The 72089-nt window shown below is 32.7% G+C and overlaps 8 protein-coding genes and 1 pseudogene across 9 annotated transcripts in view; 3 read left to right on the top strand and 6 right to left on the bottom strand.

Moving 5' to 3' along the window:
- The window catches only part of LOC145607893 (uncharacterized), a 3566-nt gene extending 1900 nt beyond the window's left edge, over nt 1-1666 (bottom strand). The window contains exon 1 of the mRNA XM_081663488.1: nt 1355-1666. Coding sequence (XP_081519614.1) covers nt 1355-1462 — 108 coding nt within the window. The 5' untranslated portion in view covers nt 1463-1666. The remainder of the gene's footprint in view (nt 1-1354) is intronic.
- Nucleotides 1667-26893: 25227 nt separating this feature from the next.
- Nucleotides 26894-31306, bottom strand: LOC145608614 (protein BOBBER 1-like). Its single transcript, XM_081664228.1, has 6 exons — nt 30775-31306; nt 28768-28940; nt 28630-28678; nt 27744-27910; nt 27500-27583; nt 26894-27379 (listed from the first exon to the last, which is right to left on the bottom strand). Exons 1-6 carry the CDS (start codon nt 31139-31141, stop codon nt 27341-27343), a joined length of 879 nt encoding a protein of 292 aa, XP_081520354.1. The 5' UTR covers nt 31142-31306; the 3' UTR covers nt 26894-27340.
- An 845-nt stretch (nt 31307-32151) lies between these two features.
- LOC145607486 (wax ester synthase/diacylglycerol acyltransferase 5-like) lies at nt 32152-35821 on the bottom strand (annotated as a pseudogene).
- Nucleotides 35822-36898: 1077 nt separating this feature from the next.
- LOC145607484 (wax ester synthase/diacylglycerol acyltransferase 11-like) lies at nt 36899-39044 on the bottom strand. The gene is made up of 7 exons (XM_081663122.1): nt 38829-39044; nt 38115-38708; nt 37936-38002; nt 37740-37843; nt 37410-37631; nt 37185-37322; nt 36899-37060 (listed from the first exon to the last, which is right to left on the bottom strand). The coding sequence occupies exons 1-7, from the start codon at nt 39042-39044 to the stop codon at nt 36899-36901; spliced, it is 1503 nt and encodes a 500-aa protein (XP_081519248.1).
- A 930-nt stretch (nt 39045-39974) lies between these two features.
- On the bottom strand, nt 39975-41443 carry LOC145609405 (F-box/kelch-repeat protein At3g23880-like). The gene is made up of 2 exons (XM_081664902.1): nt 40258-41443; nt 39975-40164 (listed from the first exon to the last, which is right to left on the bottom strand). Exon 1 carries the CDS (start codon nt 41431-41433, stop codon nt 40270-40272), a length of 1164 nt encoding a protein of 387 aa, XP_081521028.1. The 5' UTR covers nt 41434-41443; the 3' UTR covers nt 39975-40164; nt 40258-40269.
- A 1325-nt stretch (nt 41444-42768) lies between these two features.
- Nucleotides 42769-54621, top strand: LOC145607888 (serine/threonine-protein kinase TIO-like). Its single transcript, XM_081663483.1, has 22 exons — nt 42769-43082; nt 43190-43264; nt 43560-43652; nt 43897-43971; nt 44147-44239; nt 44728-44791; nt 45058-45142; nt 45293-45365; nt 45449-45517; nt 45616-45696; nt 45781-45886; nt 45994-46104; nt 46671-46809; nt 47228-47396; nt 47992-48090; nt 49262-49789; nt 49883-51031; nt 51590-51823; nt 52687-52830; nt 53013-53093; nt 53222-53410; nt 53996-54621. The coding sequence occupies exons 1-22, from the start codon at nt 42993-42995 to the stop codon at nt 54239-54241; spliced, it is 3993 nt and encodes a 1330-aa protein (XP_081519609.1). The 5' UTR covers nt 42769-42992; the 3' UTR covers nt 54242-54621.
- Nucleotides 54622-55055: 434 nt separating this feature from the next.
- Nucleotides 55056-58353, bottom strand: LOC145609155 (uncharacterized). Its single transcript, XM_081664706.1, has 8 exons — nt 58277-58353; nt 57501-57582; nt 57324-57403; nt 56942-57022; nt 56702-56752; nt 56063-56143; nt 55748-55801; nt 55056-55390 (listed from the first exon to the last, which is right to left on the bottom strand). Exons 2-8 carry the CDS (start codon nt 57553-57555, stop codon nt 55181-55183), a joined length of 612 nt encoding a protein of 203 aa, XP_081520832.1. The 5' UTR covers nt 57556-57582; nt 58277-58353; the 3' UTR covers nt 55056-55180.
- A 9277-nt stretch (nt 58354-67630) lies between these two features.
- On the top strand, nt 67631-69347 carry LOC145609058 (GDSL esterase/lipase At4g10955-like). Of its 2 annotated transcripts, XM_081664631.1 has the most exons (3): nt 67631-67723; nt 67940-68061; nt 68284-69347. In XM_081664631.1, the coding sequence occupies exons 2-3, from the start codon at nt 67970-67972 to the stop codon at nt 69272-69274; spliced, it is 1083 nt and encodes a 360-aa protein (XP_081520757.1). In that variant the 5' UTR covers nt 67631-67723; nt 67940-67969; the 3' UTR covers nt 69275-69347. The 2 variants fall into 2 exon arrangements, with proteins under 2 accessions (XP_081520757.1, XP_081520756.1); XM_081664630.1 differs by lacking the exon at nt 67631-67723 and having other exon boundaries at nt 67732-68061.
- A 2538-nt stretch (nt 69348-71885) lies between these two features.
- LOC145609400 (GDSL esterase/lipase At4g10955-like) overlaps nt 71886-72089 on the top strand; it is a 2148-nt gene continuing 1944 nt past the window's right edge. The window contains exon 1 of the mRNA XM_081664894.1: nt 71886-72053. The gene's annotated coding sequence lies outside the window, so the exon portion shown is untranslated. The remainder of the gene's footprint in view (nt 72054-72089) is intronic.

The raw sequence follows: 72089 nt of genomic DNA, 5'->3' as shown, positions 1-72089 counted from the left end.
TGTACCACAATGACTATAGGCTAATATAGTTCAGCAACAACATCAGTCATTGAGTTAATTTATATAACATAGAACTCGAATCCATGTCTACCACCTAAATCAGCTTTGGTAAGTTGAATCTAAAAGTTTCTGGCAGACATAGCCCAATACTTATATCCTGCCTTGCTACAAGCTATAATGGTTAACACAAGCTGACATGAATACAGTCCGCATCAGTGGAGGTAAGTGCGCGTAAGTGCGTAACACATTTGAAGCCTTTGCTGATACATATGTCGTACTTCATAAAGTATGACTTAAAAGTATATCTAGTAGTTCAACTTGATATTATTTGTGAGAAAGTTTAGCATCAATTAAGCCATTCAGTCAATTATATAAACTGCAAAAAGGAAATTATACTTTGTACAAACACAATTCCTACATACCCAACTTTAAAACATTAGTACCAACAAATATCTAGCTTTAGCTTCCACTTTGTCCAATTTTCCACATTTTACCAATTCACATCTTTGAGAAGTAACCAAGAGAATCAACCTATTTTTACATTGATTTCGATCGAAAATGCAATATATTACAATCACACAACCCAATTGAAGTAGGATGCTTAACCCCCAAAAAAATAACCCAACTTTTTTTTTTATCAAGTACAGTAAAGATCAACTTCTACCTTTAAAAAAAGGTATCTTTTCTAAAATCCAAAATTTCCCAAATTTAGCTAACTCACAAATCCAGAAAACTCCATTTTTACATTAAAAACATCTCACACTTATCTCCTTCAAAGTTTCTTTGGAAAGTCCTATTGACTCTTGTCTTTGTTTTAGTGGGTTGGAAAAGCTATTCTGAACAAAACCCTTTTAATGGAAAAGAGAATAAAGCACACGCTAGTTGTGACTATGAATTCACTCATTATTTCTCCACTCTTTTATTTTTTTTACAGTAACTTCAATCACCTCCATTAATTCCAATTTTAGCGTATAAATCAGAGCAATCAAATCATATACTAATCAAATTTTATGCATCAATCAAAAAATTATTAACTTGCTTAATCAAGTTTAACAACAGTTTGATCACTGATAAAGGCTTATTAAGCTAAACAAATGTGGGTCAAAATCAAAGCATTCATGATTTACCATATTAACCCAAGAAAAAGATCTAAACTTGTTATCAATATCAAATCAATCACTTCAAAAAACAACACCCCAGATACCCATTTCACTAAATTGAGTAACCCAAAAAAAACCCAGATACCCATTTCACCATTCATACCCAAAACCCAAAAAAGATCAAAACTTTAAACAAATTAGGTATTAACAATCACCCAAAAAGATGAAATCTTTAGAGATAGAAAGGTGAATACCAGTGAAGAAGTGGGTTCTTGAGAGTAACAACAGAGCTCCTCTAATGGCTGAATTTCCTGAGATAAATTCTGGAAATATGGATACATTAAACCTGTTTCTGCATACATTTTTTGTTCAAAAATGACAACTTTAAAGCAGAAAATCAGTAGAAATAAAGGTTTGAGTAAGTGGGAGTGGCAGAGGTAAACAGGAAGAGCAACAGCAGCAGCCTTAAAAGAGATTCTGGAAATGGGTTGGTTCCTTCTTCAAGAAGAGGTGGGGGTGAGAAGAGGAGGAGAGAGAATTTATATAAGAAAATTACTCCACAAAATTGTATTGAAAGTGGGTTGTAATAAATTATAGGAGAAAAAAAATTTTAAATTAAGACATTTTGCTTTCAATAATGAACAGTACACAATAAGGACAAAGGCATAAAGGACAATAATAATATCATCAATATTTTGTGCACTGTCAAACATGTCTCCCTATTTTTTAAAAATTTTTTTCTTTTAAATGCTTTTTGTTATATAATATACTACCTCCGTTAAATATTATGTGCAATTTTGAAATATTTTATATCTCACAAATAATACCCCAAAGTTGCACATAACAATTAACAGAGGTAGTATGTATTAGTGGATGCCCATTATATTCCTAGGATTATTCAGGAATATTCTAGATACTATTATTCTCCAAAACCCTAATTGTATCTCATGTATAAATATGTGTATACTCCCACTTGTTATTGAATAAGGATCTATTCTCTCTCCTACTTTCTTCTCTTTCTATTTAATTTTATAACACGTTATCAGCACCATCGCTAAGGAAAATCAATCATAATTGGTTGAGTAAAGGGAGACAGAAAACCAATACTATGCCGATTAACTCGACGAAAATATGAGGGAAATCAGTCATCCAAAAATATGAGGGAAATCAATCATTATCGAGGTTAGTCTTTTGTATTTATTGGATTAATTAGTATGAAATTTATCATGAATTCATCACTATTTTTGTGTTACGATTGAACAATATTCCGATTTTATAAACATGTACGCTTTCGATTAATGCAAGGTATATATATATATATATATATATATATATATATATATATATATATATTGTGTATAATCTCCTTACATGCTTGAGGAATGCAATTTGATAACCCTGCATTGAAGGTGTTGCAAAATGCCAACTGCCCAATACTAAGAATTACGGAGTATTACTTTATTCTCTATGATTCCATGATTATTATGTTTGATTGTATGCTATTGATTTAGGATTATCATTGCTACCTTATTATAATGAATTATGGCTTATTATATAAGCATTATTGGATGATGGTGGATTTATTGAATTGGTGGAAGTTTTTTATGTCTCGTATTATTTTTTTTCTCTGATAAACTTTGGTAAATAATAAATAAATTGTGTCATGATCATTGTCAATCCTTCGAACAACTACTACATACATAGCAAGCATCTCTGGTAAGCCTATTAGTAGATAGTTACATGAACTCATTTTGGAGGTTGCTTTGTTAAATTATGATAGGATGTTAAAGTTGTGCTTTTCTTCTACTCGTAGTAATGAGACACGACGCAGCTTGAAATATTCATATGATGATTGATATTATTATTTGTGTACTATTATTTTTGAATATTATTACTATTAAATATTCATACTATTATTATTAAATATTCATACTATTAAATATTCATACTATTAAATTAAATACAAAGCATTAGTTTTGAAGATTTAAAATAAGTACGGAGTATAATTTTTGGTTTTCAATCTTATATATATATATATGTATATATATATATATATATATATATATATATATATATATATATATATATATATATATATATATATATATATATATATTTTTCTTTTCAATCTTACTAGTAATAAAGAGTTAAAGTATTATACTAGTACAAACCAAGTTGTCTGATCTAGAATGAGAGGATTGCAAGTGAAACTTGTATTTCACTAGAAGCATGACGTTAGATTAGGACTAATTTATTTTGTTCAATTGTAAATATGTGTTTAAAATCATATTATATGTGTTATTTTTGTTTGATCAATAATTACAAGTCAAAACTATATTTATTGAAGTAAAACAACGGTAAACTATTATCCTCATAATTATTTACATATGATAATTCTTGTACAGTCAACTATAGTTAGCATTCTTATCTCCTAGCATACTTATCACTTTAAGTTGTTATATTTGTAATTATCTTTAGCTTGGTTACATTGTTCTCTCTGTAAAGTCTACTAAAGCATATATGTCAATCTTCTATTTCACTAGAACTAAACATTGAATTTGTCCAGGAGTATGTATATATTATTTTTGTTACAGATTTTACTTTGGGTCTATCTTGATTGAATCAAGTGATTGTACCATGCTCATACAGTTCTTGGTTGAAGATTGTTTCATAGTGAAATAGTCAAGTTGTGTAGTGAAGTATCAAATAGTACTATTATATAATAATATTGAAAAGAGTTATGATTAGAAATAATGAATTTTTCATTTATATGGATTTAAAATTCCCCAAACTTTATAAAGAAATATATATATACTTGTATGTAGTCTGATCGTATTTTGAATTTAAATGTGTATATGAGGGTAATCTTTTATTTTATGTGAAAATAATTGATTTAGGGATTATGAGCAATAGTGGTAATAATGACAATGTTTACTATATGATATCATATTCCTTAATTAATGTAGATGGATGATAAATAGATATGTGATTTATTTCAATTGCATATGAAAAATATGCGAATGTATTTTGAATGATTGATGTGTCATTTATATATTAAATAATTATACCATATGGACCTGAAGTTCCTTAAATATTTATGAAGGGTCAGAAAGCCCCAGGAATAATATGAAGACTTATAAATGACCAAGAAATTTCTAATTGTTTCTAATGTATGTTACTTGGATAATCCACCGTTTACATAATTAATGTGTTCCTATATACACAATGTCATGTGAAAATATAAAGAATTTATATAGTTTATATATTATTGTCTTTTGTTTGGATATCCAAGATACCAAATTCTAGCTGAATATTGATAAATAACTAGATATATTCATTCCCAGAAGTGAATGAGATTTTGCATACTTAATAGAGACTAGCATGCTTGCATGATGTTCTTATGATTGTATATAATTCTTCATGGAAAAGTTCATAAGATAGAATTGCAAACATGAATACATATTATCTTTATGAGCAAGAGATTGAACATGCATGACATTGTGAGCAACTCACTTGATAAATATGTTTATGCCCATACTTATGAGATATTCCAATTTAAAATGAATGCAAGAGGAACATTTGACTTGATACATGACATTGTCAAAAATAAATTCTGGCTTAAAAGACGCAATACAATTAATTAAAGGTTGTTGGACGATTAATATTATGCCCCCATATGCAAGGATTAGGGGGAGATATTATTCATTCCGTTAATTTAGGTAATCCTTGCACAAAAACACTAAAATACTTTGATGGTCAGTTTGATACATACATTAACTTAAATATCAACATTTATTTGATAGAGGTGGCCACACGATAATTAAATCTTTAGTATGATACCATCCTGGAGATATATATGAACAATTGTACTGTCATTGACTATATACTAGTTGTAAAGGCTCCCATTAAAATTTATGTCCCAGAAGGACAATATCAGTTGTTAATCAACCAAGGAGACGCCTGAAGCGTGGTAGATTAATGGATACCTATAGATAATATGAATTTTCGAAAAAAAAAGAAGAAAGGAGAACTGTTGACAATGACAGATTTGATGAAGTGATAAACTTTATTAGATCACTAGAAGCATCATGTTTAGTAAAATTAAATTTTACCATATTTTACAAAAGACTCCAGAAGAGTAGGAAATGTCCAACAAGATTAGCATGTATCAAGATTATACTTAATGCTCCAGCAGAGCGTAATTAAGTTATTATTATCGATCATGTATTAGTTGGTTGTCTTGTCAAGTGAATAAAGATATGCATATTATTGTTCTTATATCACATTATACTCATGGCCATGCATAAAATACATTTGATAAGGTGATCACAGAATTGGAAAACTGACCATATATAGTTTAAATAAAAAGTGATTGAATGTGAAAATTAAATAGGCCATCCGGGTTCAATAAATACCCGTTATGAGAACCTGAAGTTTCATTTGATATGAAAGAAATTATGTGCTGACGCTCTCTCAATGTTAGATATATGAAATGAATTGAATGGCAAGACATAACTTTGAAATTGAGATACATTTAAATTGTGAATTTAATAGTTTATTTTGACGAAAAAATTTCAAGAGATTGTATATATATATATATATATATATATATATATATATATATATATATATATATATATATATATATATATATATATATATATATATATAAGTTTCTAACAACTTTGTATGGGCATATGTAATGGGTGGCCAGAAGTTCACCAGGATAGTTTATGTTTTGTACAGTTCAGGTGAGTAGAAGCTCACCATATTAGGTGACTGAAAGCTCATTAAGGCTACTTGTATGTTAAATTTTTGAGTAACTAATATCTCATTATTAAAGTCTTTTGATGATCAGAAGATCAATGTCTAGTGAATTATATACAAGTGACTTATACTTATATAACAATCTCTTGATTATTGGGGCTATTATCAGTCAGCACGAGAATAAAGATAAGAAATGATGAACAACTGCACAATATACTCTCCCCCCATGGATAATATTCTCCAGAAGAGATAAATTTTATTGAATATGATCTTCCCAATGAAATGAATTATTTTGCAAATTTATATACTAAGTTGGTCAAGAATTTTAATGCCCCTATATATGAGTTGTTTTACCAACTTAGGGGGAGAAGGGTTAGCATAAGTTGGCAAAATCAAAAACTTGATGATCCCTGTAATGTAATTTGGAAAGTTATATGCCAACTATTGTCTACATATTATCAAGATATGTTGCACATTTATGATTTGATTTGTATTTAGTTATGACTCATGTTGCATAGCGTTGAAGATACATTTTGGTCATATTAATTATGTGTATACATTGAGATAAAATCTTGCCAATTATACTTGAATCACTACACCTGAAGTGTAGGTTGTATGATCGGTTCCAAAATAAAGATAAGTCTAATATATATGATATATGGCAAGATAGTGCAGTTAACACTAATAGTGTAATAGTATATAAATACTCTAGTGTATGAAATACCCTAAGTGGTATAGATATCTGAATTATTACAATAGATGGCCTATGATGTAAGAAAGTTATGATGGTACCAATAAAAAATGTATTCAGATATCATTGCAAAATAGCATGCAAATTAAATTGTATCTTGAGGAATTATATGATACCGGTATATGATGGAACCGATACATAATATGCATATGCAGAATGAATGGACTTGTTAATAAGGGATCAGAAATATATGTCCATTTTGATGTCGACATGAAACTAAGATAATAAATCAAAAGTTTATCATGGACTAGTAGTCCAATTTGAAAATGGATTTCTGAAATCCACACTGTACAGTGTTTACATTTTGAGTCCTTTATGTTTGTATTTTAGATTTATGCATTACTCATTGTATGTATAGGATGTAGTTTGATGCATTACTCATCACATATGTATTTTGTTCATGATTTTATCATAAATTCTACATCTCATTTTGCGTGCATTAGTTCTATACAACAATTGTGTTATATGTGAATGTTTGTGGTATGACGAGTTTATAATTATGATGTAGGCTTACAAGAAGAAATTTATATATATTTCGATGGGCTTATAATTGTGATGAAAGTTTATATGATGACGATTCAATAGCATGTTATGAATCATGCATAAAAAGTTCCCGAAGAACTTACATACAACGTATTCAAATATCTAGCCCTTCAAATTCTATATTTTGAAAAATGACAATGTTGATATTGTTATCAAACTCATGGAGAGTATTGGTGATTAAGTTATTGAGTTTTCAACTTGAAATTTAACCAAGTGAGAGTTAATCGATTTTTGTATTCATTGGAAAACTCTCGTCTAAAATGAAAATGTCTAAAGAAGAATAGTAATGAGATATATTACAGTAAGAATAATCTTCTTATGGTCCAGAAGAACCATGAGTAAAGTATATAATAATTACTTATGTTATATTATTACTAATTCATATAAGCTTAGATAATGATATCAAGATATCACAAGTTGCCATAAAAGATTATCAATATTTGATTATCAATAGCTACTTTACGACCTCCAGAAGTAGTCAAAATTTTGATGGTAAGGCAACTTGAAACAAAATTGTCATATAAGATAGTGGTAAACACAACATAGGTATTGTTCTCACAAGTATGCATGGATAAATGAAGATGCCTAACAGTGAAGATTTGAAGATTCAAGTTTGATCAGGGAGGATCAGCTATCAAAGAATGTTATTCAGCTACAAATGTGAAGTCACTAAGGCATTGGATACATTACATTGGAAGATCTCAAGTTATGCATTCATCAGGGGGAGAAAAATACGCGCTGCACTATTTTTCCCTTAACCATGGTTTTGTCCCACATTGGGTTTTCCTGGCAAGGTTTTTAACGAGGCAGCATGTCAAGGCGTATCACGAAAGTGTTGTACTCTTTTTCCTTCATTAGGTTTTTATCCCATCGGGTTTTCCCTAGTAAGGTTTTAACGAGGCACACTATTCGATAATGGTCATCCAAGGGGGAGTGTTATATAATATATGTATTAGTGGATGCCCATTATATCCCTAGGATTATTCAGGAATATTCTAAATACTATTATTCTCCAAAACCCTAATTGTATCTCATGTATAAATATGTGTATACTCCCACTTGTTATTGAATAAGAATATCGATCTATTCTCTCTCCTACTTTCTTCTCTTTCTATTTAATTTTATAACACTTTCTATTTTTTTTTTATTATTTTGATTATTGTTACATCAGCCCCCAATGTTTGGGAATTTGCCTTTTTCTATCTTTATTTTTTATTTTTTTTTATTTTTATGACAAAGGGCCTTTTTCAATCTTGATTACTTTGTTTCATTTTCTTTAGTTCATCCCACATACTCCCTCCGTGTTTTTTTAAGTGATACATATTGACCGACACATAATTTTAGGCAAATTAATCGACTTAAATAAAATAAGAGGTAAGTGGGGTAGTGGAGTATTAAAAAATTGTTAAAGAAAGATAGTAGGGTTAATAGTTTATTGAAAAGTAATATATGTGAGAGGAAAGATATAATAAAAAAGTAGTAGTGGGTTTGGATGGGGACCATGAGAGGAGAAAGATATAATATTTTAATGTATTGTTTTGCCAAAAAGGGAAATGTATTACTTAAAAAAACACGACCGGAAATGGAAAATGTATCACTTAAAAAAACACGGAGGGAGTACTCGTTTTCTTTTTAGTTTACACATATTTATGTTAGCTAAAATTTTAATTATAACAAAACCTCAAAAAAAAAATGATTTTAATTATAACAAATAAAATTGGAAAGGAGAATTGAAAGGGTGCAAATCTTTTGTTTAAAGAGAATTATGTAAATGCATGTAATCCTATAAAGGATGATTATCATCTTCTAATGTTGATCAAATATACAACCCTTTATCAAATGTACTTAATTATGATCTTAACAATATATAGCTTTAATTTTTTTTTATTGACCATTTACATGATATTATATATGTGAACTAATATTTACGAACTCCGAGGGCCTGTTCACATTTACTGAACTGAGCTGAACTGATTGGAGTTGAACTAAACTGATTGGAGCTGAACTGATTGGAGTTGAACTAAACTGATTGGAGCTGAACTGAACTGAATTGAATATTTTATGAGAGAAGAAAATTAGGAGCTGAACTGAACTGAACTGATTGGAGCTGAAGTAAACTGAACTGAACTAAACTGAACTGAAATTAAGTTGAAGTGAACAGGCCCCGAGTATATATTCCAATATACATTTAAACAAAGAACTGACAAAGTCGGCTACATCGAATAACTTTTACAATCTTACATGACATTGCAAGGCCATGATAGTTTGCACATAATCACTTCTACACTAATCCTCAAATCGGGATTAGTTTAAAATTACCTTCTGATTTGTTTAATCAATCCTCGTTAATAGAAGATTAATGTGCAATATTTTTTTGCTATATATTTTAAATTTATAAGACCCTATTAGATATATATTTTCCTAATAATTAGCGTACATATATGTAAAAATTTAGTCAAATCAGGCACAATCAGGGAAAAAAAAGAGTTGAATCAAACGTAATCTTAATGAAAATAGAATACAAGTATATAATTTGGAGAGCTGATGAAAATCAATATACTCCCTTCGTTCCTTAAAGTTTTTGGCTCACTTTGCATTTTTACAGCCTCTAGTAAACATATTTGATCATGAATATATCTTTGGCTATGTATAAGTGAAATTTATAAAAAGTTGATATTTAGAAAATTTATAATTTGGGAAATTTAATAAGATCTCACATGCTAATTTAATTCTGATGTATAGATTATAAAATGTGGTCAAAATTATTTTGACCATATGAATAGTAAGTGATTCAAACTTTTATAAATGGAGCTTGTCTTTTATGAATTTCGGTTATTGTCAAATGACTAGTATAAAATTAAAATCTACTCATTTGAAAGATTACATTGAAAAATAATACTATTTCATGTATATATTGTCATTGGGCATATTCAATTCGTCTATGTACATGTGATTGGACTGTGTACCATGAATTTGTAACTATATAATTATGCATTAGCAAGAATAGCAACTTATAACAATATCTATCATATTAACATCAATAAATACAGTCTTATCGCATATAATTAGTTCATGTCAATTAGCTAATTAAAATCATATGTAAAAACAAATATTTCTTAACACATTCTAATGTTGATGTAACTTGCCCTATTATTTGGGGTACCTTAATTTCTACAAGTAGATGTAGTCCAACACATCATGAATACTAAGCTGTTAACATCTAGTCTAGTCTAATTTGAATCATAGGCTAAGTTTACTATTAATAAAGAATTTATGCCGTAATTATGTAGAGATGAATTGCAATACTCAATTGTTTTTTGAGGGTATTTTCGCCTTTTTGCAATTATTATGCTACTCCAAATCTCCAATTTTATTGTGGTGGGCTACGAAAAATATAATAATACAAAAATAATAGAAAAATATTAACTAGAGTTCATCTCACGTGACAAAAACGGCGTGTAGGCCACTATCTTCAAATGAACTTGGACGATTATCCGACCCTTTTAATTAATTATGGGCTTTTTGGCCTTTATTTTTTACCCTTTCGGTTATCTCATAAAAGGGTCGCTAAAGCTTGTTTAATTAACTCTAAACCATCTATTGTGTGTTTACTGTAAACTAATTATTTTAATCTGCTCAACTTAGTTGAAGACCAGGCCACAAAGTTGCATTATCACTTAATATGATTCCTACGTGTGCATTTTTTAATTGATAAAAAATGATTGGTTCACTAGAATTTTCAAGTGTTGTGTGTTTGACATTGGGTGAATGGTGTAGGCGGTAACAAATCCAAATGAAAATATGTCACAAAAATGATGAAAGCGTTTACTAAGTAAATACGAAGTATAATTTAAATTTAATTAACAAAAATGAGATAAAGAGAACTGAACTACAATGTATTCCAAATACATAATAATATGCATTATTTTTTCTTGTGCTCGTTTTGCCTCAAAAAAAAAAAAAAAAAAAAAAAGGGTATGTATAGAGTATGTGGTTTTCTTTAAGTGCCAATAATTGCTCAAGTTTGCTGAGTGGAGGCTTTAATTTGTGTAAATTGTGTCGTCAATGTTGTGCGTAAGATGGAGTAGAACTTCACTCGTAAGGTAGTTCGTTCTATACTATTCACCTCATAATATGATGTATACAAGTCACATGTTACACAACTAACTATCAAAGCAACCAAGAAGGAATGAAAAATATTGTGGAGGGCCATAGGCTTGAACTCATAACGCGATTATTTTATTTTATTTTTTGTTTACAAAGGGTAACGCGAAATTTATGTAGCTCAATACCATTATTTAATTAATTAACTAGAAATAAAATGTGATTTTGCCACTCTAACTAAATTTATTTGACATATATGCCCTAATTTTAACAAAAAAATATGATTAAGTTTCATCCTCAAGCCTTGATCTACCTCTTTGTTCATTAGTCAATCTGTTATTCTATTCCTCTTCTCTATATACTTGTATAACAATGGAAAAAAATTCAATCTTTCAATTAATTACTAATACTTATCATGGATCGATAACGATGGACAATCCAAATGTTGGATACCCATTCTTAACACTCCGTAGCATATTGACCTTCAATTCATTACTCGTTTTACCATCTTATATTTAGTAATAGCAATGCATGCAACTTAAACAAAAATTAACACGTACAAAAACGGCTAAAATGGCATACATTTGAGGTTAGGACTTAGGAGTATTTAGTATTGATCTTTTTACTAATTATGGATAGATATAACTTAGAAATATCTTATCACATCTATCTCACTTCAATTCAACTCTAATTAATACTTGAAATATTGCAATAACCATTAACCAATAAGCTTGTTGTTAAGACTTTAAAGGAGTAATTAGATGAGGGCGGGACCATATATTTTGTTTTGGAAAGTGAAAACTACTTGTGACTTATTGCAATAATTGAGATACTATATCATAGAGCTTGTCACATGGGACCCACAACTTAAGACTCTATCTGCCTAATACATCCATAGATTAGCTAGATATGCATGGGATACTTAGACTTATATATATTAAGTTCAATTACATAAAAATTATTTTAATCAAAGCCCTTAAAGTAATCACTAACAATCTAACCTAGCAACATGTTAAAGATTTTATCAGAACAATATCAATTAACTTAGGATACATTCTATTCACTTGGTTATTGTTTATATGAACTTGTTTTAGGTGTATTAAACTTAGGTAACGGTCGTAACATCAAACTGTACTTGAGGGCTTGATCAGGCTATATATGTTCACGTAAACTTTTGAAGTTATACTTGTGGGTATAAGAAACTAATGGTCAAATCAGACCATTTTAGATCAAATTGAAGTAGTTTATAACATTTCAGGTCAAGCTTTATCAAATCAATAAATGTGATCAGAATTTTTTTTTTACACCAGATCTTTTAGTCAACTGAAGTATATAAGTAAAAATGACGTAAATAACATATAAAATCTGATTTAGAAAAATTCAACTCAAATCAGATAAGATGATTTATGATTCTTTTTTTTTTCTAAAATAAGTGGAAAAAGGTGAGCAAAACAAGCACTTAATTTAAATAATCTTACTAGGTTTAATAGCATACAATGGCAGAAAATGGCAACTGGTTTATTTATTGTAAAGATGCAGTAGTTATAGTCAGCAATCTCAGCATCATCAATTGAATTAACAAAAATAGCATCATATATTAGTATTAATATAAATTAATCAGTTCTAGACTTGTAGTTGAAAGTGACAGTACAAGTTTTTTTTCATTTTTTTTTAAAAAAAGATAGAGATAAATAAAACAATAATAGCATGTCAATAATAACATGTATCAGATATTGCATTGGTTTTAGGTGCTACTCTACTAGTATCCTACCCAGTAGTACTTCACCGTCATCCCTCACTTCAGCACATGCATAGGATCAACAACATTATCTTTAATTCTTTCCTATAATTTGCTTCATGCACCCAACTTATTTTTAGAACTTTCATATCTTACTTTAGACTTAATTAATACGATTAATTTTAATTATCAAAATCCACAATTATAAGATTGTTCTTAGTAATTAATATGATATACAAGTATCAATTAGCCACCTAATAAGATTTAGTTCTTACAACAATAAGTAAATAAGAGCCGAATGTTCATGTCTCAAGGGTGAATGGGTGACTCTAGTTACCTCATCATCCGTTTTTTTTAATAAATACACTTAAATTCATCGTTATTATCTAACCCTTTTAATATCAAAATGCTATATACGCAAAATTATTTATAAAGTATGTATTATTTCGTGCAAAAACATATCAACTTTATTGGATAGATATCATTGGTTCTTGAAAAGGAAAAAATTTAAACAGTAAATTATAATACGAAGTACTCCATATAAAGTAACTTATACGAGTACCTAATAGCAACATGATTTAACACAATTTAATGACGTCAAACATATGAATTAGAGGTACTAATCTTATCTATTCGGATATAATTAACATTTTAATAGCATTAGCATCATTATAGTAGCTATAGCTGTAAATGTAGCTCCTATACATTATAGTTTGTGGTTGTAAAGAAAGCTTATAGTCATTATACCTACATGAATAATGTTATTAAATTTAATTGTTATCCAAAGTAAGAAAATTAAAAAAAGAAAAGAAAAAAACAGCAGATTGGATAATTTTATGTTAGCTGTAAAAGAAGTAAAGATTCTTTAGTTAGCTTACTTATTCGCTCAAATTTGTTCAAATTCTCTATCAATTATGGTCGGGCTTTTGCTTCCCATTTTGTAATTTGGATATAAAAATTCATACTGTATAACCTTAGTATGTCAATACCAACTTTTGTCCTTTTCCTCAAAATCAAACCTTATAGTAATATAAAATTTATTACAAATTTCATGGTTTTATACAATGAACTAACAGGAGTATTTTCTTTTTATTTTTATTTTGGGTGTGTAATGTGATCATATACATATTTTCACTTAAAATGATAATAATGTTAGTGAATCATCTCAACTAAAAGTTTAAACTAATGGTTAAGATCTTATAAATACAAGTATATTTTATACTCGATCTATCACGCCTCTGTTGGGTATTCTAGTTGAAAGTGGGGGTGGATAAAACATAATTTCAATTTATTTTTTTCCATATTTGGTCATCATACCCTCCTCCTAAATAAATTAATTAATTGATTCATAAAGTTTACCTCTAACTTTAATGAGATGTCCCCTTCAAATGAAATAAAAAAAAAAAAAAAAAGAAAAAAAAATTAACATATATTGAGATGGATGTTCAAGTACTAAATTAAAGACTGGCCAACTTGTTATGTAGATAATGACTCCATCATATATTAAGAATCAAATTAATTACTTTAACCTATAGTTAGTGAATATAGTGAGTTCATGTACCACATAAATAAAGTTTTTTACAACCAATAACCAAACATAGATTAAGTAAATGTCCAGGAATTATGTAACAGAACCTTAAACAGTATGATCCACCAAAGTATTTCCACCAATTACACTAATTAACGCGCAGCCTAATTGCAAATTGATGTGCTTTATTTCTTAGTCAATTGTCAAAGGCCCTTTTTCTAATGATATTTACTCGTATTTAAAGGAATAATAATTATTCAAGAAGAGACATATTTCTTTATAAAAAAAAAAAAAAAGGAACAAGTAGCACTTAGGAAAATTAGGTCGATATCTAAAAGTAGAAAGGAATTTCAACGAAAAAGCTAGGGAACAATCAATCAATACTCAATAAGAGTAGTATATAGTGGAGGAGGCTATCAGCCTTCTATGCTGATGAGTGAATAGTGATGACTATAATTACATAATTGTGCATTCTAAACATTTTCTATTGTACTCGTAGTTGTAAAGGGAGTCGCAAAAACAATAGCGTAGACATGATTTGATCTAATAAAGATTTGAGTCCGTCTCCAGATCGAGTTTTAACCAACTAACCTAACTACTGAACTAGCTAGTTTATGTTGAGTGCTAAATCAGAAAGTTATACCTAGATAACCTCTTGGCTCTTAGCTTGGTTACAAATTGGGCAGGATTGATCTTGTTCATTCAATTTATTTGACTATATGTTTTCAAAATATTAACTTTTATACTTTACTACTCATGATTATTCATATTGTAACTATGATAAATTGGTAAGTATTGGTTAAATTTTTTAGATTGAAAATTCGGAAAAAGCAAACATCTTGACTAATAGAAAGCACAATAATTACATTTTATTTAATAATATAATCGCCTCTCCATGTGCAATAATTAATTTTTTATTCTCACATCACTTATTAGGTATTTTGATTCCTCCCATCTCTCTCAATTGAAAACAAACCAATTGTTTTTACTCATGGCTATGGTCACATATGAGTTCGTTCTAGCTTCCACTAACTTTTTACATAATTAGACATGTACATCTCTATCAAAGATAATCTTGCGAAATTATTAAGCCTTGTATCATAGTTAGATTGATGACAATTACGGACTTATTACTACTTTAGAGTCAAGTTGGAAGTATACGTAATTTGTGTTTATTTCAGTATTGACATATTTATTTAGTTAATACTTCAATAATTATATGTAATTTATAGTTTAAATTTTAATTCAATTGAAGATGTCATACGAGATACAACTATCTATCATCAATTAATGATCCATACGTCAAATTTTTTTTTCTCTATATTATATGTATAGTCATCGTCAATGATAATATCTATTAGGGCACAACAATATATTGGCAGCATTTCATACAGAGAATCTTGTATGTAAATCAAGAGATGAGCAATTTAATGCATTTCTTCACATTTGGCCAAAAAGCAATGCAAATTGCTAGAACTAGAACTAAATGATGTTGCACTTACACCAAAAGGAAAAATTATGTCAAGTTAGCTCCATACACGTGGCATATCTTGGTTTTTGACATCTCACAGCTAGTTTCTAAGTCAATAAGTTCATACTACCTCATGCCCATTTTAATTGGTTGTCCATTATTGAGGTATTGGGGAGCATATAACAATATTTTCAATAATAGAGCTTTAGTAAAGACTTTCAAGTATAACATAATACATGTTACATGCATGAGGCAGTGGGCCGGGAGCAATAAGTGGTGACACTTCCACCTCGTAGGACCTAGACTCGAATGAAGTCCTCACGTAACAAAGCAGAAAAAAGAGACACAACAAGAATCCGTGCTTTTAACAACTGCAACTATCAGCCATTTGAATGAAGTAAGATCTTAATCTCTTCAGCTTAAAATAGAATATAATTTTGTCACATTATTCCTTTCAAAACGTGTATTACATTTTATGTACGTAGTTGGTTGTATTGGTACAATAAAAGGCAAAAGTATTCAAAAATTAGATCATTTAATTTGTGGAGCTTAAGAAAACTTCATATAATGCCAAATGAGCACTTTGTTTTCGTTAAGAAGAAGAGTTGGACAAAAGAAAAAACACTACGTTGGAATATACCCGCAAAAAGGGAAAACATCGCGCAATCTTTTAAGAAAAAACAATAACATGAATATAATGGGCACCTCCACTCTCTAGTGTCGAGTTGAGGAATGAGATGAGCTGAATTTAGCCACATTATTCTCTTCCAACTTTTCCCATTAACAAGTTTGTTGTTAAAGATTTGAGATTGTCAGATGGAAATTAAAGGTTGTTTAATAATCCTATAAATTAATTAATTAAAATACTAACTGATTGATAAATATGATTTGGATTAAACTTACAACCTTGAAAAAAATTGTCATAATTTCTATGTGTATTTCTCTCCGAAAAAATTAATAAAATAAAATAATTTAGATCATACAAATTATCTACATATATCATAATAACGTGATCATGTCAAATTGCTTTTGAATAATAATTAAGAATATGTGATGACTTAATTATTATAAGTTGTAATATGTGTCCGGTCTTTTAATTCACCTTGTAATTCTAGTCTAGATGAATTTAATTAAACTTCAATTTTCTTATACATCTTAAAAATATAAGCTAAGATATTAGTGTTATTAGAGACCATGACACAAAGTAAAAAAAACTAAAAGAAATAAGGAATCTAATATATAGTTCGAGAAGAAAGTGAGATGACGCGAAGATAAAAAAAGAAAAGGAAAACCTGGTAAAGTTTAAAAACAGCTGGAGAAAGATGGTGTGAAAATGGCCTAAGGAATAAGAAACTAAGAACTATTTTTGGGCTACGTTCAAATCAGTGATAAATTAGATAATCAGAATTTGGAGTTATGTTGGGGGGGCAAATGGGACCACTCTTCCATAGCTTTGTAACCTACTTTCTAATTTTCTATCACTCCTAAGTCCTAACTTAGATCTTAAGTAGATACTTGTATATACGTACCAGTTTTTTTGTTGGTTGTATTTTGAGCTTCGTCCGTCTTATATACACTTAGGGCCTGTTCTCATTGACTGAACTCAGCCGAACGGAACTGAACTAAATATTTTATAAGAGAAGGATATTAAGAGCTGAACTGAACTGAATTGAGCTGAACTGAAATGAACTGAATTTAACTGAACTGAATTTCAACGTAAAAGAACAGGCCCTTAGGGACAGATACACTACAAATTGCAAGTATAAAGAGCTTTTCGAGCTTCGATAATAATCTTCAGTGAATGAATTTTGAATCTCAGGTGGTTATGAGATTGTAAGGGATCGATAGAAATGGAGTTAGGTACTAATAACGGTTTGATTGAGGTTTGATCTATAACAAAATATGTCTAATCAAACATTAAAATGAATTCTACTCATTCTATACCATTTCATACAACCTAATCAATCACTAGCATTAAGCTTATGCTCCTTTTTATTTTGATAAGACTACTATAGTAATATTAATTACAAAAATAGGCGATATTAATTCATGTTTTAAACGTTTCTTAATGTAATGTAGTGGAATTTAATTGAGTATATCATATAATTTGGAGGGGGGGGGGGGGGGGGGGTGGGTGGGAGTGGGGGGGTTGAGAGCATAATCTTTTATTTGGATGAAATGAATATAAAGTACTAAAGTTAAGTAGAAAAGAAAATGGGGGCACAAGACTGGCATGTGTAATTCATGGGTTGTGTGTTATGGCGCTTGCACAACACATATTAAGCGCATGCAATACACACTCTTTTATGCTTAATCCACTCAAGTCATAATTATACACGTATGTATTAGATATTGAAGTACATACTTCATAACACAATGTAAATCACATAATATTGGCTTGGCAATTGACATGAAAGTATAAAGCAACCCCTTCATAAGTGAAACATACACTTGTGGTGGCAAATGTTGGAGAACAACCAATATAATGTTCATTTCTCTTTGCCATTTTTGGAAGCATCATAAGAATGAAAAAAGTGTACAAAACAAAAACGATTGGACAACTGTAAGTTGATGTGTTGTTGATTCCAAAATTCTGTTTGTGTATTCCATCCCCTTCTTATTTTTGGTTTCCAGAAGTTGAGCAACTTTTTTTTTAATACTCTTTTTCCTATGCATATAATTTGACACGTGAAAGACTAAATAAACCAAAAAAAAACAAATAAAGGTAAAATGAAAGAAAGAAAACGCGGAAATAAAAGATTCTAACAATGATATATAATGGAATCGCCAAGAAAAGCATTAGTTAGAAGCCACTACATATACAGTGATATATAGTACATATGCAAGATACTAATACCAAGTATCTCTTACTCTTTAATCTTTATTGGTGTCTAGCTAGCTATGATATAACAAGCAAGCACATCAATGTCAACAAGTATTTTTCTAAGAAACTCCTACTAAGTTCTAATAGTGAAGCTAAAGCTATCGAGGATCGATGTACATTGATTTGATTACCTCTTGGATAGACGATGTAGTATCGATTTGTTTATGACATTCTTATAAGTTTGTTCAAAGTGGTGTGTTTGCTATTTTATTTTTAAATATTGAAGAAATCTGGTGATATAAATCGAAAAGTCAAAGTTATAATTTTATTGTAGTATTTTAATTTTAATATATTACAATAAGTTGATATTCAAGAATCAAGACAAATGTGTTTAGAGACAAATTAATTAATATTCCACAAAATGATGTTATTTGTTACAACTCATACTCTATAATTCATAGACATTTCATTCAGACATGCTAACATGAGCACGTACAAGTTAACAAATAAGAACGAAAAGAGTAGTCGATTTTACTTGCACATAAACAGTACAGTACGTATGAGCGAGGAAGCGGATTCGAGTTGGATTGAAGAACCCTACAAAACATAAAAATGCGAAAAAAGGGGAAACAAAAAAAAAAAAAAAGAACGTTTTAGGGTAAAATGAGTTAGATGCTGAAGAATGTCAGCTCTCTGCCCCTTTTTTAATGTTTCAAATTGTTGTTTTTTTAGCTGACCTTGTTTTTCATTTCACATTCATATGCTTCCACTTTAGTTGACTTGCAGTAAAGTACTAAAGTAGAATTGGTAATTTCATTTTATGAATAATTACTTGCAGTTAATTAAAAAAAAAAAAATCGTGATAATTTTGACTTTTCCACTGAAGGCAGCCAAGCACTACTCTACAAATACAAAAAAAAAAGCCCGCACTACTCTACAACTCTATAAGGATGTATGTACATCGTTACTAATTTACTATATATATGTAATCTGTTTAAAAATATACACGTAAAGTAATTCATTTTTTGGCATAAGATAAGAAATAGTCATTTTTAACTAGACCTTTAATTTTGTGAGAAAGCCCTTTTTATTAATAATAGTGGCATAAGTTTAAATGGAATCGACTCCAACTAATCTATATTTATATCTATACTTAGTATTTAAAAACACAAACCGTCATTTTCATCATGCCACATGTATACTTTATTTTTCACCAATGGCACATGTTACCTCACCTTTTCATTAATTTATCCCCTTTCTCAAATTAAAAAAAATAAAATAAAAAAAGCATTAGCTTTAATTGAATATATGTATGAAAGTTATTTGATTCACTTTCTTCTAACTTATTATCTTATACAACAACATTCAATTGTCACCCTTTCTTCTTCTATATAAACTATTCATTTTCCAATTAAAACATAGTATAAAATAAAAATTTATACACCTATATACATACCGTGCATCGCACGGGCCAGAAGACTAGTTTTATTTATAGGGATAACATTGACCGTTATGTTAGTGTTGGCTGGAGTTAAAATTATATCTAGTGACATTATTAATACATTTCCATGTTTATTAACTATCTAACTCTATGAGTGAGCTGTGAGCCCCTAATAGTACTCACAATTTAACAGTCAAGGGTCAATTAATTAATTATTTAATTTGTAAATTTTCATTAGCATACTTAGGGCCTGTTCACTTCAGCTTAATTTCAGTTCAGTTCAGCTCCAATCAGTTCAATTCAGTTCAGTTCAGCTTCAATCAGTTCAGTTCAATTCTGCTCCTAATTTCCTACTCTCATAAAATATTCATTTCAGTTCTATTCAGTTCAGTAAATGTAAACAGACCCTTAAAATGTCAAAAAAAAAAAAAAAAAAAATACTCGTATTAAAAAAAAAAAAAAAAAGAAAGTGATATTGCATTTTACTACTCCGTAGTAGATTAAAACGTAGTGCTAATGTCATGTCAACTAAAAGAATGGATTCTCCAAGTCTTTTTCTTAATAATTCTGTGCATGTCATTACTTTAATAAATACAAGTAATAATTTCTGCTGTCTTATTTCAAAGATAAGGTATTATTGGCATACTGCGTGCATTGTTTCTTGTTTGTTTTTAACATAGGATTATACATCTGGCATTCATGAGAGTGACCTTGACAATCTCTCATCTTCATTTTAGTTGAGCATGTTCTAAGTTTTAGGATATTTATAAGTAAACATTTGCATCAATGCATGCTTATGATTTTAATATTTTACGGTTTTTTTTTTTCAATATTATGTACAATTGTATATGTCTAGCTACAAAAGTTGTAAGAACGTTTCTTACCTAGAGGCATTTTTGATTAAATTGTAAACCAACGAGGAGATATTTTGAACTAAACTGGGGATATTAATATTTATATCCTAATTAATTCGAGTGTACCATGCATTATTGCATAGTAATATAGTATAATATGATGTACATACATATTTCACACGATGCAATTATGTCAACATATTATCCATGACTCGCATATCCCCCAACAATGAACAAGTCAACCTTCTCTGTAATCAGAAGGGATACAAAATGGCAAAAAAAAAAGAGGACCATATATATCAATTATTAATAGAAGTGTCATTTACAAATAATTGTAATTTGAGAGGACGTACAGAAGGGGTAATGGGGAATTTTGTATGATTGCAAATGACCAAAAATAAATAACAAATACAAATAAACATTTTATGTGCGTGTTAAGTCGCATTCTCTTGTATAAAAATCATAGGTTCAATTATTTGGATAGGAATAAAGGCTAACGCCACGCCTTTGTCCAATTTCTAACCAAGTAGTAGTACACTCTTATATTGTATAGTGACCACTTATCGATTGATTTCCACAAAACTTATGAATGTAGTACCCTACTTATGTACTACAACCTTAGTTCGTAGTACTTACTTTATTTTATATATTTAGCCGGTACGTGAGGTATAATTGTGATAGTGTAATCCCGCCTAAACAATACAAGTATATATTAAAGCCAATTTATGTACAATAAGCCGGAATGATGCAAGTGAACAGGGAAAAAATATTCCTTCATATACAATCACCAAGTGGAGATCCCGTTATTGCACCTATATACATTATTTAGATTATTATTAGTTAGTTATTAACAAACAAACTTTGAGTTTATGAGGAAAAGTTCATTTGAGATTTGTCATTTCAAATGGAAATCATTAAGGATGGATGAATTATTCTAGGTTTGGTGGTGAGTTCCTTCGCTTACTAAGTTACTAAAATCAATTGATTTACAAAATGAACTCCGCTTTGTCTTTATTTCATTCCATACTACCTACCAGAAAGCGATGTGAAATTGTGAATGTCATTAATACATCAATCAATGCTTAAGTCATCATACAAAGAACTACAACTCTACAAGTACTTGGGTAGATATTTTACTACCAACATTACCTTCTATCACGATCATAGACTAAACCTTACGAGTGTAAGGGCCTGTTCTCATTAACTGAACTCAACTGAACTGAACTGAATTGAACTGAACTGAACTCAGCTGAACTGAACTGAACTGAACTGAACTAAACTCAGCTGAACTGAACTGAAATGAATATTTTATAAGAGAAGGAAATTAGGAGCTGAACTGAACTGAACTGAACTGAGCTGAACTGAACTGAACTTCATTTCAACGTAAGAGAACAGGCCCTAAATCCTTAATTACTAGCCCTATTCTTGTACTATACAATTAAAAAAGTCTACTTCCTGTTGAAGCAATTACGTTATGAATTTAAATCATTATTAAAAATAAAATTTAAATTTAGATGGAGAGAATTCATATTATAAAAATCCAAATATTGATTGGTGATTGGATTTTCAACCTCAAATGAAAAAATCTCGAATTTCCAAACAATATCATACCAAAATTCATTTAATATCATCATATTAGAACATGATGATGAGTCATAAAATTCTCATCACTAGACATTTGGTTGAGGGAGAAAATTGCATTTTGCACTATCTATCATATTATAATTTGTAAGTGTACCACCTCAAAAACTTTTGGGGTTGGGACCTATTTTGTATAGGACCATACCTAAGCTACAACTACCTTCCCCAAATAGGACATAAATAATTAGTGGCATGGCATCTCAATTTGGGATAGGAACTTTTAAAGGAAAATGGCATTTGATAGGGACTTACGTGGCATTATTATCCATGTGTCGATTGGCGGTTGGAGCCGTTCATAGTTGGAATGATAAGTTGTGTTTACTCCCTCTATGATATGCCCCTTGACGGCTCCCCCTGTCCAAAATTGTCCACCCCAATTGTAATTGCAACTTGAAGATAAAGCCTACCTCACCAAATTTATTTGCGAGGCATGTTTATTGTAGGGAAATTTTGCTGAAAATTATTTATATACGCCTAGATGTAATATGTACTAAAAGTTATTTATTTATTTTTTTCTCATTTGATGATTAATGAGTAATAAAATCCTTTAATTATAACAAGTAGCATAATATATGTTTAAGTATATTGTACGTTTGGGTGTATGTAACGCAGTTTTGCTTTACCATTCTTCATTTATGAAATTTCATGTTGAAAAATATTCAATTAAAATTTTCAAGTTTAAACTTTAGTTCTATATATTACAACTTACAAGTATTTTCTAATGTCAGAGGAAAAGATGTGGGTAGATCTATAGTGCATTATTAAATAAAAATAATAAAATAATTTAATGATTACACAATTGTAGTATGAAATACATATTTTCTCTGTTCTTTTTTACTTGACCTGTTTCTTTTATCACGCTTGCCAATGCAAAACTTTAGCGATCAATAACTTAAGTTCTACATAAGTAAAAATTATAAAAGTTGTATATTATGATAGTACTTATTGAGACAAATTCAAAAAAATCTCACATGAATATATTTTTCCTTATATATCATTCACAAAAGACAATCAAAGGAGGGGTGGTGAATAGTGCAAAAGTCAAAGCGGGTCAAGTAAAAAAGAACGGAGGAAGTAGTATATAAGAATGAATTCAATTTTCCCACATATCACCTTATTTATAATGATGAAACAAAAACAAGTCAAGTGCAATTGAAAAATGAAAGTCTGGAAGGTCTAGAAAATCTTGTTATCATTTGTTAACAACCTTATGTTGTTAATAAATTAGTTGAATACTCATTTAATATGCAAGTGATGTATATGTTATTTTTTTTGTTTGAATCACAAACACGAACCATTTATTACAAGAAATTAAGGAAAATCAAAGGACACTACAAAGGCAACACAAATGTTAGCCTCTTAAATCTACACACGTACTCAACGCACCAAAATCAAGAATGGTTCATAAATGATTCATGCGTTAATTATAAAAATATTTATCTCAAAACTTATGCATTATCATTAAGAGATAAATTACCAATAAAAGTATATCCATGATCCCATGATAAATAAGCTTTGGAAAAAAAGAAAAATAAAAAAGGCATGTTTTCGTTTATTTTTTTGACATTCAAGATTTTTCAACATCGCTTAATTTCTTTTCGTTCTTTCATGAACCAACCAAATTCATCTTGGTGCTCTATAAAAGAATTAACCATTCACTCCTTTAGCTAATCCGGATTCGAATCAATTTTGGGTGGTTAGGTTTCACTCCCCTTCCAATTGTTGTTGTCGGGATCAACCACGAGTCCTCCCTACCAAGTTTAGTCTCAATCACCACTACACCAACAACCAATTGGTATTTAATATTTGTTTCATCTCTCCTATTTTCAAAATCGAATTCATCTCACTGCTTTTTAATTAAATTATTCAAGCAATTCCTTAAAAAAATAAAAATATTCAAGCGATTCTCCAATACGCTTTGTGTATTAATGTGAAATATTTTAAAATCTTATGCTAATTTCTCTACCACTCTTATTAAAGGAAGTACATATATTGAATTGGATAAGAACGTTTTTTTAGGAATGTAAATTTGTATTGAACTCTCAATTTCAACGTCCATTGATCCTTGATGCCTATTAATAGGCTGCCACCATCCTACTAAGATAGACTATCTAGAAAGTTCCTTACCTCCTCAAGAAGTCTCATAGCCTCGTAGGTAGAGGTGTCGATTCAGATTATCAGATGGAGTTTGGGTCGGGTCTGTTCGGGTCGGGTCTACTCGGGTCGGATATGTTCGGATCAAAATTATCCTTTTAACTCGGGTCGGGTCAAATTCGGGTCATGGTCTATCGAGTCCGGGTCGGATATGGGTCGGGTCAACTCCAGATCGGTTCACTTTCGGTTCGGATAAATTTGGATCGGGTTTAAAACGGGTTTAACCGGATAACTTCGGGACGAATGAATTTGGGTCGGGTTGATTTCGGTTCGGATGATTTCGGTTCGGTCAAGTTCGGTTTGATTAAGATAAGGTTGATCCGTTGATTCATTAAATTGTCAGTTTCGATTTAATTCCTTTTTGTGTTTGGCTGGATTTTGGTCGAGCTGACCAAATTCATATCCAAATAAGGTTATTTTTAATCTAGAGATATTATTGAGTTTTTACCTTATTATTGGTTCAATATGATTATTAATTATGAAACACGAAGTTTTAGTTTTCTCATTTGATTAAGTTATGTATAATTTTTATCTTAAAGGAAAATTGAGATTGAATAATTATCGATAACTTATCATACCTATATAAGTGAGACCGAGCTAGTGATATATTGATGAGTAATAATAGTTACATATGGTGATATATACAAAATAGAATATCAATTTTTTAAGGTTATTACAAGGTTACAACTCCTCATCAATTGTACAATCTTGCGAGGTTATAACTATTAATTTAGTTTATTACGAATTCAATTTTTATATTAAAAACTTGACATTATACATAGTGATAGTTAATTGTTACTATGTACATTCTTTTTATTTGAGTATAAATTATTGCATATGTACGTAGTGTGTGTATAACCGTACGATGTATAATGCCTATAATTCTAGGATAATGCACAATTGTAGAGGAAGTAGTAATGAAGGAATGTTATGTATTTGTAAATACATAACAACGATTAAAATATTCTAAAAACACATGGTAGAGAGAGAAAAAAGGAGAGAGATAGGAAGAGAGAGCTCTTTATATGAACCCCATCTACTTTTTAGTCAGATTGTCTCACGTGATGGGTTTGTAGTAAACTTAAGACTCCAGACTATTTCTTTGTAGTAAAAAAGTTAACTTATTAATAATTAGTAAATATATAGTATAAGAACTTGAATAAAAAGGTCAATAATCAATTATGGTCGGGTTAAATTCGGATCGGGTAAAAATCAAATCGAGTTTAAATCGGGTCGGGTTAATATCAGTTCGGGTCAAAACAGATCGGATCTGATCGGTTATTTGTCGGGTCAATTTTGGATCGGGTTGAGCTCGAGTCGGGTCAAATCGGTTCGGTTTGAGTTCAGGTCGGGTCAAATCGGATTCGGGTTGAGTTCAGGTCGGATCAAATCGGTGCCGGATTAAGTTCAGATCGGGTCAAGTTCGGATTCGGGTTGAGTTCGGTTCGATTACAGATCGGGTTTGGGTCTTGAATTTCTCGGATCAAATCGGATCGGTTACAGTTCGAAACGGATAATTTTTTTCGGGTCGGTTCGGGTTTGACACCTCTACTCATAGGTACATTCTAAGTACTATATTATGTACAAGAACTCTCATGAGCATTCTAAAATCACTTCTAGAGAGCTCTAAAGTACTTGTTGCACCGTCAATGATTTTAGGTACTTATCTGCTCATAAATCCATCCCGACCATCATCTTCATAAAGCTGAAATATTATGGTCTCCCAAATCCCGGCCTAGTACGTACATATTTCAGCCACCAAATGTCCTATTATTATACTATTGCAACTTGGGTGATCAGTTGATCACTGAAATATTTACCTTTTCCAAAACAATGGTACGGAGTATTAAAATTCAAATATAGAATCTCTAGATGTAAGTCAGAAGTCTATCATAACAATAAAAAATTAAATAATATAGTTCTTAGGTAGATTAATACGAAGCAAGTCATATTGCAATATTGATGACATGATATGAGTTTGTAAAATGAAAAGTTGTCATGATATTTCCATACAACACCACAGATGACACCACTTTCAGGTGTTCAGTTACCACCCAAATCAACAATCAGGCAACATGGGAAAGTTATAATTTCCAAATGTTGGGCACAAATTCATACAACAATTCCAATTTGCAGCACAAATATGATTATGATTGCACAGCCACAAAACAAGCGCTGGAGTCACGTTTGGCAATTAAGCTGTTAGCAAACTAAAGATTGCTGGAATGTATCTATACCAAGTAATAACATTTGTCATGTGCTTAATTCATATGAAGATACTACCCTAGATATCGAAACAGTATAAACAAGTTCAGCATCAGACCAAAAAAAACCTCTTTCAGCTCCAGCTGCTGGCTCTCCAATTTCATGTCTACAGTAATCAACCCAAAAAATTGAATCATATTCCATCACCGACATCACCATCTAGTTGAACTTTGCCTTTGAGAAGTCCATCTCTGGATGCTGCATGAATTCACAAGTGAATTTTAGACAAGGTTTACTGAGATCCTTAATTATTCATTTGTAAGAATGTACATTTCACTCCCCGTATAAATTACAGGTGAATCAAAACTAAGTATTTACCTCAGCCATAAACTTCTTCAATAGCTCTTGCTTCTGCATGTCATCACTTGTTGGCAAGCCCATTTGTTTCTGCCTTTGGTCAAACTGCACAACCAAAACATGATTTTTTATGAGTAATAATACTGTGTAAAATGCAGGTCTTCACAAACCGGATGCAAGGAAATTAGGAATCACATCCATTACTAGATTACTACAATCGCCAAGATAAGTCGGCTAGTATTAAAAAAAAGTCCTGTAGTCTTACCATCATCTTCTCCACAGTTGATCTTGTTTCAGGATCCAAGTCAGAGAGCTTGCTGCTTTCAGGTTCAACTTTCTGTGTATCAATTTCAGGCTCGCCTTTAATCAGACATCTCCACCAATCCATTTGGTCGTGCTTTGTCAAGAGAATTGAGATAGACTTTTGATCCTCTGAAGAAAAACCAGAATAAGTGTCAGAAAGATAACATTCTAAGCATTGTGTTTTTATGCGCACAATGTGTGCTATCCAAGCCTGCTAGGCTATGTGTGCACATACATGTATATTGGCACCAGCCTAGAGCTTTAGACCAAAATGTAACTCTGGCCTAGTGGAGGTGAGTAAACCAAAATTCAAATTGGGGAGTACACCACTACTTCCCCACTGCGAATAAATGACAATCCATTTCAGATCCCAAAAAATGAGCCATGATCTTCCTCAACAAGTAACCTTTTAATCATCGCAACACACTTTATTCACCATTAGCTAGACTTACCTCAATCATTAAACTACAAAGCCTTTTGGGGGGTTGAACCATTAAGCAAGTGGCTAGAAAAAAAAAAAAAAAGGGTTCTCAAGAAAAAATTTACATAAAAGAGGTGGACAACAAACCTAAGCATAAGGGATGAAAATTCATGAATCACAGTAAGAAAATAGTTCTAAATCAAATAAAACTTCAATGTGAGACTCTAATTCTAATTGCCAGCCGTCAGAGCAATCATGATTTGGATAAGTGCCTGGGTGATTTAGGAGTATAAAACTATAGAAAAGAGCTTGCGTATTAAATTTTATGTAAGAAAAGGAAATCCATAGATAACAGCTTGAGATATACAGGTTCACAGCCACAGAAGAGGCAGAGAAAGAGGGCACATGTATAAAATTTTCAACATACCCAAGCTCCAAAAACAGTCATCTGGTTTCACAGGCTTATAAAGATCACCCTGAAACAATAAATATTACAAGTCAAAAAAGAAGATTTAAACTTGCAATAAGAAAAACAAGTGGCTCAATTTGATAGAAGAGAGCTTACATCAATAATAGGAGGCTGGCCCTTGATACCAACTTTCAAGTGATTCTTCTTAATCTCACAAGAGATGGACCTTGACTTTGTCCCAGGTGGAACGGGAACGCTTACAGTAACTTCTGGCAAGGACTGTACCCATGAGTAGTTCTCCAAATCTTGACCATTCCCTTTGTTCGGTTCTGCACCAACATATTTCAAAGAATAAATAAAAAAGGTTGAATAAAAAAACATATCAACTCCTAACAAAAATACAGCAATACTACACATGAAATACATCATTCTACCCTCTTGGAAGTGACATATCATATAGAGCCATCGCAAATGAAAGGTATAATAGAAAAATATGAATCTGAAGGGTAATTCATGCTTTAGTTATAAAAAATGTGATAAAATATGAACCATTACCTAAAACTAAAATTTATGCAAATGGGTAGCTACTAGGCTATCAATTAATCAATTATACAGTCATCTTATTGTTATATTGGTTATTGGGGCGGAATAATTTTCATGAAGTGTATTCGGGCAGAATGATTTTCATGAAGTGCAATATATTAGTAAATAACATTGCTGATTTTAGGATTAGATTGGGTTAATAATAATTATACAGTTTATCAATCCTTCAAAGAATATAGTGCTTAAATTTTGGTGAAGATTATAGTGAATTTTTTCCCCTTTTTTGTAGAACTTAATAGTGAATATATATATATATATTTTTTTTTTTGAAACAAACCAAGCTAGGCAATCATTAAGAAGAAAACAAAGAGTCCATCAACACGTAAGGAGCAACCTCTTGGGGACAATGATTTTCCCAAATTTGTTCAACTCCATACGGAACAATCCTAGCAAGAGCATGAGCGACAAAATAGTGAATATATAATTCAATTTCTAGTAGATCATTTTTGCATATACTTCAAAATACGATTATTGTGCTCCATTTTCTTTTATAATTATTTTTTTCTCCTAGATTATTTTTTAGTTGACAAGAAATTGGTGAAAAAAAAAGAAAGGATGTTTGTTTAGAAACTTATGGCAGGGATTAATAATCTTGGAATCAACTTCATGTTTGTTAATAAGACAATAATTTTGTTATTATATTGGGATTGATCAGATTTAATGATTTTTTCATGTTGTAATCATAATCATTGGGTTTAGTTTCATGTTTGTTGTATTTTTAGCATTGGAGGATTTTAATGGAAGCATAGCAGCATCACTACATATTAAATTTAAAATACCAAGCGCAAGAATAAGTATACCTTGTACCAAAGTTGCAACTAATTAGTCCCTCCTAATTGCTATCTCCTTAAATTACTTTGCCCTAAAAATTACCCTCCTAATCATTCTAATAGCTCCTCTAAATCAAGAGGATTCACTCTACTACTCTAGTCAACCCCAAGCTACCACCCGACCTACCCCTATAGGAATTTAAGAGCACAAGCTTCTTCGATTAAGAAATTAAGCAGAAGGTGCTCATAAATTAGCTTTAATTTACCAGTATGTTTCTACCTAATTTGTTTAATTAAGTACAATTCTCAAAGGATTATTCAGCAGTATTATCTTTAACAGCTAGAGATTAATCAAAAAGAATTATTAACACTAATCCACTAGCAATCATGAATCAACAACAATCAATTTCCAAAATCACATTAATCAACCCTCATTCATCAACAATTGCATATTAACTTAGCACTCATTCATTTACCAACAATCACAGATAATTTTATGCTAATCAACAAAAACGCTCAACCAAATCGATACTTCCAGTCATGAAGATCCACAATCATATACTCACCAAGCACCAAACACATAGTAACTAAACAGAACAATATCATAATTCTTCGTTAACTAATCGCAGTTAGGGCAAATCACAATCATAAATTAAAATCAACAACTAAAAATTAATTAGGTCAAATTCTGTTCATCAAAAAGGCAAAATGAAGAGTAGAATCACCAACATTGCGCAACAAATCAAGAAAAAATTCAAAAACTCAAAGATGAAAGAAGTAGATGATAAACCTATATACTTAGATTTCTCCTTCTTCTCATCATCATCGTCGACATCCATAGAAGACGCATCCTTCTTCTCCGAAGCAGAAGACGACGCAACAGCAGCAGCAGCAGCAGCTTCATCCTTCTTCTTCTTCTCGGCTTCAACCTTGAGCTTCTCCCTCACATTCTTGACCAAACTAACAACCTCCTTCTCAGACGAATCATCGGCGAAGAAATCCGTCTCTTTCGCAAGGAAATCAATGGCGGATTGAAGAAACCCTAGCGGATTCGAAGGATCGAGAGTTGTAGAATACGGCTTCGGAGTAGGCGGTGGTTGTTGCGGTTGTTGTTGAGGTTTTTGTTCTTCTTCAACGTATTCTGAGAGAATCGCCATTGTTGTAGGATTTTGAGGAGAGAGAAAGAGAAAAACAGGGGTTTTCTTCGGGAGGAAGATGAAATGAAAAAGGGAAGAAGAATCGAGATGAATATGTAATAATAAGGGTTTTAGAGGGATATTTATATGGAGAGAGAAAGAGAGGAGTAGAGAGGGCGATGAAGTGGAAAGTGGAGGGCTGGCTTTCTTGAAAGAGAAATAGAGAGTAGATGATTCCAGAAGATCCGTCTATCTATCTGTCTTTGCATCTCTTCTGATAGTCTTAGGACCCGTTTTTTGAGTTTCTGGGTAGAGCAGATTTTAGCAGAGCAAAGCATGACGGGGTAGAGCAGAATTAATTTCAACAAAGCAATGCATAGTAGGACAGAGCAGATCAGCTCAAAGAACAGGGCCTTAGAGGTGTCATAACGGGTTATTCATTTGAATTGGGTTGGATTTATTACCTCATTTGAATTGGGTTGGATTTATTACCTCATTTGAATGTCAAGTGTAACAAAGATTTTGTCGCAAAATTTGTGTGGGTGATAAAAAATAGAAAGATTGAGATGCATCATGCATGTGATGATAAGAGAAAATTTAGAAAAATACTTCGTAATAACTTTAAAATAAAAAAAATATTTGTTGCACGTTATGTGTATCAACTATTTTTTAATAAATATTACACATAATATAAAACAGAGGTAATAATAAGAAGTTGAAGTTAAAGATCGAGATAATCTTTTATACCTTTTGTCCTACTTGAGATATGTAGTCTTGTACCCTTCAAAGTATTAAGATTGGCAACAAAATACTTCTATTTTTTTTAACTTGGAAAAGTCATTCAAATCACAATTTATGTACAGTAGTCAATACACTTAACTACTTTTTTTTTTTTTTTTTTTTTTTTTTTTGACGGGCACTTAACTACTTAAGAGTTAAGACATAGCGAATTAGAAACGTGTTAATTTTTTTATCACTAGAATGTTTGAATTGTATCATTTGAAGTGAAAGGAATATGTAATACTTGTACTTTATATCAATGACTCAATGAGTATTGCTCCAAGGAGAAAAAATGGGTATACAATATCGTAAATAGAACAGGAAGCTAAATATTAAAGTTTTGTTTTCATCTGAACAGCTTGCTTTACTACTTCAAGTGATTTTGCAACATCGTCACAGAGTTGTTGTGGTTCAGGGATCACATTTTTATCAACTGCTAGAACCAAAGTCATCTTATCCATGTAACTCTGAAAATGGACGGTTAAAGCCTGCACCATGTAAAGTTAACTACATCAAATTGAGCACAACATAATTTGACCTAAATACATCACATATACGATCCGTCTTACAAGAATCATCTTACTCGACTACTCATACATACATCCTTTGTATACAAAGTATAACATATGTGGCCAATATTGACAATACTTTGTATATAACTATTATGAGTTTTCTTAACATAGTAAGGAGAGTAAACGTTATTCAAGCTACATACTTGTGGGTGTCCATAAACACTAGGAGCAAGGAAGGTTATGGGATGACCATAGAAGCTTATTTCTTCATTTGGACCGACCACATTTGAGAAGGAAAATGTAGTATTTGATAGAACTCTGTGTGTTATAGCAGCTGCCACCTGTAAAATTATGGAGTAAATATTATTTTCATACAATTAAGAAGTTTTAGTGATTATTATCAAATTGATTGATTTTGAATAGATGCATACCCTTAGGCCTAATATTTTTAGCATAATTTTTGCGCTTATGAATGTGGCAACCGCTTCAAGAGATTGTTTCTTCTTATCAATGGTGGCTTTAGCATTGCGTATGTAATCCAATGGATCTTCTCTTAGCGCGATGTGGAAGGGAACAAGGATGTAACCTATGGAGTTCCCCCATTGCCATTTTCTTGATTTTGGATCATCTATTTCCATTTGTTCTGCTAAATCCTATATACTTAATCATGTTAATGATCATATATACATATGTGAAAATAAAGTCTTTTCAATAAGATTTTGGGCACAAATTAATGTAGAAAATAATTGTTATTGTTATACTCAAACCTCAAGCGTGGGAGTTGGTCTGATATTTACAAGAAGTGTTGATCTGAGACGAATATGCTTTGGCAAATTATCCAATTGCACCGTTTCATTTCCCTTGGACTCACCTGAATGTATATATATAAATATGAACACATGCATTAGCTGTCCTTAGCAATGTAACATTATTATAAAATCATAACATTACAAAATTAAACAATCATGTTGGAAAGATAAAGGACTAACCATACTTCCTATTAAGGTAGCGTGATAGGCCTGCTTCAGTTATACCCAAAACAACATCGTTTATTGTCTGGAAAAAAGCAATACCGTCCCAAATTGTGTAATGACTTAAGATTAATCATACTAATATTAGTCATGCCAAATAAGTTTGAAAGCTAACAATAAGGTCGAAACAAAAGAATACATAAAACGTACCACATTCATGTCGTTCTTCACAAACTTGATGTCATCAAAACTAAGAGTTCTATAAACAAACTTTTTAGGAGCCTTTCCAGTCTCAGAAGAACCTTTCAAATGAGTTTTGGTGTCCCTAAGAAAGACCATTGTGGCCGAAAACATGCATAAATCTATGATAGTGTACCATAACATCTTGAAAGCAAGCAACAACCACATCAAGAAGCCCCATAAACAAAATGAGCTATTTGTTGTGTCATCCACCTCCTTCGTATCTTTTGTAGGAAGTGTAGGCAATGCATTAGGATCAGAGGATTTTCGAGTACAAGCAAGTACGAGGGACATAAGAGAGACACCATCCCCTACGGAATGGTGTATTCTGAATACGGCAATCGAATTAGCATCCTTTGTTTTGATGCTTAGGATGTGGATCTCCCATAATGGCTTGGTTAAGTCCATAGGAGTTTGAGCAAGGTTTGAAACATAGTCTTCAACAAATTGATCTGGTGAGTCCATGTATGAATTTAAACTTGGAACAATAATGTGGTTGTCCACGTCCACCTTGGTTCGGATCCATCCAACCGGTGTACTAGGTTTTTTGGGATCAAATACCTAATTGTCAAGCAAGATGGATTAATTGATGCAAATTCAGATACTAGTTAACCAGTATACATATAAATTAAATTAGTTATTAAAAAAAGACATTACTCCCAATGTCTCAAACTGTCCTACTTTATCAATATACTACAGTCTATAGTGCTTAACTAAAGAATAGATTTGATGCATATATCTTGCTTAAATTTGTAAATGCATATATCTTGCATAAGTTTGTAAATGCACTCAAGTATCGACAATATGCATATTACACTTGGAACAACACACCACCTAATGTCAACTACTCGTATGTCATCATTTGTAGAGTGCACTTTGTACTACCTCCGTTTCATATTATATACAACGATTTGACATAAAATAGAGAGGAAAAATGTCTAATCGTTTCAAATAATATGTGACGGAGATACAAGTAGTAACTATTGTCATACAAGTTTACTACTCTCAAATAATCTAACCGGCTAATCCGAAATTGATCTAAGCGGTATTCTGACCCAAAAAGTAGGTCCTCTATTAGACTACGGTCACCTAGCCCAACAAATGTAGGATCGCGATCAGCCCATTACAATTTAAATGAATTAACATTAAATAAAATTAAAAAAAAAAAAACCTTACTTTGACTAACCCAAGGGTCGAATAGTCTTACCCGCAGCCCAACGCTTTGACTAGCATATTCCATTTAACTAGATTTTTTTATACTGTACAATTCGAACTATTCACGAAGTTTGTTGTGAGTTTATGATTATTCTTCGATTGCTTCCCAGTTCCCACAACTCAACGTAATAAAGCACGTATTCTTCTACTGTACAAGTATATCTTCAATATCAATTAGATTGTTTGATTCAGACTAATATTTAAGATTTGGAATTAAATTTTGTCAAACATTGTTTCCCTTACCACCTCCGTGTCAATAAGTAATTAGTTACGAGTATATTTTTATTGACTATATACTAAAAAAAATTACGCAATTTAAATTTACTCGACTAAAAACCATACTTAAAATTTGATAATTTGAAATCAACACTTACTAAAATAGACCCGGTCTAGTTCAAACTTATTTAGAAGTCCTCTTACACTATATATGATACGTAACCAAATCGTTCAAATGAACCCGACTCAATAACCTCCTCACTTGAAATCTTGAATATGATCCTACCATAACAGACCCGGTTCATAACTCCATACCCAAACCAATAATCTATCCGTTAGCCTGCTTAGCCACCTCTAGAGCACTCGTATAAATTATTGATCTAACTAATCATGCCAGCTATAATGATAAGCTAAAAAAATAAAAAGAAAGAATGTTGACTTCTATATAGTGCTAAAGAACGAGATAAGCAACGTGTAAGCACGAAAAACCAATGATAAGATGAAGAACAATTAAGTTAATATAATATAATGTTACATACCAGTTTGCTAGAGAAACGAGGGTGCTTAACAAAAGTTTGATAAATCCCTTGTTTAATAACTTCAACGTTGATCAACGTCTTACACCCAATCACCGCCACTATGCAGCAGTTCATCTGCGGCGCATGGAACAAACGTGTTGCCGGACTAAGTGGCTCCTCCACCTCCTCCTTCGCCGTCGTCGTCGTCCTAGTTGTGTTGATGGGGTTTAACCACTTAACATATGCCATCTGATTTTAGTTAGTTAGTAGCGTAGAAGATAGGGAGAAAATTATTCAAAGTATCTACTTAGCTTTTTTATTGGGTTTTGATGAAGAGATTTTAGTTGGTAGAGGGGAGACCAGGAGAGTTTTTTCTTTATGAATACAAGTCTTCATACAACATTATCAACAAACAACTATACAAAAGTTGTATTGATTTGAGAGTTTGGGAGAGTTTTCCTCTTTATATACCCCACCTAATTTGGTCGTTATGTTTTTATCCCGCCAACTTTTAAAGGTACTTTGAAAAGATATAATGAAATAAATAATTACTCACTCTATTTTTTTTTATATGCATCACTTTGATAATTGCACTATTCACATATCATGGCTGACTTAATTTTTTCACCTCTAAAAAATGAATAAATGTTATTATATTATATATCATTAGATTCGTCATAATGTCTAGTTTCATAATATAATTTTGTTACAATTTTTATTAATACACAATTAAATATATTTATGGTCAAAGTAGCGTCTCGGCAAATGTGCCGGTCAAACTGATGTATATATTAAAAAAAAAAAACAGAGGGAGTACAATGTGTAATGTATTAGTCTCATTTTAGTATGATCTGTTGTGATATACAGTAAATTTATTTTGTGGTCTGCTTATCATAATATGATCTGGTGTAGTGTAGTACCCTATTGAATTTAGACAAAGTTTTTACATTAATGGATACCAAAAAAGGTACTATCCGTAGCTTATACAGAGTACTCCCTCCGTCCCTAAATTATATTCCTCTTTCTAGCATTTATTCCTCACATAATAGAGAGAAAGAGGAATGTAATTTAGGGACGGAGGGAGTAATACATACTTCGTATTATTTTTCATTAACTCTTCTAATTTAATTGGAAATGTAGTCGTAAGCAGATTTAATCACTTTGAAATTTCAACCACATTTGCCAATTGGCAATTTGCAAAAAGAAAGACATATGTAATACAGCATTAATTTATTATTTTTACTAATCCCCAAAAAAAAAAAAAAAACCAATTGGTATAGTTCTTCAATTACTTTAGGCTTGTAAGTTGTAACTAGAACATAAATACTAAATCTTGAAGATCTTTTTCTTTTGAGCTGCTTTCTTTACAAGTTCAAGTGATTCCGCAATATCATCACAAAGTTGTTGTGGTTCAGGAATCACATTTTGATCAACTGCAATAACCGAAGTCATCTTATCCATATAACTCTGAAATTGGACTGTCAAAGCCTGCACCATGTAGATAAACTACATCAATTAAGCACAAAATAACTTGATCTACATAAGTCGCATGTATGTACTATAAGATCCCAATCGTAAAGGATAGTGAGCATTATGCACGCAAGTTACATACGTGTGGGTGTCCATAAACACTAGGAGCAACGAACGTCATGGGATGACCATAGAAGCTTATTTCTTCCATTGGACCGACCATATTTGAGAAGCATAAGGTAGTGTTGGATAGACCTCTATATGTTATAGCAGCAGCAACCTGTAAAACTATCAAGTAAATATTACTTTCATACAACTAGTAGTTTATAATGTTATAAGCCTAGGTTAATTACTATAAGTTGCATACCCCAAGGCCTAGAAACTTGAGAACAATTTCAGTACATATATATGTGACAATTGCTTCAAGAGAATGTTTCTTCTTGCCAATTGTGGCTTTAGCACTACGTATGTAATCCAATGGATCTTCTCTTAGCGCGATGTGTAAGGGAAGGAAGATGTGGCCTATTGCGTTCCCCCATTCCCACTTTTTCGTATTGGGATCATTTGTTTCCATTTGTTCTGCTAAATCCTGTTGAGTACTCATGTCAATGATCTTAGACAATTTTAAAGCCTTTTTCGAACAAGATTTATTTTGGTTGCAAATAGATGATAGAAATGAGCAATATTGTACTTAAACCTGAAGCTTGGAAGTTGGTCTGATATTGATAGGGATTGATGATCTTATACGAATATGCTTAGGTAAACTATTCTTCTGCACCCTTTCATCTCCTTTGGACTCACCTGAATGTAAGAACGTAGTACTATACATCATAAATTCATTCAATTGAAAAAATATGAACATTACTGATCATGTAAAAAAGTGGGAGACTAACTGTATTTCCTGTTAAGGTAGCGTGATAGGCCTGCCTGAGTTATCCCTAAAACCACATCATTAATCGTCTGAAACAAATCATCAATACCCCCCATTTAGATGTATAACAAACTTAAATTTAATTTAATTATATTAGTAATATCAATTAAGTTCGAAAAAGTATAGACAAAGAAAACGTACCACATTCATGATATTCTTGACAAACTTGATGTCATCAAGGCTTAGAATCCTATAAACAAACTTCTTAGGACACTTTTCTGTTCCAGAAGAGCCTTTAAGATGAGTCTTGGTATCCTTAAGAAAAACTATTGTGGCCAAAAACATGCATACATCTATAAAAGTGTTCCACAACATATTGAAAGCAAACAATAGCCACAAAAAGCAGTCCCATAAACTAAATGAGCTTCTTGTATTAACCAACTTCTTCTTCTTGTTTTCGGTAGGGAGTGTAGGAAATGCATTAGGATCAGAGGTTTTTCGAGTACACGAGAGTACGAGGGACATAACTGAGATACCATCTCCTATGGAATGGTGGGTTCGGAATACAGCAATGGAGTTAGCATCCTTTGTTTTGATGTTGAGGATGTGAATTTCCCATAATGGCTTGGTTAAGTCCATAGGTTTTTGAGCAAGATTTGAAACATAGTCTATAACAAATTCATCTGGTGAGTCCATATTTGAATAATCCAAATTTGGGACTATAATGTGGTTGTTCACGTCCACTTTGGTTCTGATCCATCCAATTGGTCTTCCGGGGTCCTTGACATCAAATATCTATATATTTTAAAAAGACAGAAAATTTAGCCTCATAGGTTATTGTTGAAGCCAATTCAAAGACTTCTAATATGAAGTCTTTGTAACAATTAAAAAAAGAACAGATGAAGTAATATTTACCAGTTTGCTTGAGATACGAGGGTGCTTAACAAGAGTTTGGTTAAGTCCTTCCTTAACAACGTCAACATTGATCGCGGTCTTAAACCCAGCCACCGCTACTATACAGCAATTTAGCCGTGGCACGAGGAACAAACGTGTCGCCAGGCTTAGTGGCTCCTCCACCTCCTCCTTTGCCGTCCTGGTTGTGCTGATGGACTTCAGCCACTGATGTTTCATTTGACTTTAGTTAATAGTGTAGAGATATAAAGTTTCTTTGACTCCATTAATTTTTTGGTGAAAGGGCTTAATGCAACTATACAAAAGTCAAAATGTACTTTGTTGTTTGTACAAAAACCAATGTGACACAATTAAAGCTTAATAATTACTAGTACATAGCTTAAATTCATCAGGGGAAAAACAGAGAAGGAAATGCATACCCATGCAAAGGTAAAGGCTGCCATATCGATTAGCTTACTTTGATCCAAAGTATAAAATGGTATTTTCATTTCTCAAATACTTTGATTTTCAATAGCGCACGATAATGTCTATTTTTTAAAGAACAATAGACAAAAGTTGTACACAACAACTAATTTAATTACTTTAATTTGCCTCTTCTATTTACAGAGTTATTACTTAAATTAGGCATAAATTTGTAGTCACAATTCATGCACCTCTCTATTTGCATGACAAGTAAATTGCATTGTTGCCGGGGTTAGTTATATAATTTTTGAGAAAATTAGGGTTCTATTAACCAAACCTACTCATTTCGTTTTCCGAAATATGTACAGTATTGCGGAGCTTTGATTTGTATATACAAGTAATAGGCATGTTGTTTTATTACGTAGTAGTTAACATTATTAGTGATATACTTTGTACAATATTATACATACTTCGTCTTTGTTATAAGCCATGTTACAAAGTATAGTTCATTTTTTCGAACATTGTGCCTTATAGGATGGAGTTTAGTCGTTTTAAAACGAGGCGGCTAGAGAGTGGCAGCATTTTTGTAGCATCAATATCCTATTTTTCATGAGTGGTAAGATTGCTGCTTAGTAGATGTGATGCAACTTTAATATAGTAGGCAAACTCAGTTATCAAAGTCTGTAAAAACATCCAGCTTTGAATAATAGTGCACCTTAAAATACAGAAACAAATGACCATATGCCTCATAAAAAATACAACCTTAATATTAACCAAGTTCTACTTTACAAACAAACCAGTTAACAAACCACTTAACATTAAGCACAGAAATTAAAGTTATGCTCTTTATTCTCTGAAGTCATTATCTTCAATGTCAATTCAACAATCTCTGCTTCAACTCTAAATTTCCAATTGCTTTCGATATAGCTACGCTTTCCTGATACACAACAGCTATATCAGCTGCAGATTATTACAGGAAGCTATACTTTCTAGCAGCAACAAAGATAAATGAGAAGCTGATAGTACCTACCTGTCTTATGCTTTACTCTTTAGGTATCTCAGCAAAAGCCAAAGGGGTAATCAGGCTCGGAGTATACCTCAAGACGCGAGTGCTGCCTTGTTCTCCAAACGTGACAAGCCGAGTATACTTTTTAGGCGAAGAGTTTAGATCAATCAGTCCTAGTTCCTGATCACCTAACTGAATGAAAAACTTACCAGTCAAAGTGAATCCAACCACATCACAACAAGAGCTTAGATTCATGTCCCTATAAAGTCCAATGTACTCAATCTGTCCACTTTGCTTCAAAATTGATATGCTCACATCACCTGCACTTGTAAAGCGGCCCATGGCCAAGGACCCTCCCATACAACCTAGGAAGCGAAAGCCACTTAAGTACGAGTCACCAGGAATCAGACCGCGGATTTCATCAAACCTTTCATGGACTAGATCAAAACCCAAAATGCATTGTTTCTCACCACGCCCTCGCTCATACATGATCCAATATAGAGTCTCATTGACCAAAACTCCAGCCATACTAGGCCTCCCATTTAGGGAATACCCATGAAGCCTCTCATCATGAATTTGCTTCCAATTTCGACTTCTCAATGAGAAAACATGAGCCACAATAACTCCGCTTTCTTCGGCCTCACTTATTCTAACAATCTTATAATCATCACTCGAATGTACATACCCGAACCCCCAAGTGAAATTTCGAAAACCTTCCAATAAAGGGTATGAAAACTTAGCCCATTGGTGTATAACAGGATTCCAAATAATCAAATAACCCAACATAGAACACAAGCACACTAACCCATTACATGATCCTACAAGAATAATCTCATCTTTCGATGACAAACCATCAAAATCAATGTTTAACTTAAACAAACCCTTTTCACAATTAGTACCGAATTCTCCCTTATCATCATCAAAAGAATATAAAAAATAATTATTTCCAGAACAAATAAGAACACAATTTACAAGAGATGAAGGGTGTTTAAATGAAGATAATTTGAAATAAGCATTACCAAAAATTGAAGAGGAAATAGAAGAATACCATTGTTTAGAAATTGACTTATATTGAAATACAGATTTGATAGGCAACCTTGTAACAATATCATGTACTATAAGATCATGAGGGAGGTCCATTTTTTGAAAAATTGTAACATCATTTATTTCATCAATATAATTTTCTAAATTTTGCTGCATTTCTATTAGCTCCTCCCTCATTACTTCCATTGGCAGCTACATGAACATGCTCCACTATTTGTCTCACTTTTAACTCAAAGATTCACTTTCTCTCTCCGTTATCTTGTGCAACTTGTCCACTAGATAGATTAAATATTTTATCCTAGTTCATATTCAGGATTTTTGTTATGTGCTTGAAATTTTAAATTGTAAGTCATAAAGGTTCCATGATTTGTTCTAGATACAATGAACAAATTTTCGTGTGTTGACATAATGACATAAATGGATTATACTTGATAGTATAAGTAAATTGCATACACGATGATTTCTTAAAATTATTTTGCACGATTAAAAAAAGATAAACGCTCTATTACCTTTAATAAGTTAAAAACTTGGATTAGCGGTAAATGTTTAATATTACCCACTTTTGTTTAGATGAAAAAACCAATTGACTATACTTATATTGTCATACCTCATATGTAGTCATACACAAAGTTGTTAAAAATTGACTCAACTAAACAATGTGTGATTTTAGTGATCTATAACATGAACCTAACTTGATGTCAATTGACAATTGATTTAACTCAATACTCTATAATTCGACCCTAAACCTGCATGCATGCATCTGAGTTGATAATAAGTTAATAACAAACGACTAATTTGACAACCAACAATGATTGGAACACAACTTGATAAGAACCTGAAACCAATTATAACTCGATACAACTTGTCCTTGACCTGATCCGCGGTGACACCTAATTGATTCCACTCCAACCACTATTAATCTAACTAGCCATCGACTTGATATAAAATTAACTTGCAAGTGGTTGACCTATCCTTTTTCTTTTTTTTTTTTTAAAAAAAAAAACTTGGCCCAAAATAAACGAGTGAACTCACGGTAACATTAACATCAGGAATTGAGCTCAATATGTTTACAATCTTTGCATTGACAAAAATATAAAATTGACTTAATATTACACGTAGAATTACTTTATAAATTTTTTAGTCTCATTCTTGGTTTAACAACATATTAATACAAGCTTGACCCGATTGTGATACAAGCAATTTAGTCTACTTGTTACGAGTCTTATGACTCAATATTGATCTCAATATTCCACCCATATTTGACCCTAACCTAAATGTGACTAGATTGAAGTCTATAACTCGAATCAAACCCAAATTTATCTGAGACTATATTGGCCCGACATAATTTAATTCAAAACCCGACCCGAACTTCACTTAAATGCTCAACTATACCCGTTTGGCCGTATTGATTGCTCGGATCAATCTATCTTTGATTCTTTGATAACGTCTAGTGACTAGACAAAATTTCAAACACATAAGATGACACTTTGATAGGAGTACTCGACAAAATTGAAAATCAAGAGAGCGGCAAAAATTCAAAAACTCCATTACTTTACTCCATAGTTAACGGATATCCCTCAATCACCCCCAAAATCGCAGGATTTCGCAAACCCTAACTCAAATTTCTGCAATTACGATCGCATTACAACTAATTTTCAACTTTAAGCTTATCGATTTCAAGCATATTCATCAAATTGCGTCAACAATCGGAAGAAATGGGCGTCGAAAACTATCATGTGATTGAGCTTGTTGGTGAAGGTTCTTTTGGGAAAGTTTACAAGGGAAGAAGAAAATACTCTGGCCAGGTAATTTTTGAAATTTGGGTGAACTTTTGTAGTTTGATTTTTTGATTTTAGGGTTTATACATTTTTATCGGCAGATTGATTATTGATGTGGGTTTGTAAAATTGCAGACTGTTGCTATGAAATTTATAATGAAACATGGGAAGAGTGATAAAGATCTTCATAATCTTCGGCAGGAAATTGAGGTGATTTTTGAATTTTATTTTGTTATTATAATTACACTAAACATGGCAGTTTTTTGTATACATGTATAATTTGTGCCTTGGATTTTGATTTTTGAAGTGTAAGTTCAATTACAGTTGGATTTTCTCAATTAGTGTAATTTTGAGTCATCATATGTATATGGTTGATCTAAAAATGGAAATACGAAAGTAAAAGTGCTATGCAAATGATGAAGATAATTATATATTTTGGAGTATATATTTAGAGATGAAATTATATGACATAATAGAACTGACTCTTGTTTTTTGTGAATTCCAGATACTCAGAAAGCTTAAACATGAGAATATTATAGAAATGCTCGACTCGTTCGAGACTGCACAAGAATTCTGTGTAGTCACAGAATTTGCTCAGGTATTTTTCTCCTCCCTTTTTCGTACTTCTGAAAGGCAAATTGCAAGTGCATGTCATTGCCACAGTTGTCTATAAGAAATTAAGAATAGCGTTCGACATAAAATAATTCGGGTACCTTGATGCACGGATTGAAGTTTTAATGGTTCTCTTTCATACTGCACAAGTATGCTAAATGTCTCTACTACATGTGTTTCTGTAGAACTTCGTATATTTTGTGTGATGGATTTCATATTTTATTGTCTAGGGCGAACTCTTTGAGGTTCTTGAGGATGATAAGTGCCTGCCTGAAGAGCAAGTTCAAGCAATTGCAAAGCAGTTGGTACAAATTCATTACTTAGTTTATTCATTACTTTTCTCTTCATTCAAAGTGGCTCTCAGCTTCTATTTCGATTTTTCCCTAAAGCTTAGAACTGAAGTACCCTGTGATGTTTGATAGATTTCTGCCTGAAGTGAATGGATAGGTTTATGATTGTTTTTGCTGGTCAAATATTCAGGTGAGAGCACTGCATTACTTGCATTCCAACCGAATTATTCACCGGGACATGAAGCCGCAAAATATTCTTATTGGTTCAGGCTCCATTGTTAAGGTTAGGTATTCAGGAGCCATCTGTTTACTTCACTTTTTGTCTGACATTTATTTTTGGCTCTTTGTCTATTTATAATTTCTACCCTCTTTTTCTTTTGGTAATAGTTTATATTTATTGTTGAAGAAACATTATTTTCTGAGCTTTTCATAGTTTACATAGCCTAATGGGTATGACTATAACTCCATAATTGTCAAAGATGGAGACAAAGATTTACTATTTTCTCATAATGTACTTGTTTGGGATGTCTCAGTAATTTCCTGGGCTTTTATTGTCATTGCATTTCATGTTAAAGGTCAATTGAAAACAATTTATAATTTTATTACCTGTAAGCACAGGGGTAAGACTTCAGACGTCTAGTCCCCTTACCCTGCTGAGGGTGATCAATTTTGTTTAGGCCATTGGTTAACATTTGATGTTCACTAATGACTGTATTGCCATTTTCCTTTCGGAACTTTGCATTATCTTATATTTTTTCATCTTTACTTCAGCTTTGTGATTTTGGATTTGCTCGTGCCATGTCAATGAACACTGTTGTACTTCGCTCCATCAAAGGTCAGCTTTTGTGATTTGTTTGCTTTGCTAGTAATCTAATTTCCAAGTTCACTATGGTTGATGCAAATACTTTTTTCTTGTATTTCTGTGGACTTAATTTCTGTTTATGCTCTTCAGATGATTTTCTTTTACATTGTCAAACCCCTTGTTAACTCTCCATCAGGTCCAAAGAATGCAAAAAGAAAAGGAGTTATAGAAGTTGGTCTTTTATCCACAAATTATTTTACTGTTAATTCTTTTACTCACCTTGCATCTGACTGTTTCAGGTACTCCATTGTACATGGCTCCTGAGCTTGTTCGCGAACAGCCATACAATCACACTGCTGACTTGTGGTCTCTTGGAGTGATTTTGTGCGTACCTCGACGTTAATTTGCTGTAATTTTGTGCATACTCAATTTACCTCAACCCTCGAATGATGTTATTGGCATACAGCCTACCTTAAAATTATGTGTAGGAATAAGTTGATCAAACTTGAGTATACTAACTTGCCAGTGCACCAGGTATGAACTTTTTGTAGGCCAACCTCCATTTTATACCAACTCAGTGTATGCGCTTATACGGCACATAATCAAGGTACATTTATAAACAGCTGATGCTATCAGAGATATAAAATTACAGCCCTGCAGAAACATGAGTTTATATCCTTATATTTGCAGGACCCAGTTAAATATCCAGAAAATATGAGTCCAGAATTTAAAAGCTTCTTGAAAGGATTACTTAATAAGGTCATTTACATCCTCATTTTCTTTTCTTCTTAGTCCTCTGAATAATCAGACTGGAACATATGCTGATTTTTTTTCTATTTAATAATCTTGGGAATCAGGTCCCACAACAAAGGCTCTCTTGGCCTGGCCTTCTTGAGCACCCATTTATTAAAGATTCTTCAGCTGACTTGGAGACTAGGGTATGATAGTCTTATTTTGCTTGTGGAGGAATTCAAGTAATTTTAGCACAAATTAATATAGGTCTTCTTTTGATTATTCCTCAGGAGTTGCATTCTTCTACAAACCTGTCAACGGGGTGCGTAGCTTCTCGGAAAGGCGAAGCTCCAAATATTCCCCTGCCAGTACGCTCTAACACGATCACTCCTGAAAGTAAGGCCTTATTATTCATCATGTTCACCAATCTGCTACCATTAGCTTATTGTTAGTCTGTTAGCCAATCCTGGTGTTCTTAAGTTTATTAATTGTTATTGCCACAGGTATAAATAACACTCCTTGTGCTTCTGATAACGAAAAATCATCAGGCCTTCGTGATGAACAACCAAATGAGTCCGACATGGCTTTGACAGAGCCATCTCTTGAGCCTACAGGTTACTATAATCTTATCATACTATGCTAGAGTTCTGTTGTCCTATTGACAAAATTTAATCTGAATTCATTTTAATTATTTTTTAGCTGCTGATGCATATAATATGAATGGGATCTCTTTGGTCATATGAGCACCTTACGTCTGTTATTTTGAATCTATTACCTGTTGCCTCATAATTCAATTTTGACTGAAAAGATAATATTTGATAAGTCAGTTGAGTTTCGTTTTGGTGGAAACACATTGTTCCAGTGTTCAAGTGACTTGGATCAATGGTGGTTACATCTGTTCAAATCTTTTAATCTTATGGAAGACAATTTGCAACATTCAAATCTATGTCTTCTTGAGTTCTCGTAAATATCATTCTTTACCAATTTTATTTAAAGGAATTATACACTTGTAAATCTGTTATATTTAATACACATACACTGAACATGTATACTGCAGCATTAACTTGCTGCTACTCTTTATATCTATTTTGAATATTTTCTGTTTTACAGTAACTGCCATTATTATTACTTGTAGCTATCTATTATGCTCACTTATGTAGTACATGAACCCTTTATATAGGCAGTCAAACAGTAGATAGACTGGAAAACAGTTCTCGCACTGTCAAAGGTGCAAAAGTGATAGGCCAAAAAAAGGAGGCCCTGGCACTCATTCTGGAACCATTTAAAAGCTTTTCAAAAGGAATGGGGAACTCTATCAGGTAAAGGAATGTTTGACCTCTTTGCTGTAGTCATAGCTTCAATTTGATGGTATATGTTTGTTGGACCAAAGTTTGGTCTAGTTTATTTTATAATCTTTATACAAGGTTTATATGATTAGTAGTTATCTGATTTTTTTTAATAATATTTTTCATTTTGTTTTATGTTTCACATGTGATTGCGTCAATAGCATTAGTTGTAATTATAAAATATTTTTATTAGTAGTAATGACGATTTTTTTTTTTTTTTTTTCTCTACTTTTTATCAAAAAATAATATATAAGTAGCTTCAAGCCTTCAACATCTTGAACATCAGAATAACAACATGCCTTAGTGGGAATGCCACTGCTAAAAAAACTGTTTCTTGCGGGACATGGTTTTATGCAATATAACAATGAATTCTGTTTTCTAACTTTGGCAGGAAGGAAGACATTTTGAATTTGAATCAGTCACTGAGAATACTTTCAAACTTAGTTGCAGCAGATGCTATCACACATACCAGTCGTGATGAAATAATTTTTGAGCTTCTTGGGCTGACTTCTGCTTTTCTTAGCCAAAAAAAGATTGATGCTTATGATTTGATTGCTAAGGTATGTTTTTGTTGTTTCTTTATTGGAACAAGACACCAACATCAACAAAAGAGTATTAACAGCTCCTCTTCTCAGAAATGAAATGTTCTAAATGTCCTGAAAAGTTTCTTCCATCGAAGTGTTAAACCATTTGCATCTATATGTACCAAATACCAATTCACCTTTTGTCTCTAATTATATGTTGAATGTTTTTGTTATATGCATCATTGTAAGTGGACATTGTTGGAAATACCAATGAGTATTCTGAAATATTATGTATTCTTATGTGCTTTTGTGCATTCTTATGTGCAACTGTGCACATATTCAGTTTGATGGCTTGCTTTCTAGGCCCTGCTTCCATACCACTCATGGGAAGAACATAATAATTACAGGCCCAAAAGCACATACTTAATTGACTAGTGATTTTCTTTTGATTTTGGAAGTCATTTATTTCTGCCATATTTGACATCTGAAAAAATCATTAGCTGTGATTTGAAATCTCATTTTTTGTAAAAGTATATGTTCTTGCATCTCATCAGATATAGAGACCTCTCTCTCCCCACTCTATTTTCATGTGCAGAATTCCATAATTGATGAATGCTTCCTGTCTGTGCAGAGTTTCTTGATTATTAGAAGATTAATTGATGGTGGTGGGGATAGCTTTGGAAGCTCATGTTTTACCCAGTGGGTTGTGCTTGTTGAATTGTTTTTAAAGGTAGTCTTCAAATTTCTAGCAGGGTTTTTACTGTTTTAGACATCTCATTGATGCAATAACTTGTGTATAGTTTACATATAAGCATTGCATTTGATACCAATCGTTTTAAAAAATTAATGCATGGGATAATTTGTTTACATTTTAGCTTAATGATGGATTTGCACTCTATACTTGTGAGATTATAACATCTATAAGAAAGATGGTTTCCCATTTCGAAGCCACTTGTGTATTTATGTTTCAAGTTTTTTATACCGAAGAACATTGGCCGACAGGTGTTTTGGTGTTGTGCTTCAGTCATACTACCTCTGTGTTTATTAGTTGACACATTTCTATTATCATACTTGCCAACGCACTATTTTAACGATTAATATCTCTAAATATTGCTATTTTAAAATTATAAAAAAGTGGATATCAATAAATATACATTGAGACGATTCAAACAAGGTCCCTCATGACTATGTTTTATTGTAGCTATAAATCACAAAAGCTAGTCAAAGTATAATTTGTGAATAGTGCAAGAGTCAAATGGTGTCAACTTAAAAAAACGGAGGAAGTAGTAAATTGTGTTAGATACTGGAGCAACTACTTATTTGATTCACCCCAAGACCACAATATAGGATACAAAATAATAATAGTGCCTTCAATGTCATTAATACATTATAATAGTGACACTGGAAAATATTTATGGATTTATTTAAAATTTTATTTTTGGAGAGGGGAGGGAGAGGGGTATTCTATGCTGGAAGATTTGTCTTAGCTTCTCTGTAAAAGCTAATTGGCTTAGGTTGGTAGTGCTTATTCGGTATAGATGTTAGGTCTATTCTCATATGCTGTCATATTCTCAATCAAGTGCTTATAAATTAGTAAGAAATTTACATATTCTCTTTTTCTTAGTTCTCATTATTACGATTGAACTTGTTTATCAAGTTTTCATTTGAATAATTTCTTGCAACCTTATGAGGTAAGTTTATTGATCTGTCAAAATAATGTCGCCCTCTTTTGTTGGCAAGGTTATAGAATATGTCTTTATGCTTGATATGTTGCCGTTTAAGAAGTGGAGTTACTTTAAAGAATTTTGTAGTAAATTGTTTTGTGCTAGTCCATCTTATTCTATGCAGGTACTTCAGTTAACTGAAAGTGAGTTTTCAAATCTGAAATTTTTTCTTGACAGGTTGTTAGTAGCTTTGAAGATTCGAGTGGTAGAGTTCTATATGAATCTACCTCCTCTATTGCAGTCATGTTGAATCAAGTTACTTCGGCTATCAAAACATTTTCTCCTTCTGGACCTTCTAAAGCTATTGATATATTGAAGCAAATTCTTGATCATGCCAAAACAAGTGGTTTGGTTGATCACCTTTGTGTGTGCTTAGCAGCTTCAGGAACAAGTATGATTTCAGGTTCCGCTAATTTGTCACGTGTTGCTGCAGAAGGGTGCAGAGCTCTTTGGTTTTTAATTAATGCATTGGAGAGTTTGTCCCTCAAAGACAAATCCGGGACATTTCCACTCACTTCTTTGCGCAGCCATTCATTAGTCCGACTTGATATCCAAGAGAACGACAGGTCTCCAGATGTTGGAACTGACTGTGAGAAGGTTCTTGATGCTGTTACGAGAGCATTTCTAGATTCCAAACCAGTTCAATGTGCTATATTGTACTGCCTTCGTCAGCGTAATGAAGCCGTGCTCTTTGCTGGTATCCAGGTTTGATATTAGCCTTTGCTTCATTATTCTTTCTTTCATCATTTAGGTGAACTGTGAGTTTATTGCTGATAACAAAGTTTCCCTTTTTTCCAGCTTCTACTGAGGTGTTCTATGCGCAGTGGATCAGTTCCGAGTGTGCTTTGTTGTCTTCCCAGTATTTTGCCTGACACAAATGAGGTAAGTGGTGGAGGAGATCACACACTTGTTTCTGAGATATTCTCCATAATCTCTCTTTGTGGAACATCCTTGAACAAAAACTCACAAAGTAGTGAAGCTAATGGCTCAAAGTGTAAATTAGCTAATCCTCATGGGCTTGCTTTACATTCATGTTTGCTGCTTTCTACGATAGCTCAATCTTTCAAGTCACGTGGGATAAGACCCTCAGCAACTATTCTGACTTCTTCTTCAAAGAAACAGCAGGCAAGGCTTTCATCAATTGCTCAACTTTTTTCTTGTGATGATGGAGTTCCATCTTCTTTTCACCCTCATTGTGCATCAGCCATGCTAGCCTATGCATCTATTTTATCTCTTGGATTTGGAACTTCAGCTGAGTCTTCATTATTGGATATTGCAATGCCATTTATCCCTCGAACTGCTACTCTTTGTGACCTTCTAAAAATGAATTATAGAGTTGAGCATGAGGGCAACTGCAATGCCAAATATACGCTTTCTCATTGGCATGGGCTGAGGGATGGATATGTTGGCTTGCTTGAATGTAGATTAAAATTGGGAGGACCTTTAGCTGTCCAACAATTTTGTGCTAGTGGACTCCCACAACTTCTTATAGATTTTCTGGGCAACAATCCTGTCGTCGATTCTCATGCAGCAGATTGTGATCGAGTTGGGCTATCTCCTATTGGAGTTCTGTGGGCTATTTCTTGCCTAAGTCATTGCCTTCCAGGTGGCTCTGCAACTTTTCGACAGATATTACTGCAGAATGAACATGTTGAATGCATTCGCGACTTGGTTTCTGATGCTCATCTGAAGCTCCTTAAAACTTGGGCGGGGCCTGGTGGGGGAAAGAGTGGATTGAGGGATATCATAAATGCAGTGATAGAATTATTGGCCTTTCCTTTTGTTGCTGTTCAAAGTGCTGCTGGTTTGCCATCGACCACTGCTTCCATGAGCAGTGGGCATCTCCTTAATCTAGGCTCACCTGGTGCGAAAGTAAGCAGCAAAGACTCAGAGATTATGAAAGCAATCAAGGAAAACATGGAAAAGTACATAAGGATTCTTTTAGAGGTTAGATAGTCTTTTACCTTTTCTTTTTCTTAAATGTGCGGCTGTTTGTCCCTTTTTTTTTTTTTTTTTCCCTGAACGTTAGTTTGTGAGTTACCTTCTTTGGTGAATTGCCGCAGATGCAAACTTATGGTTCTTGTTTGATAATCTATATGTCAATGTTTCCATTCTGCATGGTCTGAACTGAGAATGAAAATGAATGACTTGTCTTTTTGTAGGAAGAATACTTATCACGCTCATGTACATGAAATGAGTTATATGTGGCTTTATTGCTGTTCTCCATGAACTCATTGCACATTGCAGTACATGGAGTGCATTAGTAGATAAAGTATACATGAATGTATCTCTTTGACTCTTTCACTGTTGCACATGCATGGGTAATGAGTTATATGTTGTTTAGCTGCTGTCTATGTATCTTTCACAGTATTGCTAGAAATAAGCATCAAGTATGAAGTATATCATATCAAAGCAACTTCTTGAAAGCTTTGCCAATTTACCTTCTTTGGCTTCTATGCTTTCCCTTAACTTTTTCATATTTTTTTTCTCTCTTCCTGGTTGCAGGCAGGGATACCTATTATAATTTTGCGATGTGCTGATGGTTTGGAGTTGAAGGACTTGCAAAGACCAGTGGCGTTTCTTGCAAAAATGACCAGCCATAAACCATTAGCCATTCATCTTGTGGGGAAGGGGATGTTAGAAGCTTCCAGAATAAGAAGATTGTTTGATGGTTCATGTCCTAAAGGGGTCATCCTGGATGTTCTCATGATAGTTTCTGAACTAGCACGCATGGACAAGGTTAGCTCTTTTACAAAATCAGATTCTTGTATTTATTATTTTTATTGTGGTTTATTTGAAGAATTATTCTGGTATTGGGTTTCAGTTCTACAGCTTCTATTCATAAATATCAAATTCCAGCCTGTAGATTGTTGTGTAAGTGTAGAACCAGTATTTTAGAAAGCGCAAATGTTCACCTGAGATACTAGGCTCTGTCAACTTGACATGCTAGAGGATTAACAACTTCATGGCTCTTGAGACTAGATCAAGCGATTCTACTAAATTGCATTGAATGTATCTAAAGGTTCTTGAGGATATCTTCTGAGACCTAGTCATGTTACTTTTTCTTTTTTTTTTTTTTGTTTACTAAGAGTTCATGGCCTCATGGGTTCTGTTGCTGTCATATGATAATTTTTTTAAATAAAACATCTGTCTTACTATCTCCACAATCTGCGGGATGGTGTCATAAGACTCATAACTATTTTATTTGTGTCTTTTGAATATGGAATATGTGCCTGGGGCCTAGCTTTCCCTTGTGCTCAGGCTCCCCAACATTATTTCCTGAGTAAATGTCTTCTGGAACACACTTGACTGCCTTATATGTCAACTGACATAATGCCTTCATTCAAAGCATAACTATTACTCTTCGGGGCCTTTTGGGCTATAGAATACAAATCTGCACACTAAACTAAAAGATGAGAAATTTCCTTTCCTAACTAAAAAACTAGTAGTTGTTTTGTTAAGAAATGATTGTTTGAAGCTCTCACCATCCCTCTTAAGTCTTAAATGAATGCATAGATGACAGCTTAAGACTGTCCTTATCTGTTGAAAAAAGAAATAACATATAGTCTGGATTCAAATCTTGTGTTGTGTATGCTTTGCAGGGTTTCTATGAATACATCTACAAGGCAAACATTTTGACACGTTTAAAGGAGTTCCTCACTTCTGAAGATTCTGATTTATGTGCAAAGGCTTGCAGTGCTTTAGGAAATATGTGTCGATATAGCTCTTACTTTTATGATTCACTGGTAGGTTGTAGACTGAAACTTGCCCCTTCTAGTATTTATATCTTTGTCAATCAATCCTTATGCCAACAGGGTTTTCCTTCCTAGCTAAATGATTTGTGATGGCATGATTTTCTTCCTGGCATTCTTTAATTAATAGTTTATTCCATGTGTTAGTGTGTGTTTCCTGATTGTTTGATGTTTAGGCAAGGCATGGTATCATCAGTCTACTCATCGATCGATGTGCTGACCAAGACAAGCGTACCAGGAAATTTGCCTGTTTTGCTGTAAGTTTTGTCCGTTTCAACTATTATTGTGCTTTACATAGCTGCTGCCACTAGTGTACATTTACTTTTGACTACCATCTTTGTATTGTCTGAATTCTACGATATGAATGTTACATTTTTTGTTTCAGATTGGAAATGCAGCTTACCATAACAATATGTTGTACGAAGGACTTAGAAGTTCCATACCTCAACTAACGAATCTGCTGCTTTCTCCTGAGGAGGATAAAACAAAAGCTAATGCTGCTGGTGCTCTTAGCAATCTCATTCGCAATTCCAATGAACTCTGCGAAGACATTGTGTCTAATGGTGCTATACAGGTTTGGTTCATTACATTTTAATAATAATATGCTTGCTTTAAGGTTGTTCTTGGTTATTCTATCTGCAATTGTTGGTCTGGGTCTGGTTGAGGAGTGGGATTTAAGAGGAAAGAATGACACTGGTCGAATCTCATTGCCCCATTTTGTTTTTAACAAATTTCTTTATTATACGTGCAGAATGTATTCTTCCATAGCTAATACTGTTATAATGTCTTTTTGTTTTTTAGTAAATGTCTGTAAAATCTTAATGGTATATAAAATGGCAGGCTCTATTGTTGTGGTATTTTATAGAAATGAATAATATGAAATTAGAAAAGTTGATTGAGAGGATATGATGAAGAGTAGAGGAAGTAAACTTCGAACTTTTTTCACTGTTTGGTGTCTCAGACTTCACTGTTTCTCAATTGAATAAGGTTGGAGAAAAAATTACAGGTTTAGTTGTGTTAAAAAAGTTTCCTGTACTATTTAGCCATAAAAATAGTGTCATATCAAAATTCCATTATTATCAATATGAAACAAATAGACTTATTGCATTTCTGTTTTAAATAGTTATTTTCACTTTCATATCTGCTTACAATTCTGCAGGCTTTACTTAAGGTGGTCTCAGAGTTCTCTACAGTAGCCCTGAATCCTCCCAGAAGGGATGCTGTGAATGAGTCTCCTCTGAAAATTGTTCTCTTTGCTCTGGCAAAAATGTGTGCGCACTCACCTTGTAGGCAGTGCATTCGTTCTTCAGAGTTGTTTCCTGTGGTAGCACAACTTCGTCAATCACCTGAAGATTCTATAAGCAAGTATGCATCCTTAATTTACGATAAAGCCAATGGAGTTTGAACCCTGACTTATAAATAGGACTTACGTGCCCGTGAAGTGGCATATCAATCAACAACAATCGGAGGTTCATCCTGATAAAATTGGTGCCAGCAACAAGATGCGATGTAGCTTTGGACAGAATTATGAGATAAAATGTAAAGGACTCCGGATGAGGTTTCCTTGTATCAGAGTGGCATGCCACTCTAATCATTGTACATATGCTTTTTGGTAATATATATGAAGATCACCATAATGTTATTTTTTAGCATCACTAATCTATAATGCATTCAAAAACTCTCATAGATTGAAATACGTGGCCTAGATGATAATTTTCTGTATAAAAAAGTTGCAACTTCAACGTCTATTAAAATACCAGCTGCTTTCACTCAAGGAGAGTAAGATAAAAGCAAATGCTGCAGCTGCTCTAGAATAACTGTACAAGTCGAGGGCTTGTCATTCATTCTGCTGGTTTCCGAAACTGTATTACTATTACAGGACTTTGGTTTTCCAGTGTATTAGGTATGATGTTGTAATAGAAACTCCTCGAATATTTTTTTAGTTCTATATATAAAGGGAATTTCATAGCTGAGAATTGTAGATATGCAGGGGAATACCAAAAGGAGAATTGCCAAGAGTGGTAGATGTGGTTATATCTTATATGCACATCAGTATGATGACATTAAACAAACTCCATTCTATCATAAGGCATATCCGTGTATCAAAGCACCAGATCACTCAAAAATGCCCCTTCTTTGATAGAACTTTGTTTCTATGATCAAAAGTGCAACAACAGAGCCTCAACATATCTTTAAAACCACATCAACAATCAGAGATATAAGGACAAATAAATACTATGTCATAAAATGATAGAATGTATATCAATCTACACTATAGTTCCAACACACAAGACTATAAGGCTCATTACAAGTTTCAAGGAAGCCAAACTAAGAACTAAGAAGTTTACAAGAAATCATCATCATCATCATAGTAGTCGTACTCATCTTCTTGGTTGTTATATTCTGAATAGTTTGGATGATCTTCCCGGCCAATTTCTTCATCCTCGGTTTCATTTCCTGCATCATCATTCACCTGAGTTCCAATTGAACTTTCGCCCACATGTTTGTCCAAATTTGGTTCACTCCGCCTCTTCTTTGAACTATCTGAAGGCAACTGTTAAGCAAGCAAAGCATTAAGATGTTGCTATAAAGGAATCAAGACAGCGATCATAATAGTCAACTGTACAGAAAACTTATTTTATTTTATTTTTAAAAAAAAAGAAAAGAAAAATCAAGCGGATGAAACATAAAAAATGAATTTTCAAAAAAATCCCCCGTCTTTCCCTAAATATTCAATTAAAACTAGATAGTCAAAAGGAGGTTCAAAAGAATCTACAGGCCTACAGCGCTCTTCTACCATGACCAGATTCTTGAATAACATATAAAATGTACATAGTAATCCATGCTTTAAAAGTAAAGTGAAGCTTAACGAATCCAAGACTTACAGGTTCATGTCAAAAAAAAGACTTACAGGTTCATCTAGTACTTTGGACAGTGCGTCGTAATTGATTCTGGAGTTGGGCCTCTGAAAGAACAATCATACATAATAAGAGAAACTTTCTGAATCTTAAATGAAAGCAAAAAAAAAAAAGAAAATTGAGGCATAATGCAGTATATTACATTAGTTACTACATCAATAAGTACAGTTCTACATTCAGTCAGTTAATTAACAATGCATAAGCTTGGTACATACAAATTAATGCAGGCTCCATTTTTTTTGTGAAAATATGGCGGTTCACAGTCTGTTAATTTAATGGAAATATTTTCTTTAAAAATTCACACATACCTTCTTAGGCGATGTTGGACGAGTTGCTTTAGATGTAGACTGGGCTTTCTTTACAGCTGTTGTCTTCTTATTTTTGAGCTCCTGCAAATTTGTCCATTATAAGCAGCAGGAATAGATTTTACAGGATACACTCATGCCCTGAACAATAATTGGGGTCTGTAATGCTCCTCCCCCCTTCCCCCTCCCCCCGCCACACACACACACCCAAATAAGTATGCGGAATATTGTTAGAAAGACAATTTTATAGCTTTATAGGGCCTTAATGTGTATCTCCACACATAATCGTGTGAAAATTTAATAGTTATAACATGTCATTACAGCTTAATAGCAGAAATCCTTACATTTTAATCAGGATATTCCTTCTATCACTGGTTACACATTTCCAGAACCCAAGTATTACCTTCCGAACTTTTGGAATCCTGTACGACCAAGCTCACAACCTCCACAACATAATTTGACCTGAAGAAATGGTCTGAGCTTATCACTATCCAATTGATAATTAAATTGCATTTCTAGTTCATGTTATCTGTGAGAAAACTTTTCCACTAGTTGGTCAAATATGATAATAGTGACAAGAATGCACTTGGAGCTGAAGTCTTCAAGAGCAATAAAGATACTATAATATTTGAAAGAACTCACCCTTTTGAATATTGTACCATTAGCAGCTGCAGCAACTATTTCGGCTTGTTCCTGCATACAGACAAAGGTATAAGCTGATGAATGTGTATATATTACTTTGCTCAGTAAACAAGGATCAAAGAGTGTCAGTCAATTCCACATCAGACTGATCAATATGATCTCTTCCATAATTAGCGCAAATTACATGTTCACCCATAGATATTGATGCTAGTACATGGACAACATGGAATATCAGATTACCTGAATATACTTTTTATTCATCAATTCCCAAATTTGTTTCCTGTAATGCTTCTCTTTCTCATCATATAAGTAGCTGCCAACCTATAAAATCCTCATCAATTGACTAATTTGTTAGTCACCAAGAAGGACAATATGAAGTAGAAAAGGCGTAAAATAAGACAATTAGAAACACTTATTTAAAAGGCTCGGGTATAAAATGTGCACATGTCACTTGTAAACATATAATTCGTTATAATCAAGCTCCTGGAAGTTGTGGCGGAATGACAGCGGTGAGATTCCAGTGAAGCACACCAAAGTATTACCTTGTTTTTGTCAACAGAAAAAGCTAAATTGAATCACATAATGGTTGAGTCATGCAGTGAAATTAGCAAGTACCACTGACCTCTGCATCATCAATGTCAGAAAGGCTCTCTAATTCATCTTCCTTATGCAATTTGTCATCAGAAACGTCGGTTTTATCATCTGCACAAAAAACTCTTCATTGATTACAAAAAGGAGTGGTTAAATGGATACAAGGTATCATAAAATGATCAGACATTGTAAATGAAGCTTAAAATACCTTCAGAATCAGTCCTTTCCGACAGTTCACTATTAGATACACTGACATCGTCCATGTCTATCTCAGGGCAACGAAACACAAACTAGCATAACAAAATCAAACTTCAGATCAAACAGCTAAATTATGGAAAATCCAGCACACTAACATTTCACTCTTAATCAATCAAAGATAACATAAGAAAAAAAAAAAAAAAAAAAAAAAAAAAGTTCATCCCTTAATTCTAATGTGTTGAAAAACAATAATTCGATATGGTTACGACACTTAGACAATTCATAATCAATGCTAACATTGTCAGGAAAGTAATTAAAATGCAGGGCAATGACGATATAGTAACATACATCCTTTCTCCCAAGTGATTCACAAAAACAATGCAATGTGCCCAACAATTATATACAAGCACAAGTCAAGAACTTTCTCAAACCCTAAATCTCCTCGATAATTATCTTCTATTTCCAATGAATCCCTTTTAACAAACAGCATAATTCAGCATTCATACACCCATCAAGATACCAAATTTATATGCTCAAACTTCCAAAACAAAGAAATCCCAAGATAAAATTATTTACCAGTATGACAATTCTTACAGAAAAATAGCTATCTCAGGAAAAAAATTGTTAAGATGGAAAAGAGAAAACCATGATGAAACTACAGAAAAAGGTACATAAAATTCAACAATTTAACCGTTGATTTTGATCAATATTCCATACTATAATTTCTTGGTTCCTCAAAATAATTGCAGACAAGAAGATTAAAAAGAGAGGAGTGTTTTGGGGTACCTGGGTTTCAGATGAGAATCGCCCTGCTGATCGAATTCAGACGAGGAATTGGAAGAACCAAACAGGGATCGCATACGGCTTCAATTCGATTAATTGATATTCATCCGATTGAATAAGAAAGTGGGTCGGGTTATTGATGCTCGGGTCAAATTTTAAAACCGGTTGGGTCGGAGTCATTCTTAAATGGGTCATATAGGGTTTATATTTTTTCTGGAAAATTTGTCAAAAATAAGTCAACTTTTGGTTGGTTAGCTCAAAATAAGCCAACTTTTCAATTAACTCAAAATAAGTCAACTTTTATTAGAAGAAATAGCGCGGCAGCGTCGCGTGGGAGGAGAGAGATTGCTTTATAGGCGTTAGCGATGGCGTCTTTGGCTAAGGATTCACCTGTGGCGAGGTGGCACGTCGTTCTTTCCGTTGAGGAAGTGACGTCGTTTAGGGTGGTTTCAGGGGTTGGGTTTTGGGGTGACGTTTCCAGACGATCTAGGTGGGGGACGAGGGATGAATATTCATCAAGAAAGAGGAATATGCCTCTTCTGGTTGATGGCGGCGACCATGTGTTCAAGGGTGGCAGAAATTGGGGGTGATGAATTGTTACGCCGAGATCTAGCGTTGAGGTGGTGAGAGTGAAAGAAGTGATGGTGGTTAGGAGGAGAGAGAATTTGTGGGTTGGGGCCTTGGGGGAAGGGGGGAAGTGAGTCGTCGTCCCCGACGGCTGGCGGGGTTGCAGTGGGTGGAGGGAAGGGGGTGGGTGAGTTTTTTTTATATATTTTGTTTATTTAATTTAATTATAGAAAATTTTAAATTTAATACTTCCTCCGTTTCTTTTTAGTTGACACGTTTCTTTAGACACGTTTGCCAATGCACTTATTCAATCATTAATATCTTTAATCGTCGATAAGAAAATTTTTTTTGAAAAGTTGATATTTTGAAAGTATATAACGTTACGAATCGAACAAGATCCCACATGACTATATTTTTCATTACGTATAAAGCACAACATACGTTCAAAGGGAGGTGGATGAATAGTGCGAAAGTCAAAACGTGTCAACTAAAAAGAAACGGAGGTAGTATTATTTAAAAAATATATTTAATAAATTTTATTTAATTAAAAAAAGACATGTTTGGTAGGTTCCTCATTTAGCCTATTAAAAGAAAATACCTTTTAAAAGTCGACTTATTTTGAGTTAATCAAAAGGTCGACTTATTTTAAGCTGACCACACAAAGGTTGACTTATTCTCAACAATTTTTCCTTTTTTTTTTTTTGAAAAATTTGTAAATTACAGCCATTTAAAGTTAGTATGTTGCAATTTGTAGCCATTTAAAAAAAATTGCTACCCAAAAATTATTATAAATAATAAATTGCAACCTAATTCAATTTTCTCATCGCTTTACATGTCGAAAAATGTTTGTTTGAGGTTGTAGGGGCCATGTTAGGTCTAAAGGAACCAAATTGAGCTCGAAATTAGCAAAAAAATAACGTTAATGCCTCGTTTTGTGTAACAAAAATGTATTGAACTAATTTTTTCTTGTAAAAAAAAGGCACTTACGTTAATTTTTTGCTTATTCCGAGCTCAAATTGGGCCCTTAAGACCTAATATGGCTGCTAAAACCTTAACCGAATATTTTTCGACACACAAACTGATGAAAAACCTGATTTGGGCTGCAATTTACAATTTATTACAGTTTTTGGACTGCAATTAGCAAATTTTTTTAAATGGCTGCAATTTGCAAATTTTCCTCTGTTTTTTTTAAATGGTAAGGATCCTGACTAAATCACAACTAGGGCTCGCAATCCCTAACCCGACCCGATAACTCGACCCGAAGTTACTAAGAGAAAGAGAAACTCAAACTCGAACAACACGATCGAATTTGACCCGATTTGACCAAATTTCATATATCGTAAAAATATTAAGTTTTTAACTATTTTTTTTTATAGTTTCTAAGCACAACCGAAATTTAACCCGAACACGACCTGTTGACCCGAATTGCCACTCCTAATCTCAACCCTCACGTTTCATTTGGTACGGTATTTGGCTATTTGCTAGTCTGATACTTTGAGAGGGAAGGAGGGAGGGTAAGGATTCCCACCCTCAAAGCGCCTTTAGTGGGGATTGAACTTCCAACCTCAAAGTTGGGAGGTGCATTGGTGCAATATCTCCCACTAGTTCAAGCTTAGCTTGGTATGGTCAGTATCTAATTGAGTAGACCCTTTTGTCATAAGAGTATTTTATTTTTATTTTTTTAGAAATTATGTGTTCCGTATAAATTAATACTCCCTCCGTTTTTAAATACTTGCTCCATTTTTCTATGCGCGGAGTTTTAGGAGAAATTGGAGAAAGTAATAAAATATGAAAATAGTGGGGTTGATGGAAAAATAAAGAATTGTAGAAAGCAAAAGTAGTGGAGAGAATTGGAGAAAATGGAGCAAGTACTTAAAAACTGCCGCAAATGGAAAGTTGAGCAATCTTTTGAAACATTTATGACAACATATAATGGTCATATATGGTTCCAAACAACATTATATGACCCTGAGATGGATTCCCTAGGATCTCAACACTTTTCGCCACCGGGCCCCATAACCTTTAAAATTCCTAAAAACGTGGATAATAACCTTTAATTTTGGAATTTTTTGACCGTTTTTCCCCCGAAAATAAAAATTGTCGAGATGTTTACCATGGTCCCTTATACCCTCCGGGGGCCCATTTGGGCGGATAAAATCTTCCAATATGCCTTTAACACAATCAATTTACCAGATTACAACTTGCACCGATTTCATAAAATCAAGCTACACCACTGACATTTATAACAACAAATAATAGTCATATATATATATATGGTTCTAAATGTCATTATATCACCCCGAGATGTCTCCCCTAGCATCTCAAGAATTTCTGATACCGGGTCTCGAAACCTCCAAAATTCATCAAAAAACGTGGATAATAGCCTTCAATTTTGGAATTTTTTGCCCGTTTTTCGCCTGAAAATAAAAATTGCCGAGATGTTTACCGTGGTCCCTAATACCTTCCGGGAGCCCATTTGGGTGGATAAACTCTTCCAATATGCCTTTAAACAGTCAATTTACCAGATTACAACTTGCATCAATTTAATTAAATCAAGCTACACCACGGACATTTATGACAACATATAATGGTCATATATGGTTCCAAACGTCATTATATGACCCCGAGATGTATCCCCTAGCATCTCAAGACTTTCCAGAATCCTCCAAAATTCCACAAAAAACGTGGTAATAGCCTTCAATTTTGGAATTTTTTGACAGTTTTTTGCCCGGAAAAAAAAAATTGCTGATATGTTTACCATGGTCCCTAATATCCTCCGGGAGCCCATTTGGATGGACAAAACCTTCCAATATGCCTTTAAAAAGTCTATTTACCAGATTACAACTTGCATCGATTAAATTAAATCAAGCTACACCCCGGACAAATATGACAACATATAATGGTCATATATGGTTCCAAACGTCATTATATGACCCCGAGATGTATCCCCTAGCATCTCAAGACTTTCCGATACCGGATCCCAAAACCTCCAAAATTCCTCATAAATACGTGGATAATGGCCTTCAATTTTGGAATTTTTGACCGTTTTTCGCCCAAAAATAAAAATTCCCGACATGTTTACCATGGTCCCTAATACCTTCAGCGAGCCCATTTGGGTGGATAAAACCTTCCAATATGGCTTTAAACAGTAAATTTACCAGATTACAACTTGCACCTATTTCATAAAATCAAGATACACCACGGTCATTTATGACATCATAATGGTCATATATGGTTCCAAACGTCATTATATGACCCTGAGATGTATCCCCTATCATCTTAAGACTTTCCGATACCGGGTTCCGAAACCTCCATAATTTCTCAAAATACATGGATAATAGCCTTTTATTATTGGAATTTTTTGGTCGTTTTCCGCTCGGAAAAAAAAAAATTGCCGAAATGTTTACCATGGTCCTTAATATCCTCCGAGAGCCCATTTGGGTGGATAAAATCTTCTAATATGCCTTTAAATAGTAAATTTACCATATTACAACTTGCACCGATTTCATGAAATCTAGCTACACCACGGACATTTATGACAACATATAATGGTCATATATGATTCCAAACGTCATTATATGATCCCGAGATGTATCCCCTACCAGCTCAACACTTTTCGATACCGGGTTCCAAAACCTCCAAAATTCCTTAATAAACGTGGATAATAGACTTCAATTTTGGAATTTTTGACCATTTTTCGCCCGAAAATAAAAATTGCTTAAATGTTTACCATGGTCCCTAATACCCTTAGGAAGCCTATTTGGGTGGATACAACCTTTCAATATGCCTTTAAAAAGTCAATTTACCAAATTACAACTTGCATCGATTTAATTAAATCAAGCTACACCATGGACATTTATGACAATATATAATGGTCATATATGATTTCAAACGTCATTATATGAACCCAAGATGTATCCTCTAGCATCTTAAGACTTTTCGATACCGGGTCCCGAAACCTCCATAATTTATCAAAAAACGTGGATAATAGCCTTCTATTTTGGAATTTTTTTGCCGTTTTTCTCCCGGAAATAAAAATTAATGAGATGTTTACCATGGCCCCTAGTACCCTCCGGGAGCCCATTTGGGTGGATAAAACTTTCCAATATGCTTTTAAACAGTCAATTTACCATATTACAACTCGCACCTATTTTATAAAATCAAGCTACAGTATGGACATTTATGACAACATATAATGGTCATATATGGTTCCAAACGTCATTATATGACCCCTGAGATGTATTCCCTAGCATCTCAAGACTTTCCGATACCGAGTCCCGAAACCTCCAAAATTCCTCAAAAAACGTGGATTTTCAATTTTGGAATTTTTTGACCGTTTTTCGCCCAGAAATAAAAATCACCGAGATGTTTTCCATGGTCCTTATTACCCTCCAGGAGCCCATTTGGATGCAGTGGCGGATCCAGGATTTCTACTTAGGGGTAGCACAACGCCTTTGATAACTTAAAAAATCGTAAAGGACTAGAAACTCATAATAAACTATTTAGATTGTCGCGAACGAGTTGGGTTAACTTTATTATATAATGTGTCATCTTTTCGTATATACTCATCCATACTTTATTAGTGTGTGCATGATCAATTTTGACCTAAATTAATTTATAACTATATTCATATATACCACTTTTACTTGTTAAAAAAAAGTCACATTGACTAATATTGGTGATTTATCCATACGAGTAAACATACTATGTAAATACTTGTTGTAATCTATTAATGTATACTTTCCCAGGACAATATCAAATTTTATACTTTGTATTTGTTGATAGTTTAAGATATTGTCGGTGATAGTTTAAGACATATATGTCAATCATACTGAATTATTCAAAACCCTAAGAATAATAATTAACCATTTTAAAACATTTATTTACATTTTGGTAATTTGTTTTACAACTAATTAATATTCTAGTTTTTAGTACAACAATCAAATTCAAAAGTACTATGATCCATGTGTTCCATGAATTTCTAATGTAATAATGTATAAATATTATCTGTCGGTCAAAATTTTATATGATAAGCGTTGGATATAAGAAAAAAATTATCACGTGTGCTTTTTTTATATACATTTCATTGTAAATTTTTATAAATATTATTATTAATATATATAAAACTAAATAAATTATAATGGTCAAACACGAGCATTGGAAATTAAACAATGCATGAAAATGGGAAGAATTTTTTTGAATGGAGGGAGTATTCTAGAGATTAGAGAGCTAGTTTTCTGTTTAATAAAAGTGAAAAAATGAATACTATGTCAAGAAAAAAAAAAAAAGGCTTTCTTTAAAAAAATAATAAAAAAAAATAAAAAAAATACTAAATTTGTTGCTAAGGGGAATCGATCCTTAAACTGGCATGCACTAAACATCCAACTTCCGCTTCACCAAACCACTAGAGCAACGCTGATTGCATTTAACCATTTTACAACGTATATTATTTACATCAAAACATTTTTGTAGCATTTTTTTTTGAGGGGTAGCACGTGCTACCCCTTGCTCTAACGTAGGTCCGCCACTGTTTGGGTGTATAAAACCTTCCAATATGCCTTTAAACAGTCAATTATCAGATTACAACTTGCACCTATTTCTTAACATCAAGCTGCACCACGGATATTATGACAACATATAATGGTCATATATGGTTCCAAACGTCATTATATGACCCTGAGATGTATCCCCTAGCATCTCAAAACTTTCCGATACCGGGTCCCGAAACCTCCAAAGTTCCTCAAAAAACGTGGATATATAATAGCCTTCAATTTTGGAATTTTTTGACCGTTTTTCGCCCGAAAATAAAAATTTCCGAGATGTTTACCATGGTCCCTAATTTCCTCCGGGAGCACATTTGGGTGGATAATACCTTCCAATATGCCTTTAAATAGTCAATTTACCAGATTACAATTTGCATCGATTTTATAAAAGCAAGCCACACCACGGACATTTATGACAACATATAATGGTCATATATGGTTCCAAACGTCATTATATGACTCCGAGATGTATCCCTTATCATCTCAAGAATTTCCGATACCGGGTTCCGAAACCTACAAAATTCCTCAAAAAACGTAGATAATAGCCTTCAATTTTGGAATTTTTTGGTCGTTTTTCGCTCGAAAATAAAAATTGCCGAGATGTTTACCATGGTCCCTAATATCCTCCGGGAGCCCATTTGGGTGGATAAAACCTTCCAATATGTCTTTAAACAGTCAATTTACTAGATTACAACTTACACCTATGTCATAAAATCAAGCTACACTACGGGTATTTATGACAACATATAATGGTCATATATGGTTCCAAACGTCATTATATGACCCCGAGATGTATTCCCTAGCATCTTAAGACTTTCCGATACCGGGTCCCGAAACCTCAAAAATTTCTCAAAAAATGTGGATGATCCTTCAATTTTTACGATTTTTGACTTATTTTGGCCGGAAATAAAAATTGCCGAGATGATTACCATGGACCCTAATATCCTCTGGGGGTCCATTTGGGTGGGTGGAACCATCCAATTTGCCTTTAGTGGGCATTAAATATCCAACCTCAAGGTTGGAAGGTGCATTGGTGCAATCTTTCCCATTAGATCAAGCTTAGCTTGGTAGGGTCAGTATCTTATTGACCAGACCTTTTGTCATAAGAATATTTTTTTTTTTAGAAATTTTCTGTTCCGTATAAACTAATACTCCCTCCGTTTTTAAATACTCGCTCTATTTCTCTATGTGTGGAGTTTTAGGAGAAATTGGAGAAAGTAATAAATTAAAATATGGAAATAATGGGGCTGGTGGAAGAATAAAAAATTGTAGAAAGCAAAAGTAGTACCCCCTTCGTGTTTTCTTAAGTGTTACAGTTTGAACGACACTTAGTTTTAGACAATTTAATTGACTTATACGAAGTATAAAATAAGAGGTAAGTGGGGTTGTTGGAGTATTAAAAAATTGTAAAAGAAAGATAGTGGGATTAATAGTTTATGGAAAAGTAATGAATGTGAGAGGAAAGATATAATAAAAAAGTGGGTTTGGGTGGGGACCATGAGAGGAGAGAGATATAATATTTTAATGTTGGTTTTTGCCAAAAAAGGAAGTGTAACACTTATTAAAACACAACCGGATTTGATAAGTGTAACACTTATTAAAACACGGAGGGAGTAGATAGAATTGGAGTAGTGAGAACCACACTTATCAAAACACGGAGGGAGTAGATAGAATTGGAGTAGTGAGAATGTATATTTGGGTACACTAGGTGAGAGATATTAATCAAATATTGTAAAACATTTTCAAATAATTAAGAAAATGGAGCAAGTATTTAAAAACGGCGGCAAATGAAAAGTGAAGCAAGTATTTAAAAACGGAGGGAGTACATAGATGTATTGATGTATCACAAAAACCCAGTACTTACTCAACTACTAGTTGCAATTTATAGTTTTTACACTTATGAAAACTACTTCGTAATAAATGCGATGATACTCGTAATTCAAAGTTTGAGTTACTTGGATTATCGTTTGTCTTCAACACTAGTTTGAGTTAGTTTCTAGTGCTCCAAGGGGAGAATCCAATTACCCAATCATGAAGCTAACAAGTCATTTTTAGTGGCTCTCCAATTTATCCAAAGGACAAAATTTGTTAGCATACTTTGGGATTTAATGAAATACAGGGTGCCTTAAGAATTGAGCATGTCTTTCCGATTTGCTGCCTCAATATAATGCTTGGTGACCTAGCTTTGTCTATTATTTTCTGTAAAATGTTTCAATTATTTAGTGATGGTTTTTGTTACTTTTGTTATCTTGTATTTTAGTAAGCAAGGTGTTATTTGGCTTAGTAAGCAAGGTGCATCATGCCACAGTTTGATTGATCAAAGTACACACAAAATAATTTCCTACAATAGGAGAATTGTGACCACAGAAAGGCTTGTATATATAAAGGGCAAGGAGTAAAAAGACCCTTATAATATTGGAAAGTTGCAATAAAGAACATTGTAACACGGATTCTATTTATGAATTATTAAAGAAACTTGTTGTCATTCTTAAAAAGATATCATATTCATTCTCAAAAAGTAAACAATTACATTTACATTTTCTTAGAATTAAATTGTTGAATTGGCTTAACATCATAATTAATCCTTGAATCAATTGAATGCATATTTTATTTAGTTGATTATTATTCTGAGGATATCAAACATTGGACTTAATTATTCACGAGGATACCAAAATGAACTAAACTACTCATCACGAGGATTTGTATAGAGTTTTTTGTTTTAAGTTTATATTATAGGTAAGGAGAACATGTCCTATCAGATCAGAACCTGACTTCTCATATATATACATATATATATATTAGGTCAATCCGAATCAAATTAGCAATCAAGGCTCCTTAGAGAGTTAGAGGAGAGGGAAGAGTATATTTAGGATACAATTGGACCACCTAAAGATCCCTCCTTTATTTTATTTATGGGTTAGGTTAGGTGTTCTACCACCCCTAATAAAAAACTACTTATAGTGTCTTTTTAAATTCAAAACAATATTTCTAAACAAAATGAAATAGCATTCTTCCACATAAGCCCATATAATTTTAATTTATACTCCGTACCATAAGTCCATAAGTGTATGTATGTAACTATGTAAGTGTAATGTGCATAATTATTGTCATATTTGGCTCAAAGAAAAAAGGGACAAAAATGTATAAAATAAAAATAATTAAGGACACATGTCACACTTTAAGTCATCAACTAATCAAAAATACAATTTCTAATGGCATCTTGGGAGGTCCTTTCTCTATCACCAATAGTCGATCGAGTGGTCTATATATACTTCTCAAGAGAAAGCTTTGATAATGGCTTGCTTTATTTCAACGCCATGCACTAATTATTAATTATAAGGTATTCTCTTTCTTTTTTGGGTGTAGATTAATTAGGAATATTATACATTGTATATTGTAATTTTCTTAGTAACTAAATTATTTTTTGTTTGACATATGTTTTCATAAAGAGGGGAAAAAAAAAAGTGTTTATCACAATCTTTACCTTGTGCTTAATTGCATGTTTATGTGTGTTTAACGATAATGTTTAGTAATTATGTGTGGACTTTATTGGCAGGATTTTCTCATACGAAGTTTTAGATGAAAGATGAAGGGAAAAAGAGGAGAAGATAGTGATGCAATATTCTCTAAGTGGGAATTTGGCATTTCTGGTCCGGTTCATCTCACTTCAGTTGATTGGTAGTTACCTCTAAACTATCGTTCTCTTGCTCTTGGTTTTAGTTGATTAGTGCGTGGTTGTTTGATTGACATACATATAATTACATTGAAAGTCGAATTTTTAAGAATAGAAAGCTGTTGTTTGTTTGACTATAATAAAATTAAATTTTCTAGGAAGTTTTATTTTAGACGGTCTATTATCAACTATATTTGCTAATATCGAATCATATAATCTTTGTGTAGGAGAAATCCCGATCACAGAAGATCAGTTGTAGCTAGTTTGATTCAAGGAGTGTACGTATTAGAAAGAGACCGCCAACATAAAAGAACAGGGAACAAAGCATTAGCTCCAGCTTGGTGGGATTACTTCCATTTTCAATGCATCAAAACTCTTATTGATCAAATTGATTCTTCTATATTTGGAGCCATATTTGAGTACATACCTCATGTTCTTATCCCTCAACAAGGTGTTCCCCCAAGGTATGTCATTGTCTTTCGTGGCACACTCATGGAAACCGACACACGAAAACGAGACCTCTACTTGGATATCCAACTCCCCTTTAGTAGACTAACCAGGGACTCCCGGTATCTAACCGCGTTTCTAGAGATACAGAGCATACTCGAAATAAGAACTAAAAATGTTTTGTTAGCAGGGCACTCTCTCGGGGCAGCTATTGCACTCCAAGCAGGTAAAGACATGGCTAAGAGGGGTTGTCATATTGAGACTTACCTTTTTAATCCCCCATACTTGTCAGCACCAATAGAAAAGATAAACAATACGTACATAAAATGCAAAATCCGTGTTGCTAAAAGTATTGTTACAGCAGGGATATACCAGGTAGCTAAAAAAGGTGTAAAAAATTATAATAACTCGACAAAACAACATGACACATATTTGTCACTATGTTCATGGATACCTAACCTATTTGTAAACCCGAGTGATCCAATTTGTTGTGAGTACATCGGGCATTTCGAGCATCGAGGAAGGATGAAGGAATTGGGGATGGATGGGGTTGATCTAATTGTAACCAAGCATTCATTGATGAGTATGTTAGTAGGTGCACTAGGAAATGATGGTGAGCCACCACATCTAATTCCATCGGCATTGCTTACTAAGAACATGAAAAATGTGGTGCAAAGTGTCAAGGAAGCTCATTGCGTTAATCAATGGTGGGAACCACACTCACATTGCCACTCTAAGCTTTATGTGTACGAAGAGACCAATTGTATGTGACTATATATATGCTTGATCAATTGCAAGTAAAGAACTACTATGATTCGAATTGTGTTGTTGATTACTTGATTAATTATTTCGGGTAATGTATATGTTTGGCAATTCAATTATTGAACTACTTGCATCTTTTAATTATATGTTTTGTTATGATTTTTTTTGGACCAAATCGAAATAAATAGTTTAATATCCAAATTATAGTAATCCCACCGTCTTAATTCATAAAAACTAAAATCTAAACGCAACTAAAATTTCATTTTTGCAAGATTTGAACAAAATTAATATGAAATAGAACTTCCATCATTACTTTTTCTTGTTTAAACTTGGAATCTTTTTGTGAGAAAAAATTGATCAAAAAGTAAAAAGCAAAAAGAAATGGGAGGTGTACATAATAGCAGATTAGTTGGACGGGCTAGGAGTTAAGGATAGATTATTTCTAAGGAAAACTTTTGTATACATCCGGTTTTCAGTAATTTACTGTAAATCGGGTACACTTTTGTCATATTTAGTATCACTTTTGTCATATTTAGTATCACTTTTGTCAAATTTAGTGTCACTTTTGTCAAATTTAACAATAAAGCATAAATAACTCTTATATATGTTAGGGTAACTTTTGTGCGTTTTAGTGTAACTTTTGCACATTTTATTGTCACTTTATAATGGATGTTCGGTAATTTACTGAACATCTGTTTTATTTAAAAGTTTGTGTATTTCTAATAGTGTCACACTTTTTCTCCCAACATTGTAATCTAATTCTAACCTAAACCCTAATGTAGTCTTCTAATTCAAACCTAACACCATAAGTATACAATCTTCACTTCTTCGATTGACACTACAAGTATACAAGCTAAGCTAGGAGCTTGAGAAACAAGATTGGTTAAGATGGTAAGGTTGGTCTCAAGTTTGCGATCACCTACTTCTCACCTCCCCCTAATTAATCATCCCATTATATAACATTCATAATTAATATAGACCTCCAATGTAATGCCACCTTGTATAAACCTTTAAAAAAAGCATGTGTGTAACATGTAAGCTAAGACTTTGTAAGTTGTAACATCACCTTGCCTCATGTGGCTAAATTCTTGTCTCTTAATAATTTAAATAAAAGAACCAATCCAGCCACTATGCTAATCATTTATAATTATACACAAATTAGGCAAATACACTACTTAGTCAATCGTCCTCCACCTAATTAAAATAAGTCATGATACCATTAATTAGATGGTAAAAAGTCGTACCTTGTCCCAGAGGGTAGCTTCAATAGATATTAAAAAGAAATTCATGCTTCAATTCCATTTTAGCAATTCGTATGAAATTGCATGTCTTTTTATTAAGGCCCTGTTTGATTCACTTTAATTTTGTCGAACTGAAATTATTTTTACTGAACTGTACTTATTTTTACTGAACTGAACTTATTTTTACTGAACTGAACTTAATTTTACTGAACTGAAATTATTTTTACTAAAATTAAATTATTTTTACTGAACTGAAATTATTTTTACTGATTTTCTATTACTAGTATAATTCTTCTTTAAGAAAACTGAATTTTACTGAACTGAACTTATTTTTACTGAACTGAAATTATTTTTACTGAACTGAAATTAATTTTACTGAACTGAAATTATTTTTACTTAATATTATTTTTTTAAAGTGAAAAGAACAGGGCCTAAGTATCTTGATTTTGAGTGATCTTTTTTTTGTCTTTATTCCATGATAAATTGATAAGAATGGATTTGCCACTACTTATATAAGAAGTATTTAATTAACATCATATATCAACGTGATTAGAAATGTTTTAAAAACATGGTTTTTAAAAATCAAACTAAACACCATCAAAGAGATCCAATTCAATCTATAAGTTGGAAACATACAATACTCTAGTCATTGATATTATTGTCTGTTTTGGTCCGGTCCACTCCAATATACTGTAATTACGTTTGTGAACTGTCTTTACAATAATGATTATTGGTATCACTATTTTAAAATATTTGAAGAATTTTACAATATGTGTCAATGCGTGCACTTGAGAATTTAATAACATCGAAAATTCTTTATCATTTACATGCTAATTCTAGATACTTCGGAGAAAATAGGATTGCACTTTATACACTTAAAACTGATACAAATTGATACGGGAATTCGTACTATTTTTACTTTTGAAAATAAAAATAAAATGATATTAGTACATACTCTCTCTGTTTCTAAAATTATAAAATATACTTAAACTAGTTTAATCCCGTACATTGCACGAATTAAATAGATACTCGTATTATTTGTTTAAAATGGTTGTCAATATTCTTTATTTAAAAAAGTATAATCATAATCTCATTACTTAATTTTGAAAGAAATATCGTATTTGTTTAGTTTTAGAACTTATGAAGAAAAAATAGAGAAAAAGATGATGATGTCAAAAATAGTTTTGGCGGAAAAAAATTTCATAAACAGTTGACAAGTGTCCCTTAATAATGTCAGCATGTTCTGTTTCAGTAATAGTTAATAGATATACGCATTCAGCCCAACAATAACATACTTCAACCATTACCTGTCCTATTCACCAATATAATTCATGAGAGTTAACAGAACTCGTCTTCAAGACTACTCTCTCTCTCTCTTGCGTTGTGAGAAGAAGAGGCAAAACTCATTGACTTTGTATAAAATTACACAAAATTAGTCAAGTCAGCTCTTTATTAAGCAAGAGATTTAAGTCTACTCACACCCAAAAGATCAAGCTCAGTCCCATCATTTTTAAAGCTCCTTCTTCCATCCTAAATTTAAGGGCAAGGTATTTTTTTTAGCTCTTAAAGGCATCTATTTTTCT

This window comes from Chenopodium album, chromosome 23 (genome assembly GCF_948465745.1).
Source record: "Chenopodium album chromosome 23, dcCheAlbu1.1, whole genome shotgun sequence".
Taxonomy (NCBI): domain Eukaryota; kingdom Viridiplantae; phylum Streptophyta; class Magnoliopsida; order Caryophyllales; family Amaranthaceae; genus Chenopodium; species Chenopodium album.
The sequence above is the reverse complement of the archived record's forward strand: the minus strand, read 5'-3'. Positions and strand labels throughout refer to the sequence as shown.

Excerpts from the sequence above, each read along its gene's own strand:
- LOC145608614 (XM_081664228.1), bottom strand. The coding sequence starts at position 31,141 with ATGGCGATTCTCTCAGAATACGTTGAAGAAGAACAAAAACCTCAACAA. Across the intron at positions 28,679-28,767 it reads GCCAGCCTCCTATTATTGAT|GGTGATCTTTATAAGCCTGT; the intron begins GTAAGCTCTCTT and ends TTATTGTTTCAG. Across the intron at positions 27,584-27,743 it reads CAACTGTGGAGAAGATGATG|TTTGACCAAAGGCAGAAACA; the intron begins GTAAGACTACAG and ends TTGGTTGTGCAG.
- LOC145607484 (XM_081663122.1), bottom strand. The coding sequence starts at position 39,044 with ATGAAACATCAGTGGCTGAAGTCCATCAGCACAACCAGGACGGCAAAG. Across the intron at positions 38,709-38,828 it reads CTCGTATCTCAAGCAAACTG|ATATTTGATGTCAAGGACCC; the intron begins GTAAATATTACT and ends TAAAATATATAG. Across the intron at positions 37,323-37,409 it reads TCAAGTTTCTAGGCCTTGGG|GTTGCTGCTGCTATAACATA; the intron begins GTATGCAACTTA and ends ATAGTTTTACAG.
- LOC145609405 (XM_081664902.1), bottom strand. The coding sequence starts at position 41,433 with ATGCAGCAAAATTTAGAAAATTATATTGATGAAATAAATGATGTTACA.
- LOC145607888 (XM_081663483.1), top strand. The coding sequence starts at position 42,993 with ATGGGCGTCGAAAACTATCATGTGATTGAGCTTGTTGGTGAAGGTTCT. Across the intron at positions 43,083-43,189 it reads GAAGAAAATACTCTGGCCAG|ACTGTTGCTATGAAATTTAT; the intron begins GTAATTTTTGAA and ends GTAAAATTGCAG. Across the intron at positions 48,091-49,261 it reads TTGTTGAATTGTTTTTAAAG|GTTGTTAGTAGCTTTGAAGA; the intron begins GTAGTCTTCAAA and ends TTTTCTTGACAG.
- LOC145609155 (XM_081664706.1), bottom strand. The coding sequence starts at position 57,555 with ATGGACGATGTCAGTGTATCTAATAGTGAACTGTCGGAAAGGACTGAT. Across the intron at positions 56,753-56,941 it reads TGAATAAAAAGTATATTCAG|GAACAAGCCGAAATAGTTGC; the intron begins GTAATCTGATAT and ends GTCTGTATGCAG. Across the intron at positions 55,391-55,747 it reads CCAAAGTACTAGATGAACCT|TTGCCTTCAGATAGTTCAAA; the intron begins GTAAGTCTTTTT and ends CTTGCTTAACAG.
- LOC145609058 (XM_081664631.1), top strand. The coding sequence starts at position 67,970 with ATGAAGGGAAAAAGAGGAGAAGATAGTGATGCAATATTCTCTAAGTGG. Across the intron at positions 68,062-68,283 it reads CATCTCACTTCAGTTGATTG|GAGAAATCCCGATCACAGAA; the intron begins GTAGTTACCTCT and ends ATCTTTGTGTAG.